The following is a 72,089-nucleotide window of genomic DNA, read 5'->3' as shown; positions in this document are numbered from 1 at the left end:
GGTGAGCGGGTGAATGGTGCAAGTGCATGGTGATCAGTGTGAGTGCATTGTGATCGCTGTGAGTGCAAGGTGAGCGGGTGAATGGTGCAAGTGCATGGTGATCAGTGTGAGTGCATTGTGATCACTGTGAGTGCAGGGTGAGTGTGACAATGAAGGGCGAGAATGAGGAATGAGTTGTTTGAATGCAGGGTGCATTCCCAGACCCATGAAGTAACTCAGCATGTTATTGACGGGGCGTAGACTTTAAGATCTAAGTTAAACTATTGCGGCATTAATCGGGGATCGAGGGTGAAGGAAATAAATAATGTGCTGATCCTGCAACAAACTTCCAGTCCTATGGTTAGGGTTGCCAGCAGATTATTTTGGTGGCCCAGTCGGTACAAAAAAAAAAACAGTCACCTAAAGCGGTATTTTCAGCGCTTATCTGTGCATACTTCCCAGGGCCGGCTTTAGTGCTGGTGGTGCCCTGTGCGACCATGTTTGTTGGTGCCCCCCACAATGACCACCCCCACCACGGATTCTCTCACTAGCACCCTTTAACAGTGACCAAGTCTCCATAACCCCACACTCTCAGATGAATTGAATTAGTTATATAGTGCCACTCATACCAGTGTAGGGTGTCCGAGCACTTTGCATCACACACACATTACACAGAGACAATCAATCATAAGTGTGTAAATCAGTGTATAGGAAATGTTACATAAGCCAAAGGACTAAAAGTATAGGAGTCACATGTCATCCATACTGGTAGGCAGTATAGTTCAAGAGTGCTTGGTGTGGAGAAGCACAAACTCAGAGTCGAAAAAGAAACAGCATAGTTGGGAGTTTCCTTTAATAATAAGAATTGATTTCTAGCCAAATTAACCCTTTTTGCAACATTAATCAATGTTCTAATAATGTATACTTTGCGGTGTGTATGCAGTTCTAGGATGAAAGTTAATCGCTCACTATTCTCTATTAGGACTTTAAGTTATAAATTGCAAGTAACAAAAGGATGTCTCTTTTGAAAGCAGTAACCTGCTGATCTCTTCACATCATACGCACTCTGTAATCTACTTGGTACATGTTCTTTGCAGCAGGCATATTAACCCTCTGCACTAACATCACCCAAGTCAAAACCTCAACTATACAACATTCCGATCTCTCTCCAGGAAGATAATTAATCACACAAGTTATCTTGACATTTATGTGAGGCCTGGTAATTGCCGGGGAAAGAAACGCTGCAGCAGGTGCTTCAAAAGCACAATAAACTTTCACTCACGGCGCCCCCAGGAAGCCAACTTTGTATTCCTTTCCATGAAATGCATTCTCACACAACGGCAGTGAATGTAAAATCCAAATGTAAGGAATAGGCACAGTGGGGACCCAGGGGGTACTGGAACCAGCAAAAAAACCTAAGCCTCTGTAAGCAGTTTACAAAGGCATGTTAAATGGTCTTTAAAGACCTGTGAAAAAACACGGGGGTGCCTGAGACAGGAATCCAGACACTGCCCAGCTGAGCCCCCAGCAGCTCAAGTTTCACTGCAGCAGCCCGGGCTGAGACACAGGACGGGGGAAGGGGGGGGGGGGGCTGAAGCCCTTGGGCCTGGGCAGAAGTGTGACTGGGAAGGCGCGACCCCCTTTGCATCACTCCACGGCCCCCCTGGGGGTCGCGCCCCACAGTTTGAAGACCCCTGCTATAGAGTATATCCTAGATGAATCATTTGATGTTCTAACGTCCAAACCGCCCCCACCTATCAGCCCCCGCATATATTGCAGTGCAGATGCCCAGTAATATAATCTGAAATCAGGCGCCCCCCAACCTCCTCTCTCTCTAGGCAAAGACATGAAACGATATGCCCTACGGGTCTTGCCATGGGCCCAAATAAATCTATTCAACATATTTTCTAGATCTTTAAACCATTTCACCTCAAACCATAATGGTATTGTCCTATAAAAATACAAACATTTTGGCAATATTAACATTTTTATAACGTTGGTGCAGCCCACTAAGGACAAATGCAGATTGTTCATTCGATCCAGATCCGTCTTAACCTTTAGCATCAAGGGCGCAAGGTTATTCTGTATCAGTGAGTCTAAATCAGCTGTGATTGCAACCCCCAAATATACCGCTGAGTCCACAACTCTTTGATCATTGAAAACAATATGGTGGTTACATACTATTTGAGTTTTGGAACTATTTAGACTGTACACCGATATTTGCCCAAATCTTTGTGCTTCGGACTCCATTTCCCCTATGGCCATGCTGGGATTGGGTGTCAAAATGGCCACGTCGTCGGCATAGGCCAGGGTCTTTACCTCACATCCATTCAATCTTATTGGAAGGATCCTTTCATTGCCCTCCATTTTCCTTATCAATGGATCCAGGTAAAGAGCGAATAGTAATGGGGAAGATGGGCAGCCCTGTCTAGTCCCTCTCCCAATCCTAACTGCTGCCGATTTACCTCTATTAACTCTAATCCTTCCTGACGGATTCTTATACAGAGTCTGCATTGCGGTTATAAAACTGTTCCCCAATCCATTCCACTTTAATGTTTGCCATAGGTATTCCCAGGAGACTCTATCGAACGCCTTTTCGGCATCCAAAAAAAGTGCCGCGATAGGGTCCCCCAGGACACCCGCCACGTCAAAGGTTGTAATCACCTGCCTAATGTGTTGTGTAGTGCCTTTGCCTGGAATAAACCCATGCTGAGTGTGGCTTACTAATCCCTCTATTACCTCTGCAAGCCTTCTTGCTAATATCTTGGAGTACACCTTAGTATCTGCGTTCATCAGTGTAATAGGCCTATACGACCCTGGGAGTGTCAAATTTTTACCTTTTTTTAAGATGACAATGATATCCGCTTCCCCCATGATTCAGGTATCTTGTCCCCCTTCTGCGCCTCCAACATGACATTAAACATATCAATTCCCATAGCTTGATAAAACACTTTGTAAAACTCCACCGGGAGCTGGTCTGGGCCGGCTGCTTTACCTGATGGTAACATACTTAATGCCATAAGAAATTCCTGCAGACTAAAGGGGGAATCCAACCCATCCTTTTCTTCCACAGATATACCCGGAGGAATAATATCACTAAGATAGCTTTCAACCTCACTTGTGGTTCCTACCCTGCCCCTTGTATATAGCTCTTCATAAAACTGCCTGAATACTTCCCTTACTTCAGTTGTTTCAGTGACCATAATTCCGTTCCCATCCGTAATCTCCACAATGTCTGATGCTGCTAGTCTCTGTCTGGTACGTACTGCTAATAAGTGGCCTACCTTCTCGCTTAGCTCGTAAGCAGCTTCCCTCTTAGTTAGATAATTCTCTGCTGCTTTTTTTTAGATACTTTTTGCCGCCTCCGCCCTAAGAGCCACTATTTTTAGCAGATGTTCTTCTATTGGTGCCTTGTCTCTTAAATCCTGCGCCAGTTCCTCCTCAACCCTTATCAACTTTTGGTAAACTTCCTTGATTTTAAGTCGTGTCCTTTTCTGGGCTGAAAACACATAGCTCATTGTCTCGCCCCTTACACCGGCCTTAAAGGCATCCCACACCACTCCCAAGGGAGCCGTACCTTTATTAATTTCCCAATAGGCCCTGATCCATTCAGTCATGTAGACCCTGTATCCTTCATCCTTCAAAAGGGCTCTATCGAATGTCCACTGCGTATCTTTTCGCCGTGCCTGGCCCAATCTAATAGTTAAAATCAGAGGACTATGATCCGAAACAATTCGAGGTTGTTTTTCTATTTGTGCCTCTGACAACAAGGGGGTTGAAATCAGAAAGTAATCCAGTCTAACGAGTGTCTTATGGGGGGCCGAATAGAATGTACTACCATCAATACCTGGGTTCAACTTAACCCATGGATCCACTAAAGAATTATTTGAGACCATATCTGACAGTGCCCTATGGGTTCTCTTTTTTCTCCCTGCATATACCCTCCCCGTCTGTACAAATGAGCTACTGGGATCATGAATATTGAAGTCCCCACAACATATAATTGGCTCTGGCCATAGTGCCAACTCAGTGTCTCTAGAAATTGGAAAAGTTCAGGATCGTCTTCTGTCGAACCATACACAGAAACTATGGTACATTTTTCCCCCTTAAATTTTATTTCCAATATTACCCACCTTCCCCATTGGTCCTCTGTTTTCCTTATCACCTCTACATCAGTGGATCTCCCTAGTACAGCCACCCCCCTATGCTTCGTCCCTTGCTTAGTATTTGCCAGCACGACGAACCCTAGGTGGTCCATAAGATAACCCTTAGAGGCTTCGACGTGTGTTTCTTGGAGGCAAACCAAATCCAACTTAAGTGTCCTAAGTAATGCCGCCACCCTAAGTCTTTTACCCGAATCGTTGAGTCCGCAGATATTAATAGTAGCAATCCTACAAGTCATTAAAATACATCATAAGTTTTGTCCAACTCTGCATACTTTACCCGATCTAACACTTTGCTTTGATAATGTATCCGATAGTTATCGCGTAACCTCCTCCTTATGTCTAGTGCATACTGTAAAATGTGAACTCCCTGCGCGCTGGACTGTGCTTTCCTGTGCTTCTTCTTACACCCTACCTCACCTTTTTTTACGTTTTTATCCCTCTTTTTACCCCCTATTCCCCCTAATTCCACCCTGCCCCCCCTCTGTCTCCCACCCCCCTCCCCCCCTTTACTGGCAAATAGGTCCATGAGACCTATGTGTAGCCGCAATAGCTTGTGGGGATCGCTCCTCTCTCCCCCCTTCACCCATCACCCTGTGTGTCGTATACCCCTCCTCTGTGTCTTTATCTTAACTATTTCGCTATTTTGTGTGTGCTGTCCCCTTGATAATAGTCCAAACAGCGGTATACCAAAGTCTAGAGTCTTCCTCTACCAGTGCATACACCCCGCTTCATCTCATTCCAAATCCTTGGATTTTAACAGTTCTATGTTTCTCAACCCCCTTTCTGTGATTTAATCTCCTCCAAGAACTGTTGGGCCTTAATCTCGGAGAGGAAGATATTTGTTCTGCCCCTGGTAACCACCTTTAGCCTTGCAGGAAATAAGAGAAACGCCTCGGAACCTAAGGCCTGGAAAGGTTTAATGAGCTGCCTGAGTCTCCATCTTCTCTCAACCGTTACGTGGCAGAAATCTGGCCTGGCGAAGAAGGTGGTTCCCTCAAAGGATCTTTTCCTGTCAGGTCTAGCCTTATCCATTATTTCCTCCCTGAGCAGGTAATTCCCAACATATATCAAGATGGCTCTAGGCAATGCATGTTGACCTGCCTGCCCCTCGCCCTCTCAGCCTTTTCTGATGGTGAAGGGAAATCTGTGGGCTCGTTGAATCTCTCTTTCCCACTCCCACTGTGATTCGGGGAAAGCTCCTCTTAGCAAGTTAACCACAAAGTGCATAATGTCATCCCCCTCTGCTCCTTCTGCCACGCCCAAAATGCGAATGTTGTTCCGCCTCTGGCGGTTTTCGAAATCCTCCAACTTCCATTGCAAATCGCTAGTCAATTTTTCCTGCTCCAGTTTGAAATTCTGCCATGCCCCAACATCATCCTCTAGCTTCCCGGTCCGCTCCTCCACCTCAGTCACTCTCTCGATGACACCTTCATAAAGTTTATTAACCTTCCTGAGGGTATTATGGATTTTTTTTGTGGCTTGCCTAGCCCTTCGACTTTCTGACCTTGCTTCCCCTTGCATCTGCTTAAGTGTGGTGCAAATCATATCAAAGGGGGCCAGATACTGCGCTGGATGAGGTCTGGGAGTTACCTTCCTCTAAGTAGGTTTGCGACGTTGCAGAATAGTCCCAGTCTAACTTCTTCCCCCCTACTGTAGGTGATTCCAATCCTCCACCATGCCTTCTACCCTTTACCCTTCTCTTTTTCTGCGTGGTTTCTTTCATTGATGAACTTGATCCAGAGCTTGTTTCTCCGTCTAACTCCCCCTCCTCTGAGGTGTCGTCGCTTGACTGGGTAGTATCGGTGTCTTCATTCACTGAAAAAAAGCATTCTCCTTCCAATGAGGCTCCCTCTCTTTTCTCCAGTCCCAAAATTTTATTATCTGCAGCCAGTGAAGCACTTTTTCCTGCTAAGCTAAGATTGCTGGCCTCATTGTTTATTTCTTTTTCCCTTTTATTGCTCATCTCAGCTTCTAGTTGAATTAGCGCCTCCATCATGTCTGCGCTTCCAGCTGACCCGGGTCTATATGGCCCCCCGATTGTGTCTGGTATTAAGTTATTACTAGGCCCCTTGGCCTCCTTCAGCCCGCTGTTGTTGAGGCATGTAGTCTGCATTACCTTAAGTGCTGTGGCTCCTGCGTTACCTCCGTCTCCGCTGCCGCTGCAGCTACTGGCGAGTGTTGCTGCCAAGTCTCGGGGTTGCCTAGCGACCGCTGCCTCCGCACCGGGAGCGTCTGCCGTTGCGTCCTCGAGGACGTTTCTGTTTACGATTTGCTCCGTGTCTGGCTGGGAGCTTCTTCTGGATGTGAACGCCTCCATCAAGGTAGGCTGCCTTAGTGCCGCTTCTTTTCCTTTGCTTAAGCCTTGCCTTGCAACTGTTGAAGTATCTTCGGTGAAGTGATCCGGGTCTTGCCCGGGCCGGGGTCGATCGTTTCTTTCTGCTGTCGCTGTCTCTGATTTTGAGCGCACCTCAGCCTTCTCCGCTTTCTCCGCTTTCTCCGCTTTTTCCGCTTTCTCCATTTTCTTCCCCTTTTGAGCCGGGGGTATTATTTTCCGTATGGCGCCAGGCCCCCGCTGTTGTAACCCCGGGGGTACATCATTGCTGCTTCTTTTTGCATTTGCATGGACACCTCTACCACCCGTTCCTTGCTGGTTTGTTGGCGTATCGTGTTGCGCTTTTGTCTTCTCCTTATCCTTATCCTTGTCGGCTTTAGTTAAGCGTGCCGGCATCCTCGCCAGTTGTGCTCGAACCGCAGCTTTCCACTCAGTTAATTTTAGTAATAACCAGGTAATTTGTACTTTAGTTGCAGGGTATTTTGAACGGACCCTGGTTAGTCCTGGCTGCAACCAGGTAGTCAGATCCATAAGAGGGGTATATAGTCCTTATTCCACAGCCATCAGGGTATCACGGGGAGAGAGGTCTGGAGCGACTTCTCACCACAACCTCACGGCGGCCATCTTGCCGATTATGATGTTTTAAAATTCTATTTATATTTTTTAATTTCTAGACTGATGATCCTTTTTACATTTCACAGCCTTGAAAATGTCCTGTGAAAGGGCAAAGCACATGTTGGCTGTTTTCTGTGCAAAAGGGATTGTGTGACCATACTGATATGAAAATATAATCTTTAGAGTACAAAACCAAAGCCAGCTAGGGCTAACCCAGACCATAGACAAGGATGAATGAGAGCCTCAGCGGGGAGTCAAGGCCAAGATATCCAGATGTATCCAGTAAAGAATCTCACTCTAATAGTTGAGCAATTGTTATCGAACCCTAAACAAGATTAAGGAGATGTTAAAATGTGCATCAAGTCTATTCAAGAGAAGCTGCCAGATAATAGGGAACAAGTCAACCTTTGTGAAGGGCCTTCCACTCTGCAGCAATACGTGCTGCCACATTAGAAGCTCACCTGGCCCTGACCGGAAGAAGCAGGGGTCCCTTAAAACCCTGGCGGTTTTGTGTAGAGTTAAGCCTTTTACCCATGCAGCTTTCCTCTCACCCCCTCCCTTCCATCCCTCTCTCCTCCCCTAACCCCGGATCCCTCTCTCACTTTGCAGGTCATTTTCTTTCACCCCTTTTTACAACTTCTGAACTCTCCCCATTCAACCTCTCACTTCACCTTTAATCACCTCTTGCCATTCTGTCCTTTCACTGCCCTCATCTCTAACAGTCTCTCACATTTATCTCATGGCCTCTCTGGCCCTGTCACCTCCCGTGCCCCTCAGCACTTCTCATTCACCTCGTCTCTTCATTCAAATTTTTGTCTATTTGTATCTTACACCTCTCCAGTCCCCCCATTCCTCTTTCACATCTCCCCTTTGTTCTAACAGAAGCCCTCACCTTTGGATCACACTCACTTCTTGCGTGTCCACACTTCTCTTCGGCAATTCACATTTCTCCTCATCCCTGACCTCTTCAATCAAATTCTCTCACTCCCTTGCTGTCCTCTCTCATTTTGGGTGCGGATGCAAGTTCAGAATGGGATGAATGAATGTATGATTACTGATGGGCTTGTTTGAGTGAGTTGCATATTGAGTAGTGAGGGGGACAGGTGAGTGAAGTGTCACATGAGTGCAGGATGAGTAGTGTACTCGTGTGACTGCAGGTTGAGGTATAGTGTGAGCAGGACAAGTGCATTTTGAGAGCAGAGTGATCACTGTGAGTGCAAGGTGAGCGGGTGAATGGTGCAAGTGCATGGTGATCAGTGTGAGTGCATTGTGATCACTGTGAGTGCAAGGTGAGCGGGTGAATGGTGCAAGTGCATGGTGATCAGTGTGAGTGCATTGTGATCACTGTGAGTGCAAGGTGAGCGGGTGAATGGTGCAAGTGCATGGTGATCAGTGTGAGTGCATTGTGATCGCTGTGAGTGCAAGGTGAGCGGGTGAATGGTGCAAGTGCATGGTGATCAGTGTGAGTGCATTGTGATCGCTGTGAGTGCAAGGTGAGCGGGTGAATGGTGCAAGTGCATGGTGATCAGTGTGAGTGCATTGTGATCACTGTGAGTGCAGGGTGAGTGTGACAATGAAGGGCGAGAATGAGGAATGAGTTGTCTGAATGCAGGGTGCATTTCCAGACCCATGAAGTAACTCAGCATGTTATTGACGGGGCGTAGACTTTAAGATCTAAGTTAAACTATTGCGGCATTAATCGGGGATCGAGGGTGAAGGAAATAAATAATGTGCTGATCCTGCAACAAACTTCCAGTCCTATGGTTAGGGTTGCCAGCAGATTATTTTGGTGGCCCAGTCGGTACAAAAAAAAAAACAGTCACCTAAAGCGGTATTTTCAGCGCTTATCTGTGCATACTTCCCAGGGCCGGCTTTAGTGCTGGTGGTGCCCTGTGCGACCATGTTTGTTGGTGCCCCCCACAATGACCACCCCCACCACGGATTCTCTCACTAGCACCCTTTAACAGTGACCAAGTCTCCATAACCCCACACTCTCAGATGAATTGAATTAGTTATATAGTGCCACTCATACCAGTGTAGGGTGTCCGAGCACTTTGCATCACACACACATTACACAGAGACAATCAATCATAAGTGTGTAAATCAGTGTATAGGAAATGTTACATAAGCCAAAGGACTAAAAGTATAGGAGTCACATGTCATCCATACTGGTAGGCAGTATAGTTCAAGAGTGCTTGGTGTGGAGAAGCACAAACTCAGAGTCGAAAAAGAAACAGCATAGTTGGGAGTTTCCTTTAATAATAAGAATTGATTTCTAGCCAAATTAACCCTTTTTGCAACATTAATCAATGTTCTAATAATGTATACTTTGCGGTGTGTATGCAGTTCTAGGATGAAAGTTAATCGCTCACTATTCTCTATTAGGACTTTAAGTTATAAATTGCAAGTAACAAAAGGATGTCTCTTTTGAAAGCAGTAACCTGCTGATCTCTTCACATCATACGCACTCTGTAATCTACTTGGTACATGTTCTTTGCAGCAGGCATATTAACCCTCTGCACTAACATCACCCAAGTCAAAACCTCAACTATACAACATTCTGATCTCTCTCCAGGAAGATAATTAATCACACAAGTTATCTTGACATTTATGTGAGGCCTGGTAATTGCTGGGGAAAGAAACGCTGCAGCAGGTGCTTCAAAAGCACAATAAACTTTCACTCACGGCGCCCCCAGGAAGCCAACTTTGTATTCCTTTCCATGAAATGCATTCTCACACAACGGCAGTGAATGTAAAATCCAAATGTAAGGAATAGGCACAGTGGGGACCCAGGGGGTACTGGAACCAGCAAAAAAACCTAAGCCTCTGTAAGCAGTTTACAAAGGCATGTTAAAAGGTCTTTAAAGACCTGTGAAAAAACACGGGGGTGCCTGAGACAGGAATCCAGACACTGCCCAGCTGAGCCCCCAGCAGCTCAAGTTTCACTGCAGCAGCCCGGGCTGAGACACAGGACGGGGGAAGGGGGGGGGGGGGGCTGAAGCCCTTGGGCCTGGGCAGAAGTGTGACTGGGAAGGCGCGACCCCCTTTGCATCACTCCACGGCCCCCCTGGGGGTCGCGCCCCACAGTTTGAAGACCCCTGCTATAGAGTATATCCTAGATGAATCATTTGATGTTCTAACGTCCAAACCGCCCCCACCTATCAGCCCCCGCATATATTGCAGTGCAGATGCCCAGTAATATAATCTGAAATCAGGCGCCCCCCAACCTCCTCTCTCTCTAGGCAAAGACATGAAACGATATGCCCTACGGGTCTTGCCATGGGCCCAAATAAATCTATTCAACATATTTTCTAGATCTTTAAACCATTTCACCTCAAACCATAATGGTATTGTCCTATAAAAATACAAAAATTTTGGCAATATTAACATTTTTATAACGTTGGTGCAGCCCACTAAGGACAAATGCAGATTGTTCATTCGATCCAGATCCGTCTTAACCTTTAGCATCAAGGGCGCAAGGTTATTCTGTATCAGTGAGTCTAAATCAGCTGTGATTGCAACCCCCAAATATACCGCTGAGTCCACAACTCTTTGATCATTGAAAACAATATGGTGGTTACATACTATTTGAGTTTTGGAACTATTTAGACTGTACACCGATATTTGCCCAAATCTTTGTGCTTCGGACTCCATTTCCCCTATGGCCATGCTGGGATTGGGTGTCAAAATGGCCACGTCGTCGGCATAGGCCAGGGTCTTTACCTCACATCCATTCAATCTTATTGGAAGGATCCTTTCATTGCCCTCCATTTTCCTTATCAATGGATCCAGGTAAAGAGCGAATAGTAATGGGGAAGATGGGCAGCCCTGTCTAGTCCCTCTCCCAATCCTAACTGCTGCCGATTTACCTCTATTAACTCTAATCCTTCCTGACGGATTCTTATACAGAGTCTGCATTGCGGTTATAAAACTGTTCCCCAATCCATTCCACTTTAATGTTTGCCATAGGTATTCCCAGGAGACTCTATCGAACGCCTTTTCGGCATCCAAAAAAAGTGCCGCGATAGGGTCCCCCAGGACACCCGCCACGTCAAAGGTTGTAATCACCTGCCTAATGTGTTGTGTAGTGCCTTTGCCTGGAATAAACCCATGCTGAGTGTGGCTTACTAATCCCTCTATTACCTCTGCAAGCCTTCTTGCTAATATCTTGGAGTACACCTTAGTATCTGCGTTCATCAGTGTAATAGGCCTATACGACCCTGGGAGTGTCAAATTTTTACCTTTTTTTAAGATGACAATGATATCCGCTTCCCCCATGATTCAGGTATCTTGTCCCCCTTCTGCGCCTCCAACATGACATTAAACATATCAATTCCCATAGCTTGATAAAACACTTTGTAAAACTCCACCGGGAGCTGGTCTGGGCCGGCTGCTTTACCTGATGGTAACATACTTAATGCCATAAGAAATTCCTGCAGACTAAAGGGGGAATCCAACCCATCCTTTTCTTCCACAGATATACCCGGAGGAATAATATCACTAAGATAGCTTTCAACCTCACTTGTGGTTCCTACCCTGCCCCTTGTATATAGCTCTTCATAAAACTGCCTGAATACTTCCCTTACTTCAGTTGTTTCAGTGACCATAATTCCGTTCCCATCCGTAATCTCCACAATGTCTGATGCTGCTAGTCTCTGTCTGGTACGTACTGCTAATAAGTGGCCTACCTTCTCGCTTAGCTCGTAAGCAGCTTCCCTCTTAGTTAGATAATTCTCTGCTGCTTTTTTTTAGATACTTTTTGCCGCCTCCGCCCTAAGAGCCACTATTTTTAGCAGATGTTCTTCTATTGGTGCCTTGTCTCTTAAATCCTGCGCCAGTTCCTCCTCAACCCTTATCAACTTTTGGTAAACTTCCTTGATTTTAAGTCGTGTCCTTTTCTGGGCTGAAAACACATAGCTCATTGTCTCGCCCCTTACACCGGCCTTAAAGGCATCCCACACCACTCCCAAGGGAGCCGTACCTTTATTAATTTCCCAATAGGCCCTGATCCATTCAGTCATGTAGACCCTGTATCCTTCATCCTTCAAAAGGGCTCTATCGAATGTCCACTGCGTATCTTTTCGCCGTGCCTGGCCCAATCTAATAGTTAAAATCAGAGGACTATGATCCGAAACAATTCGAGGTTGTTTTTCTATTTGTGCCTCTGACAACAAGGGGGTTGAAATCAGAAAGTAATCCAGTCTAACGAGTGTCTTATGGGGGGCCGAATAGAATGTACTACCATCAATACCTGGGTTCAACTTAACCCATGGATCCACTAAAGAATTATTTGAGACCATATCTGACAGTGCCCTATGGGTTCTCTTTTTTCTCCCTGCATATACCCTCCCCGTCTGTACAAATGAGCTACTGGGATCATGAATATTGAAGTCCCCACAACATATAATTGGCTCTGGCCATAGTGCCAACTCAGTGTCTCTAGAAATTGGAAAAGTTCAGGATCGTCTTCTGTCGAACCATACACAGAAACTATGGTACATTTTTCCCCCTTAAATTTTATTTCCAATATTACCCACCTTCCCCATTGGTCCTCTGTTTTCCTTATCACCTCTACATCAGTGGATCTCCCTAGTACAGCCACCCCCCTATGCTTCGTCCCTTGCTTAGTATTTGCCAGCACGACGAACCCTAGGTGATCCATAAGATAACCCTTAGAGGCTTCGACGTGTGTTTCTTGGAGGCAAACCAAATCCAACTTAAGTGTCCTAAGTAATGCCGCCACCCTAAGTCTTTTACCCGAATCGTTGAGTCCGCAGATATTAATAGTAGCAATCCTACAAGTCATTAAAATACATCATAAGTTTTGTCCAACTCTGCATACCTTACCCGATCTAACACTTTGCTTTGATAATGTATCCGATAGTTATCGCGTAACCTCCTCCTTATGTCTAGTGCATACTGTAAAATGTGAACTCCCTGCGCGCTGGACTGTGCTTTCCTGTGCTTCTTCTTACACCCTACCTCACCTTTTTTTTACGTTTTTATCCCTCTTTTTACCCCCTATTCCCCCTAATTCCACCCTGCCCCCCCTCTGTCTCCCACCCCCCTCCCCCCCTTTACTGGCAAATAGGTCCATGAGACCTATGTGTAGCCGCAATAGCTTGTGGGGATCGCTCCTCTCTCCCCCCTTCACCCATCACCCTGTGTGTCGTATACCCCTCCTCTGTGTCTTTATCTTAACTATTTCGCTATTTTGTGTGTGCTGTCCCCTTGATAATAGTCCAAACAGCGGTATACCAAAGTCTAGAGTCTTCCTCTACCAGTGCATACACCCCGCTTCATCTCATTCCAAATCCTTGGATTTTAACAGTTCTATGTTTCTCAACCCCCTTTCTGTGATTTAATCTCCTCCAAGAACTGTTGGGCCTTAATCTCGGAGAGGAAGATATTTGTTCTGCCCCTGGTAACCACCTTTAGCCTTGCAGGAAATAAGAGAAACGCCTCGGAACCTAAGGCCTGGAAATGTTTAATGAGCTGCCTGAGTCTCCATCTTCTCTCAACCGTTACGTGGCAGAAATCTGGCCTGGCGAAGAAGGTGGTTCCCTCAAAGGATCTTTTCCTGTCAGGTCTAGCCTTATCCATTATTTCCTCCCTGAGCAGGTAATTCCCAACATATATCAAGATGGCTCTAGGCAATGCATGTTGACCTGCCTGCCCCTCGCCCTCTCAGCCTTTTCTGATGGTGAAGGGAAATCTGTGGGCTCGTTGAATCTCTCTTTCCCACTCCCACTGTGATTCGGGGAAAGCTCCTCTTAGCAAGTTAACCACAAAGTGCATAATGTCATCCCCCTCTGCTCCTTCTGCCACGCCCAAAATGCGAATGTTGTTCCGCCTCTGGCGGTTTTCGAAATCCTCCAACTTCCATTGCAAATCGCTAGTCAATTTTTCCTGCTCCAGTTTGAAATTCTGCCATGCCCCAACATCATCCTCTAGCTTCCCGGTCCGCTCCTCCACCTCAGTCACTCTCTCGATGACACCTTCATAAAGTTTATTAACCTTCCTGAGGGTATTATGGATTTTTTTTGTGGCTTGCCTAGCCCTTCGACTTTCTGACCTTGCTTCCCCTTGCATCTGCTTAAGTGTGGTGCAAATCATATCAAAGGGGGCCAGATACTGCGCTGGATGAGGTCTGGGAGTTACCTTCCTCTAAGTAGGTTTGCGACGTTGCAGAATAGTCCCAGTCTAACTTCTTCCCCCCTACTGTAGGTGATTCCAATCCTCCACCATGCCTTCTACCCTTTACCCTTCTCTTTTTCTGCGTGGTTTCTTTCATTGATGAACTTGATCCAGAGCTTGTTTCTCCGTCTAACTCCCCCTCCTCTGAGGTGTCGTCGCTTGACTGGGTAGTATCGGTGTCTTCATTCACTGAAAAAAAGCATTCTCCTTCCAATGAGGCTCCCTCTCTTTTCTCCAGTCCCAAAATTTTATTATCTGCAGCCAGTGAAGCACTTTTTCCTGCTAAGCTAAGATTGCTGGCCTCATTGTTTATTTCTTTTTCCCTTTTATTGCTCATCTCAGCTTCTAGTTGAATTAGCGCCTCCATCATGTCTGCGCTTCCAGCTGACCCGGGTCTATATGGCCCCCCGATTGTGTCTGGTATTAAGTTATTACTAGGCCCCTTGGCCTCCTTCAGCCCGCTGTTGTTGAGGCATGTAGTCTGCATTACCTTAAGTGCTGTGGCTCCTGCGTTACCTCCGTCTCCGCTGCCGCTGCAGCTACTGGCGAGTGTTGCTGCCAAGTCTCGGGGTTGCCTAGCGACCGCTGCCTCCGCACCGGGAGCGTCTGCCGTTGCGTCCTCGAGGACGTTTCTGTTTACGATTTGCTCCGTGTCTGGCTGGGAGCTTCTTCTGGATGTGAACGCCTCCATCAAGGTAGGCTGCCTTAGTGCCGCTTCTTTTCCTTTGCTTAAGCCTTGCCTTGCAACTGTTGAAGTATCTTCGGTGAAGTGATCCGGGTCTTGCCCGGGCCGGGGTCGATCGTTTCTTTCTGCTGTCGCTGTCTCTGATTTTGAGCGCACCTCAGCCTTCTCCGCTTTCTCCGCTTTCTCCGCTTTTTCCGCTTTCTCCATTTTCTTCCCCTTTTGAGCCGGGGGTATTATTTTCCGTATGGCGCCAGGCCCCCGCTGTTGTAACCCCGGGGGTACATCATTGCTGCTTCTTTTTGCATTTGCATGGACACCTCTACCACCCGTTCCTTGCTGGTTTGTTGGCGTATCATGTTGCGCTTTTGTCTTCTCCTTATCCTTATCCTTGTCGGCTTTAGTTAAGCGTGCCGGCATCCTCGCCAGTTGTGCTCGAACCGCAGCTTTCCACTCAGTTAATTTTAGCAATAACCAGGTAATTTGTACTTTAGTTGCAGGGTATTTTGAACGGACCCTGGTTAGTCCTGGCTGCAACCAGGTAGTCAGATCCATAAGAGGGGTATATAGTCCTTATTCCACAGCCATCAGGGTATCACGGGGAGAGAGGTCTGGAGCGACTTCTCACCACAACCTCACGGCGGCCATCTTGCCGATTATGATGTTTTAAAATTCTATTTATATTTTTTAATTTCTAGACTGATGATCCTTTTTACATTTCACAGCCTTGAAAATGTCCTGTGAAAGGGCAAAGCACATGTTGGCTGTTTTCTGTGCAAAAGGGATTGTGTGACCATACTGATATGAAAATATAATCTTTAGAGTACAAAACCAAAGCCAGCTAGGGCTAACCCAGACCATAGACAAGGATGAATGAGAGCCTCAGCGGGGAGTCAAGGCCAAGATATCCAGATGTATCCAGTAAAGAATCTCACTCTAATAGTTGAGCAATTGTTATCGAACCCTAAACAAGATTAAGGAGATGTTAAAATGTGCATCAAGTCTATTCAAGAGAAGCTGCCAGATAATAGGGAACCCTATGAACTTTGGAGTCTTGCCCTAAAATAAAGCTCAAGAAAGGGGTGCTAAGTGCAATAAGAAACATAATTGAACATATACATTGGCCTCCCGGAAAATCATAATTATCATGGTGTCCCCAAGATATTTTCACTTTACCCACCCAGGGGGCAGATAAAACTCAACAATTCAAACTTGTGTGAATGCTAAAAGTTAAATTCTTAAACAAAAAATAAAGTAAATTTACTAAAAATCAAGCACTGGAAAATGATGCTATTTGTTAAGCAACGTCTTCATTTCAATAGCCTTGGAGACATATTGTGAAAGTGCCTTATTTGTGCAGCATGCATTTGCACCCATTTTATGCTCTCCCATGCTTTTTCATATTCCAATTTGGTAAAACAAAGTGAGCGATCCCTCATTTAAATTGGGTGTAGCCCCATAACCAGTAAGTGAACACCTCTGCGTGTACACCTGACTTGTATTTATGTCTAAAAATGCCCATTGGCGATGTCCTGCCCACAGCTAACCTGCCCCAGGTGGGTCAAAATGGTTCTTTGTGGGCACATCCTGATCCCCCTCTAAAGGCAAGCCAGGAGTAAGTCTACAAGCCCATGAGAGAGCGTCTCCTGATACGCTTTCATGGTCTTTGCATGCACACCTTACACCTAGACATCTAAAGGTGGACTCAGCAAGCCCTCATGATGGTGGGTGTGATGTGACTACACCCACCAAAATATGGGCCATCAAGGGGTGCTCCCTACAGAGAAATGCAGAGCACTAGTTTTGAACTGCTACTATTTAGTTTTTTTTGCTGATTGAACGCCAATCCCTGGTCCGCCCTAGCCAACCCTTTCAAATGACCTACTGGCGCAGACTGAGGCAAGGTACTAGATTGATAACCCAGCCATTGTTGCTGGTAAAATGAATGACCAGTGCAGGGCCATCCCTAAGGGGAGCATATGGGGTCATTTACCCGAGTCTCACATTTTGCAATGTCCCACCCTGCCTCTCCAATTCATTAATTTGTATATCACAAAATCAAGCCTGGCATGCTTTTGTGATATATTAATGATGAGGTAGGTAATACCAGCAGCCACTAGTTGGCACCATCAACTTGAGATATATCTAAGGACATTATTTTCCTTCTGAACATGGTCCTCGTGCACCCGAAAGAGAACGGCCTTGCATGATGTTTGGGATCCAGGACCTGCGTAAATCACCTGCCAACGCCTGGCGTTTTGTGAGTAAATGTGTATCATGAAAAGGGTATCTCATCTTTCTTTGCGCTCAAAATCATGAATGTCTTTTATATGATTCCCATGGACTCAAAAAAGGATCTGTGAATTCTTTGGAAGGCTTTGGAATCTTCCAATTCGAATCACCTCATGTGGTCAGTAGCCCTGATCTCAGGTGTCTTTTTTCCATGCAGTTTTTATTAGGTGCTTGTTTACATCTAAATGATAGGGCAAGAGCATTGGTAAATGATGCCTAGGACGAACTGAAAAAAATGTAGCACAGGGACTTGATAAGAGAAGATTGAAATATTAGCACTTAGCAACAAGAGGCAAATCTATAAATATAATACTTGCCAATAACTTCCACTTTCTGTAGAAAATATCCTAGGGCCTAAAACATCTGAAAAAATAATAGACCATATTTTTTTTCAATTTATCAAAAGCACTTCCCTTCTTGAGTGAAGTCTTTTTCCAGGCTGCGCTAGATGCTTGAGCCATACCTCACATTGGAGTTTTCATTGAGAACTCCAATGTCTCATGACTTCAGGTTCACTACATGTAGTAGCCTTTAGTGTCATCTGTATTTGAGAATCTGATAGTCACATTATCTTGGAGGTATTACCTTGTCCATGTGGAGAGATATCCTGCTATCTGGCTAGCCACAATTAAACTATTTTAATCCTTCCTGCTCTGATCATTGCATACAGGGCCATCACATGCAATAAAGTAACCAACCTCCATCCTACAATTTCAAAACAAATTGGACTCAAACAAATTCACTTCCAGTATTTCAACCCAGAACAGTAGATCTAAGGAAAGGCGTATGTTCCATCCAACAAATGTTCATATTGCTAGAGCAAAGCTTACTGCTGCAAAAATGTTCTTTTAATATTTTTGCTAACAGCTTACAATTCCTTAAATGTATGCAATCATCTTTACCATGTGATTCCCGCTCCAAATTTACCAACATGTTTTGTTGCTGTTCATGTTGTTTGAACCATATGAGACAATTTCAAGTATCAAAAGAAAATCCACAATAACTAATGGGAGAAACACTTTATTTATGACTAGCGTTTTGTTCTTTTTGCCTCACCTAACATTATTTTATATCCTAGCTATCCTTCCCACCTTGGACATAAACCTTTTATAGGGAGGACACGAACAACATAAATGATGGCGAGATAGGATTTTCATTGTACTACAGATAATAAAGACTTCATCCATCCACCGCCTAATTTCCTCCAACAAAGGATCACAGTTTTTCTGCAGGGTTTTAAAGATTTCTTGCAAGAAGACTGTACTTAAAATACTTAAAGCAAACAGGAGCTTGCTTCATTTGCTGTTCTTGAACTGAAAATTGAAGCATGCCTTTGAATGGGGAACCTCTGTCTTTGACAAATTAACCCTCTAGCCAGAGTGGCTACAAAGGTATCTGAAAAATGAATTTTCTATTGATACCTGGGTGCGCATGAGGACATTAGCTGTTTACATGAATGTGTTGTCCTCTCTAGAATCACTTAAGTCTATAGGAATAATGTAAAAAAAGGTGTCTTAACAGGAAGGGTCATCTAGTGTCCTCATTACACATGCCCTGATAGCTGGATTCAGTATATAGTCACCATTAAAAGTATTAGAAGGCAGCAGGTATTAAGGATCCAGACAAATGCCTGAGGTGCTCTTTGTGTGCTATGTAGCAACCTGACCAAAAGAGACTCCATTTTCATTGTCAGGTGTTGTACACTGTAATATCACACACTTATATATGATACCCATAATGTGGCAGGTTGGGTATTACTGTGTGGCCAGGGAAAACTGGAAGGCCTAGGTGCCCCTATCAAGATTAAATGTGAATGGTTGAAAGGAGCTTGTGCTACTATTGGGTGTACTAAATTTGCCCCTGCTGCTTCTACACCCTTTCACAAACTACTAACTATGCTACAAAAGTATAATAGAGGATAGGCAAAAAATTGCAAAGTCAGTCACATGTCCCCTGACCGCTTCCTCTTTTCTCATTTTGTGACTGACAACTGTTCACCTTTCTTGTACCTTAAGTGATCCATTGCCTGCCTCCTAAATGATCCCTACCTCAATGTCCCAATGCTTTATCAACAGGCTACTACATGACTTTTGCCTGTCTATCAAACAACCTGGAGCCATGACAGGTGTCTAATTGCAATAACGCGCTTTCCTGTTGCTTGTACTAAATCCCCTCTAGCATCTTCAAGCAATCCCTAAATAGTAAACTTGTGTTACATCTTATAGCACTGTAGCCCCTTTCCTTACCCCCATGAACACCCCCTGTTTCATGTGGCCTTTACAGGTGATTGGCAATAAACTATCTCAAAAACACTTTTTTATAAAACAGATCTTCAGATTCAACCTAGTTTCACTTTCTACCGTGTGTTATTTTTTTTATTAAGTATTTAACGTATTGATGATTTAGAAGTGTTTGCATGCTTTTCTGTGAATCAAACCGCGCTGCTACCCTCTTTGTGCTAGTCCATGGACTGCACATGCTCGCTGGTGCTCGGCTTGGTTCTCAGGCTCATGGTGTCGTGCCAGGCTTCATACACCAGTGTGTATGTGTCTGCCCTCTTGATGGAGAACTCGTATGACCGATTGGACAGAAGGTTCCTGATCTCAAAGCTGTTGGAGGTGACTGGAATTCCACCACTTTGGCTCCTCTCCTGTGGTGTCCGAGGATCCAGCAGCTTGAAACGGAGCTCATATTGGTCGGGCTGCGAATGCTGACCCATGCTGAACCACCGAAGGGAAACCCAGTCCTCATAGGCCACAGACTCTTTCCTGTCAAAGGCCACTGGCATCTTGGTCCTCAAGACCAGTCTGATGTGTGGGATCTTGGTCGTCCCAATATCAGACACTAGTCTATGCTTGATGTAGAGTCTTCCGGGAACCAGTGTGGTGAGGAAGTTGTCCATAAGCCCAGAAAGTTCAGAAATTCTCCGACTGACAGTATCCCAGTCTGACAGGAAGGTAGCTGCAGTGTAGGACTTGAGTAGGTCTACTAGTGCCACTCGGCCCTGCTTTAACTGCTCTAGTAGGTCACTAAGGAGCAACAGCTGGATCTTAGTTTGTGCCGTGCCCACTTTCTTCATTCTCTGAAACTTCCAAGGGTCGATGAGTTGGAACATGGTGGTGGGTAGCATGAGATGGTTCTGGTCACCAAGCGCCAGATGTTTTGGCAGGATCTCAATGTAGTAGGAGCATTTCTTCAGGAGCTCCACCCGGGTCTGATGTCTCTTGAGCAGGGTGATACTGAGCTCAGAGTTGAGGAATTCCAGGATGATATTCTTCCGCTCCTGGTACATCTTCCAGGTCTCGTCTTCCTGCTCTTCACTTCCGTATGAGACACTGTTCTGGCTGCTCAGCTTATACGTCTGTTTGGCGTTCATTGTCTTCAGAACTCCTTCCTTGTTTCATCACTCTGAAAGAGAAGCAGACATAGACAGTTAGGGGGTGTGACAGAACTGGCTACAGGGGTGATATAAATCTGGCAAGTTCAGAAGCTCAGGAGTCTGTTTTCAGTCTTGCATAAGGCGTTGGGTACCTTGTTCACAATTTAGATGTGTGGAGTATTTAAATCTATCTTTTTGATAGGTGGAGTAAAAAGATTGCCATTTCTGAAGAAAGTGATTTACATGAATGAGAAAAAATCTTTTTAAAGAAAGTGGTGTCTAGATTGGGAAGAAACAACAGTAGAGCTTCACTTTGTGGGGCAAGGGTGGCGATGCAATAAACCTAAAGATATTTGCAGCACATTTAAGACTGGCCTAGCCCCTTATAAGATTTATTCAAACACTGAAGATGAAGCAGGTCTAGCAAAATAATATTTGCTGGGCTATTACTGCATGGTGCAAGAACTACAAAGGGGCACTAGCCCCAAGCTGTCAAAAAAAATCCTGAATACACATATGAAGATAAAGAGGTGTTAAACCTAGGCATACAAAAGATGCCATGGTCTTGATTGAGAGGTTCTGTTGAAACCTGTAAATATCTTATAGATTTTGGAAAAACTGCCTCACCCACAACGTATCCTGGCATGCTTCATCATAGACAATTTTCCACAACACGGTAAGTAAATATCACCTTGGTGCACTCAACCAGTGCAGGGAGCTCTTACATAAATAGAGACTGAATTATAGCACGGATACTGCTACGTCAGAAAAATACCTTGAGGTATACCCAAGGGGATGTCCTTGATTGTTGAGTACCCAGATATGGTTAACAATCCATGTATATCAGGAACCTGATGAGATACAATGACTCATTTGTCTAAAGCAATGTTTTGTCCATGTTAAAAGCTCATATAAGTCTTCGGCTTTCGTTAGGCCTCCTATAATCCCTGCCTATCTACATACTCGTGCACGCACCAACATGAGGTCTAATGCTTTCATGCCTTTCCTCTACTTCCTTGCACAGACCCTGAGGGCGGTGTAGCTGAAGGTGGTGTTAGACTCCTCTCCATCTTTTACTCCATGTTAGTCTTAGGTTAGCACACCATCAACTATATGTATGGGACCTCCTCCTATTCTACAATACCCAAGGAGGTCTTCTTGCATCTTAAGAGTATAATAAGTAAGCGCAGAAGTCTGAGTGGTGGCCACACCCACTTCCAGTCTGTTTTTTCTTCGTGGAGCGCCTGTCACCTCAGTCCTCCTTTTCTCTTCTATGTGGATTGAATAGCTACTGTCTTCTCTAGGAAATATGGACAGTATGCCTTGATTATCTATTTTTACCAAGGTTAGAAATCTAGAGCCCCTCGTTTGAATTGAATAGAGCCCCTCGTTTGGGATGATGAATTTCATAAATAAAACAATATTGTCTTTATTTTGGGGACCTTTCTATAAAACAATTATTGATGCAGAAAATTAATGTACATAATTCATTAGCTATTCATTTGCACATTCTCTGAAAAACTCCACAGTACTAACATAAAATAACTAATGTATTTAGTTATGTACTATTGTTTATTAAAAACATTTCCAGATGTTTTGTTTGAATATTTCTAAACATGTCTGGTGTAGGTGAGATGCCAATGGATGCAAGATTATTTGGGGAGGTGACATAATCAGTTAATAGTTTTCTTTACACTACTATTAATTATTGTCAAATAGTACAGTCATAGTTTTTTGATGCTATAAGAACACAAACACATATGCACATTAAATCTACAAATCCTTTCCTGGGGTGCCAGGCTAGTCAGGGGCTGCTGTACTCCACATGTGACAATGGGAGCCATGTCCTGGGGTCATGGTACTGTTGTAGCACTTTATTCTCTTAAAGTCAAGTTACTCAAGGATGTGATCTAGGTATAGTATAGACCCTCAGAATAGAGTTAACACAGCAATCCCAAACAAAACTTTTCCCACACCTGTAGGTAATTTACTTATAGTACATAGGATTCTGCAGCCCTGTATAAAAAAAAAACGATTTCTTTACCATACGTGGGATTGTGCATTTTTTATTTTTATTGGCGACGTATGACACACCCAGTTGCCTCATATAAAGAAATGAAATCACAACTCTACTGTAAATACTTATTACAGTTGAGTTCTGAAGTCATAATGCCTGCTGCCAGAGCCAGCTGAGGGGAAAGCAGGTTAGGTCAAGGAGCATAATTAAAGCAGCTGTTAAAAAAAAAAATGAAAATGTGCTTTTCTTTTATCTGCTCTGTTTATCTAGCTTGCAGTGACAAGCAGAAAAGACATACTTAAGGCAGCAGGTTTCTTTTTTGCACTCCTTAGGTGATTATAGCAAAGTGAGAATACTTCTGCATATTTCTACACATCCCAATATACTATGTATTTATTTTAAAAACAGTGACTTCAAAAAACTTTTTGCAAGAAACATCTAGTTTTTTTATATATTTAATTTTGCATTAGTGATTCTATATTCATCCTTCATATTTGTAAACATGCTTTCTCTTTTATATGAACGAACTATGCACCAAGTAATTAAGTAGTTTGTGGGAAAGGTGAAGGTGTGACCATGTATTATATGGAATAAGGTACTTGTGGTAAAGATATTGCAGCTCACTTCGGACTTCCATAACCTTATAAAGGATCTCGACCATCATCTTCGTTCTTCTATATGGCAATGGAACTCCTCTGTGACTTGCAATATCTTAATATTTACGACAGTGGGTACTTTATCCCGTATATTACACCTAAGAAGAATGTACTACACATAAAATGAAGATCGGTAAAGAGAATCAGAAGTTGCCACCAAATTACTAGCCAGAGTTATGACGCCAAATTCTACACCAGTGATCTATGCAATTCAAAGGTAGGTATTTAGAAAGGTGAATGTACGATTCTACAGTAGCACAGAGACAAAATTAACAATCCTTGTTAAACGTTTGCGTTGCAGGCAGTAGATGCACATTTCGGTCCTGCAAAGGAAACATTTCAAAGACCAAGAGTTCTCGTTGCTAAACTTCGGAGGTCTCAATGAGTGTGGTGTTTGTTGTGCAGAGATTTAGTTTCAGTCACTTGAGGAGAAATGTAAATGGGGGTTCAATAATTCTACTAGGAAACCCTTTTGCCCCTCTGAACTGCCCACAGACCATCAAGCAAGGAGTGAAGTGCCCATCCTGTCATAGCAAGCAACAATATATTTTTGAGGGACAGAGGTAAATTTTCTAGTGGCTCGTGCCCTTGTCAGGGCACTCTCTAATTGAATGCTATTCTTTCAGTAGGCTAGTCGAATGGGATAGCAGCTGTTTTAGGTGTCAGTACCCCTAAATACTCACTCAGCTGGACATGCAGTGGTCATGCTGCTCCAAGATTGAAGGAGTTTCCACAAGTTTCAAATGGTTCACTGGATCCACTTGGCTCGGTCTCGCCATACACACTGGGCTCCTTGACCCGTACAGTGGGCCACATTTCTCTCGAGATCCAAAAAGGAGCTGAAGAACTGCGTAGACTTGTGATACAGCAGTAGGACCTGGCTTGTGACACAATGAGTGACTGACTTTCAGCTCAGTATAAAGTCCATCTGACCGCTGGACTATGACTGGACTATGACTGCTTCAGCAGGATGAGCTCCAGCTAGCAGGTCAGGAGCCATCAACTACTGCACATTCACACATCCTCAAGCATGTGCACAAATTATAAAGACAATTTTAGTAATTAGTCTACAGTCGTTGAATTCTCATTCTGGAAAATGTTGAAGCTTTATTGTCTTTGATGACTTTAACTTTAGCCAACACGTGCTTCGTCATAATCACGGCTTCCCCAAGACTGTCCTTATCTGTGAAACGTATCCACTAGTTCAGTCTTCCACATCGCGTTTCCCATCCGGCCACATGTGAAGCAATGATTATTATCAACCTCTTCCTATATTCATCAGTGCCGTATCAATTTCGGCAATATCCTAAATGCAAGAACCTCCAGAACGTGTGTCTAAGACATCCAAACAACAAGGAGTTTGTAATGTAAAATCCATAAAGCACCAGTTAAAATGTGTCTTTGTTTGCAGACTATCTACATCAAAGACCACACATCAGCTCTAGTCCCATCATCAAAACCTAATTGGAACATAAATGGGCCAAAATAACTATTCCCAAAACGACTCTCTCTCTCTCTCTCTCTCTCTCTCTCTCTCTCTCTCTCTCTCTCTCTCTCTCTCTTTCTCTCTTTTCTCCCTCTCCCTCTCCCTCTCTCCACTTTTTATTGTTTTGAAGGATTGATTTAACAAGGTCTTCCAGACGCTGCAGCCAGGAGGATAAACTGGTCTTTAGACTAGCCCTTAGAAGGTCCTCTCTTTCTGGATGGATTCTGCCAAGTTCTATGAAGGAAAAGAAAAAGACAGCCCATGTTTGAGGCATACTGAGCCTCACACTGCTTGGAAGATCTCAAGGTAGGTTGGTGGGTCATGACCTCAGGTAACTGAGCATGTGTGCTTTTAAAGAGTACATCCAAACAGGTGAACATTAAATAGTTTCATACCATAGGTGCTGCTTGTGCAATGACAAGCTTTCTAAAGTATAAATTAACAAATATTTTGTGGCATTCAAAAAGTGGTGGTTTAAGGATCATGTTTGCCTTACTGCTAAACTTTGACACAGTGGCCCTGAAGTTGGACAAGACCAAATGGTCAGACAAAAAGAATACTTTATGTTAAAAGGAAGAAATTAGAATACTAGAAGGTTGGGAGCTCAATTGAAGAAAAACGGAGTGGCTTTGGGCCAGTACTGACTGATACCAAAATTATGCTGCAATAATCTTTCTGTATCTCCTTTATAATTTGGAATATTCTACCCTCAGTGGGTGGAATGTTCTAATAGCATTACAGTCAGTCTGTCTCAGGTTAATACCAGCTACTACAGGCCCTCTCCTTTGTTATGGCCCCTCACCCCCATCGGAAGCGGTCTCTGATTCCATGATATGTTTTATTTAAAATTCATTGTTATTAAAAACTCTAGATAAAATAAATTGTGTCAATACAGACTAAGTAAATCACAGGCACAATTGAACTAAGCTAGCTAAGACCTGATACCCAGTTTTTCTAAAGGGCTGCTGCGTTTGTGACGGATATCCCGTTTACCTTATTACAAGTGCATTATATCCTAAGTCACATGTAGCAATGCGGACAAAAAGCCCGTCACGTTTGTGACAGAGTAGCCATTTGCCAAACTCCAAATCAGGCCGATGGTACCTTAAATCAACTGAACAACGAGTAAGAAATCTGCATTGTCTCCATCTGCTCTATTTCCCCACTTCACACTCTCAGTGAACTTAAAATGTAGGCAAACGCCAGTGGTTGGTTCCACCAGTCTAAGCCTTCTGGTTGGCGGAGCCAATCTTTGCATTCTAGAGAAGGCGCTAATTGAAGTTATTCTCTCTAGAAAGAAAGCTTCTTTTCAGAGTTTATCAAGCACATGACTCTAATCCAAATAGATATGGTCATGCACTTAACTGCATGGATCAGGGCTCTTACAGGGTCTCCTTGTTTACTTGTTGTAGACCACATCCCTTTTACAGAGCTCCACCTTTTTCATACTACCCAAAGATCTTCTATTTGACCCCTGTCCTTGAGCTGAAGTTTTGAGATGCTCACAAAAAGTTTTTTTAACAGCGACCAGAAGGACTAAGCATAAAAAGAAAAATGGCTACTAAATAAGATGCGATGAAATATATATATATTTATATCTATATATACTGAAAAAAACAAAGGTTACAGGAATGTTATAGTTAGGAAATTCAATTAAAAAAACCTCACAAATTAAGTAAAAAACCAAAGGTTACAGTACGTTAGTTTCAGATTTGACATGCATATAAACGTAGAAATTCAGCAGTTACAGTTAGAGTTATGTCAAGAAACTATGCCCAAAGGTAACTATAACTTGCACCCCTGTCTTGCATAGTATTCTCATCAATAATTTTACAGCAAATGTTGCACTGATATCAATGAAGTCGTAGAAGATGTCATGTGTGATGTAATATGTGGGGTAATTAGCAGTGCATGGTGAAAACGCACGCTATAGTTACCGTAGGATATGAGTTATAGCATGAGATCTGTTGATTCCGCAAGGATTCACATCCCTAAATATACAAATACTTTTTTCTTGAATAACTCCAAAACTACTGAACGGATTTACACCAAATCACAAAAAGAGGTCTTTCTGGACCAAGAGCTAGCTTTCTGCCACATTTGGTGTAATTTGGTTTCACTCTGAAACTTTCTAGACAGGAGCTGAAGTGACCAGTACATTACTTTTGTAAATTTTGTGAAGATTCATCAAAATGTGCTAAAGTTAAAAGTAAAACAAATAACGCTTTGTCCAGGAAAACTAGGGCGTAACTATAACTACCTACTGGCGACCACTATATATATATATATATATATATATATATATATATATATATATATATATATATAAAATTCCGTTCAGCAGTTCGGGCTGTAGCTGCGTCAACAGGTCCTATGGGAAAATGCATGGGGAAAATGTGTTTTGGGACCCCCCTTTTTTCTCGGCCCCCGCTTGACGAATCACCGTGAAATTTTCAGGATAGGAGCGGACCGTAGTTGGCCAAAAGTTTGGAAAATTTCGCGAAGATTCGGCAATCGGCGCCAACGTTATTCCAAATAGAATGTTGCGGATTTCCTATGGAAAATAGGTCCTAACTATAACTACCTACTGGCGACTGCCAGTAGGTTATATATATATATATATATATATATATATATATATATATATATATATATATATATATATATATATATATTATCTACTGGCGGTCGCCAGTAGGTAGTTATAGTTAGGACCCTGTTTCCATAGGAAATCCGCAACATTCTATTTGGAATAACTTTGGCGCCGGTCGACGAATCCTCGCGAAATTTTCAAAATAGGTGGGGCGCTACGCTCCGCTCCTACCCTGAAAGTCTCGGGGGGATTCGTCAAGCGGGGGCTGAGAAAAAAGGGGGGTCCCAAAACGCGTTTTTCCCATGCATTTTTCCATAGGACCTTTAGACACAGCTACAGCCCGAACGGCTGAACAGAGTTACTTGAAATTTGGCAGAGAGGTAGTCCTCAGGTCAAGGAAGTGCCTTTTGTAGGTCTGGTCTTAATCTGTTCAGTAGTTCCTGAGAAAATAGCATTTAAATCAATATATATATCTGTGGCAGCTTACGGTGCGCTTACAGTAAGCTTACCGTACGCGTACGGTGACGTGCGCGAGCGCGATTCTGATTGGCTGTTAGATCTTAGTAAACATTCGAATCGGTCGAAACCAGGAAGCTGCGGCCGCCATTTTCTCTCTCGCACTCTGAGGGGGGGAGTAAAAACAAAGGGAAAAAACATGTAAAGGGGCTGTTTAGACAGCTCCTAACCACCTAGCCTTGATGAAGGTGTCCCCAAAGAACCCCCAAGGGCAAAAAGAAAAAAAAAATGTTTTTCCGAAAAATCGCCGATTACGCTTACCGTACGCGTACGGTAAAAACTGAATAAAAAATAAAAATGAACTATACTCTCCCCACCCCGTGTGCAAATGGCGCCCGAAGGGCACCATTTGAGCATGGCATATGTAATCTTTAAAAATGTAAATGTTTAAAAAAAATTAACCATACTCTCCCCACCCCGTGTGGAAATGGCGCCCGAATTGCACCATTTGTGCATGGCATATATAAGCAATGAAAATGTAAAAGTTTACCTTGCACAACGAAGCGCATAATATGCCCTCCATGTGCGCACGGTGCGCGAAGCGCATCGTGCGTACATGGCCCATCCAGCGTAACGTGGGCACGGCACTAACTGCGTAAAGTGGGCGCGCACGCCACGAATGGCGTAAAGTAACTTAGCATTTAAAAAACCGTACAAATTCACTGAAAAAACCATAGGTTTCACACACGTTATAGTTAGGAATTAGCATTTAAAAAACCTTGCAAATTCACTGAAAAAACCATAGGTTTCACACATGTTATAGTTAGCTGGACATTTTACTGATAAAAAACCTATGAAATTCCCCCGTTATAGTTAGTGCAGGCAACTATAACTCACGCAACCGCAATCCTCTGCTGATGACATATGTGTCTTTATGAAAAAAAAATATTTGTAATATATGTATAGCTAAAATTTAATGGAAGAACACATGGGCAAATAAGTGTCTAAATACAGTATTAGCATCAGCAGAGGATTGCGGTTGCGTGAGTTATAGTTGCCTGCACTAACTATAACGGGGGAATTTCATAGGTTTTTTATCAGTAAAATGTCCAGCTAACTATAACATGTGTGAAACCTATGTTTTTTTCAGTGAATTATATATATATATATATATTCTCCACAATTGACCCAGGTTACTGAAATCCATGTCCCGTTGGCAGGTGGCGAGCAAAAACCGAGCAGGTCTCCCGGTTAGTATTATGGCACACAGCGTCTTCTTCACAGAAGGACTCACACTCGGAAGGAAGAAACCAAAATTATTTAATTATTCGTTACGCGTTTCGTCAGTAACACTGACTTGATCACACGAAGTGTTGCAGAAACTAGGAGGTTTTTACATGGATGGAGAAACAAACGACAGACAAAGTGTTAGCCAAGTGGTGTCTGTGACTTTGGCGGCCATTATTGAAAGTCCAAATGCGATAACAAAGAGTAGATTTGTATGGCATAGTGAATGGCTGCTTGTACCTTAGACATATTTAGGTAAAATATATCAAAATTAACATTGTTTGATACACAAATAGTGTGTCGAAGTTATCATTGTGGCTGAAAAGGAGCTAATAATTGAACATGTGAGGTCAGCAGGGTGCTAGCTCATATAGACAGACAATACTGTTATAATGCATACAATGGTAGTGACGCCACTAATGTCAGGCAGCAACGCAAAAAAGGGTATTGATTCAGCGATTCACAATGAAAATGAAAAAATATATGTACATATATACACATATGGAGTCGGCATAGTACCCTCTTGTTCATAAATGCCACCTTCAGACTAGAGGTGAGAAAGAGTCAATAGTTAAGTCGCAATTGCCAAAAAATGAGAAAATACAATATTGGGTCAAAAGGCCACCAGAGTCAAAAAAGGGATAAAACCAACAGCACAATGCAACCTCCTATTTACAATTTAAATAGTGCCCAAGGTTATACTAAATTCAAATAGTGAAGATAAAGAAAAGAAAGAAAAGAAATTGTTTTCTTATCTGTGCCCACAGAGCCGGGAAGAAAAGGGTAGGGTAACTGATACGGATGGATGATCCGCTGGAGTGGCGACCCTTCCTTTCCTCCTGTGCAAAAAGAAAGAAAAATAAATAGTGATATAATAGATATCATAAAGGAACATGATTTAAAATTGCACATAGTCATACTATTACATCATAGTATATACCATTGGCTAAAATTCATTGATCATACTTAAACAACCAGCAGGATATATACAACCAAATAATGTTGATGTTGCACTTGAGGTTTAGCAGAGATTATACACGAGGATGAGCAAAGATCAGTCATCATGAAGGTGTACATTGAGTTCTTCGTCTAAATTATGACCCTTGGGGAACTTGGTCTCGGGTATAATTATCCACTTGGACTCACGTTTGCGGAGCAATAGAGTTCTATTACCACCTCTTGGGCCAAGATGGACTTGTTCAAGGACAAAGAAACTCAACAGAGAACTGTTAGATAGGTGGAAAAGGTCAAAATGTCTCGCAATAGGGTAATTACTGAGTTTCTTATTGATAGCACGCATGTGTTCTAACACTCTTTTCTTTGCCATACAGGTAGTACTACCAACATACCATAGTTTGCATTGACATATCAATACATATACACAAAAAGATGTACTGCAAGTTAGAAATTGATTGATCATTTTTGGTAAAGTATACCCAGGAATAGCCACGGTTTTAGTCATGTAACTATTACGGCAAGCTTTACAGTGACCACAGGGGTAGAAACCTTTGAGATTATGTTCACTTGTGGCAGGTCTAGATGTAACATCATTGTGAACCAAAAAATCTCTTAGGCTGCGTCCTTTTCTATAAGTTATTCTGGGTCTCACCTCGAAAGTATGACCAATGATAGGGTCACTTTTCAGTATATTCCAATGTTTTGTAAGTATTTTCTGTATTTGTCCAGAGTTACCACTGAAAGTCAGTATAACTCTATTGCTGCCCTCCAGAGTGCTGTCACTGGTATTATCAGAATCGGTTGATAAAGTTTGGGCATGGTCAATTAAATTAACCTTGTTAATGGCTTTTTGAAGGACCCACTTAGGATAGCCCCTATCACTGAATCTCTTGATCATAGCTTCTTTCTCAAGTTGGAATGCAATGTTGGTACTGCAGTTTCTTCTCGATCTCAGCAGTTCCCCATAAGGGATGCTCCATTTGAGGGGCTCTGGGTGACTGCTGAGAGCGTGAAGAAGTGTATTGCCTGCTGTGGTTTTGCGAAACAAACTAGTTTGGAGTTTGTCCCGTTGGGGCTCGATCAAAAGGTCCAGAAATTCGATTGAATGTTTACTCATGTTACTGGTTAGAGTAATGTTGCGATCGTTGATATTCAGTTTCTCTATGAATTCAGTTGCCATTTGTTCAGTATCTGTCCAAATTACAAAGAGGTCATCTATGTAACGCAGCCAAATTTTGACTTTCCTTACGAAAGGGAGGAGTGTGCTTTCTTTTCTAATATCCTCCTCTCATTTGCCCATAAAAAGGTTGGCAAAACTTGGGTCACTGTAAAGCTTGCCGTAATAGTTACATGACTAAAACCGTGGCTATTCCTGGGTATACTTTACCAAAAATGATCAATCAATTTCTAACTTGCAGTACATCTTTTTGTGTATATGTATTGATATGTCCATGCAAACTATGGTATGTTGGTAGTACTACCTGTATGGCAAAGAAAAGAGTGTTAGAACACATGCGTGCTATCAATAAGAAAGACAGTAATTACCCTATTGCGAGACATTTTGACCTTTTCCACCTATCTAACAGTTCTCTGTTGAGTTACTTTGTCCTTGAACAAGTCCATCTTGGCCCAAGAGGTGGTAATAGAACTCTATTGCTCCGCAAACGTGAGTCCAAGTGGATAATTATACTCGAGACCAAGTTCCCCAAGGGTCATAATTTAGACGAAGAACTCAATGTACACCTTCATGATGACTGATCTTTGCTCATCCTTGTGTATAATCTCTGCTAAGCCTCAAGTGCAACATCAACATTATTTGGTTGTATATATCCTGCTGGTTGTTTAAGTATGATCAATGAATTTTAGCCAATGGTATATACTATGATGTAATAGTATGACTATGTGCAATTTTAAATCATGTTCCTTTATGATATCTATTATATCACTATTTCTTTTTCTTTCTTTTTGCACAGGAGGAAAGGAAGGGTCGCCACTCCAGCGGATCATCCATCCGTAACGGTTACCCTACCCTTTTCTTCCCGGCTCTGTGGGCACAGATAAGAAAACAATTTCTTTTCTTTCTTTTCTTTATCTTCACTATTTGAATTTAGTATAACCTTGGGCACTATTTAAATTGTAAATAGGAGGTTGCATTGTGCTGTTGGTTTTATCCCTTTTTTGACTCTGATGGCCTATTGACCCAATATTGTATTTTCTCATTTTTTGGCAATTGCGACTTAACTATTGACTCTTTCTCACCTCTAGTCTGAAGGTGGCATTTATGAACAAGAGGGTACTATGCCGACTCCATATGTGTATATATGTACATATATTTTTTCATTTTCATTGTGAATCGCTGAATCAATACCCTTTTTTGCGTTGCTGCCTGACATTAGTGGCGTCACTACCATTGTATGCAGTATAACAGTATTGTCTGTCTATATGAGCTAGCACCCTGCTGACTTCACATGTTCAATTATTAGCTCCTTTTCAGCCACAATGATAACGTCGACACACTATTTGTGTATCAAACAATGTTAATTTTGATATATTTTACCTAAATATGTCTAAGGTACAAGCAGCCATTCACTATGCCATACAAATCTACTCTTTGTTATCGCATTTGGACTTTCAATAATGGCCGCCAAAGTCACAGACACCACTTGGCTAACATTTTGTCTGTCGTTTGTTTCTCCAGCCATGTAAAAACCTCCTAGTTTCTGCAACACTTTGTGTGATCAAGTCAGTGTTACTGACGAAAGGCGAAACGAATAATTAAATAATTTTGGTTTCTTCCTTCCGAGTGCGAGTCCTTCTGTGAAGAAGACGCTGTGTGCCATCTATATGTATATATATATATATATATATATATATATATATATATATATATATAAAAAGATCACTTGGCTGAAAGCAATCCAAGGACACAACGGGGAATATTTCAGGAGTCCTTTATTCAAAAAAATGTAATGCGGCATAATGCGTTTCGACTTCCTAGCCTTCGGCAGGCGCCACTCTCAGCTGGATTGCACCTTCTCCTCCTTTGATGTTGCTATGGAGCTCCCATTGGCGGGAGAACAGCTGACCATACTCCTATCAGGACGTCTGTAGTCAAATGTGAGACTACAGCTCCCAGTGTGCACCTTGGTGGTGTACTGCAGCAGAGTCGGATTGTGCTCGAATGAGCGCTGTGTTTACTTCGCAAAGGGGGGGCCCATGTAGTGGCGGATTCCCACCGTAATTAAAGTGTCCAAGATTCCCTCCATTTATATATGCGCACACTCAAACATACCCACACACCTACTGAGGCCGTGAGCAGTGGGTTGGGAGCCCATAGGGGGTTGGCCACCAGTTTGGGGTTAGGCTTAGCCCCACAGGACTTTTCGTTTTAAATGCAGCCTTGTTTTCATTAAGGCCTGCAGGCCACCATCCACGTAATGCTTTTCAATCAGAGTGAGTTGTAATTTGCGACCTACCTCATAAATATTCATGACGAAAGTTGGGTTGCGACCCACTCTGAAGGGAATTTTGTGAACTGGCCTATTAGTACATAAGGCGATTTGGAATATCAGAATCGATTTGATGATGGTGCACAACTTGTGACCGCTTTTTGTAAGTTAGTTCTTAGTACATCTGGCCACAGACAAAAGCCAGTTGGTTACTCTTTTCCACAGATCATTGCTGGCAGTGGTAAAAACAAGCTTGTTTTCTGCCCTATTCCCAGAGCCTGCTGGGCATGGCAATGTCCCGTGCCCTGAGGGCTCTTGGCCAGAAGAGCATGGCACAGTCTGTGGCATTTCTGTGCTTATCGTGTTTTTAACACATTGGATAGTAGTACTGGTTCCAGACAAATGCATTTAAGATTGACATAACTTGATGTTAGTACTGTGATATGATTTGTGATGTCACCTGTGATGCCATCACTGATGTCATATGTATCCAACTACGAGGTCATAAACAGTGCACAGAGAGGATTTGAGGTTGTCTACTTCACTGTATTTTGCGAGTTTGAGCGTTTTTAGGTTTTTCTCCAAACACCAGAAACACAATTTACATTTGTCTATAAGTTCGGGAGCTCATAAAGGACACAGACCTGTTTACTCACTATTCATAATAATGCAATTTGTAAAGTTACTTCAAGTAATAACAATCGCACATTTGGTACATATCTCACAAATTGCCATGCTTACACTGGTCAAACCCCAAAACAACAGTTGATGGACAGAATGCAGAACAATGTCATGCATTCACCGCAGTACAGAGATCTGGGCCTAAATCCATCGTTTTTTTGCTCACCATGCCATTCCAGTTTGGACCCAGCCATATGCAAATCAGTCTTGACCGTGTGCCTCATGGGAACGGTCCAGCCTGAACTGCCAAGCCAGGTCCTCCCTGGACTGGAAACAAGCATCCACGCTTCCATATGGACCGAACATACATATGTGTATCAAATGAATATGTTACTGTCTCCATGAGTATGCCTCTATGAGCATGCTTCCACAAAATATTAATCTAGTTCCACGTTCATAATAGTCACCAAATCTTAAACATAACCTATTATCACACATGCTCGAAACAAGCATCAATAAAACATCCAAACGAATACCTTACTCAAAACAAACTACAGTGTTTAACATACGCCTTCCTATACTATTGAATAGTCACCACAGCAGTCATGAAATCAACAAACTCACCACTGTTAGACATAGAGCAAACACTTAAGAGCAGTGGTTTGTAACCTTTTGACTTCTGTGGAACACCACTTAATCAACACTGGAACCGCAGAATCATTATTGGAGTTCTGTGGACCCCTCACTGAGTCAGCACTGAAAGCCAGGTACCCGGACTTAACCATTTTCAATGATTTGAACTACAAATCAATGCACAAATAAAGAAACAAGCATTCATTAAACAAATACACACATGATAAAACAGTTTTTTTAATTCACAACATGATTAATGTAAAAAGAAATCACTATTTTAATTTTAATAGGAAGGCTGGAGCTTTTCTAAATTCAATTGAGACCACTCACGTCTGTACAATTTTGTGGTTGATGCACTTCCACTGCACCCACAAATCAATCTAATGCTAACTTAATTTTTAGCCTTCTGTTTCGAATTCTTTCACATTTGCAGGACGTTTTAAAATTTTGAATTGTACATTTTGCTTTTTTATTGATATACACTTTATTAATCTGTTAATATTATTTTGTTTTCTAAGCAGACGCGGACTCCTTGAGTAGGCTTCATGGACCCCCAGGGGTCCCGGACCACAGGCTAAGAACCACTGCTTTAGAGTATTTGGCCCTGACTACTACGGACCAAATACAACACACCATCACACTGACTGACTTGTCTTTAATACAAATCCTGTCAACATGCTATTATGTCACTCAGTCGTAGACACAATGCACGGTCGCACCCTAACAAATACACTTGTGAAACATTCAAGCAATTGTACAACTACTCCTACAGCGGAATCCAACATAGACTGAAAGGATCAACGCAGACGGAATATGCATCATGCAGGATCTAGACAACAATGCTGGCACTCCAAGCAATGAACCCAATTCGGGGGCTACTGATCCCCGGAAATTGATTAAGTGTTTGTCCTGCGCTCCAGCCCTCATACAGGGATAAGAGGATCCAACAAGGACCACTTTGACCCACAAGGACTGAAAACACGTATGTACTACAGACGGACAGTGATTGTGTATGGTAATGACAGAATGCACCATACACTTCAATGCTCAACATAAACCAAATACACGTCTATGTATATCGGTTTGGTATTTGTATAGTGTGAACCTAGCCAGAAGGCAGCTGAGTGCGGTACAGTGTCAACGGTAAAGATATATTCAACATGTAATAGGCAGCTGGTTTCAGAAAGTAGAAGAGGGCTGTTGTTGCATCTTGAGGTGGTGTTCTCCAAAGAAGTGTGTCTTCAGCTCTCTCTTAAATTAGAGCAGCCTTCTCCTGATGGATAGGGGGATGTTGCGTCTATGATGGTACTCTTAAATCAGACACTGGATCCAAGACAAGCCATGCTGACCTACTAGGAATGTGAATACACCTGCCCTTCATTGGAGTAGCTAAGGCCAACCTATATCAAGGAAACCCATCAAGAACTTTGGATGGTCACCATGTGCCAGAGTTGGTCACCTTTATAGATAAGATGCCACCTTATGGCACAAACACTGTTACGCTAGCAATCGCCTAGATCCAGCCTGAGATACCAACACCATGAAAAAGCAGGGACAATGTATGCTGAGTTAACTGGTATAATGAGGATGATCACCAGCATGCCCAAAATATGCACGGGCGGCCAGAGTTAGCACTATGCCATGGCTTCATGGATGCCAGAGATTGCTCCAAAGAAATTCATCATTCATTGAGACACACACATGCAGATGTTCACTTCCACACATACATATGGAAGCACCCATGCTTACAAACATACACCTTATGGGATCTTTAAAGTGCTTCCTCTTCTGATGGACCCATCGTTGAGCACCCATTAGACCCTGCATGTGGCAGGCCCGTCCTTGCCCACATTCTGTCACATAGGACAATATAAAGTCTCAGCTGGAAAAGTAACCTCTGCTGCATGTCTTGGCTCCTTCTTTCAGCTCAGGATGGCCCATCTCGCACATGATAACCCTGACAAAAGCATTTGGAATGCAAATAATCATAGTTTTGACCAGGCAGCCAGGTCCATATTCATTGGAAATGGGTATGGGGCCATACAGCCTATTAATCACCTGGTACTACGTGGCCAGCTTGGGTGGCTGACCTCAGCAGCCCAGGATCACAGTTCTTGAGCTTTCCCTTCAGCCGGTCAGAGCTGTAATGGTCTCTGTTTCCCATGTCGCACACATGGCTCTCTCACAGTTTCTTTTTGCACCTGCTGGCAGTGGAAAAATTGGGGGCAGTGGGACTGGCACATGGTATGACTGAAAGGCATGGAATATGCCCAGTACCAGGCTGCAGGCACAATATGCATACTCAGAACTTGAACACTATCTTATATTAGAGGAAGAGTCAACAAGGACATGGCCAAGCAGTATCCACAATATTAGGTTGCACATGTATCACATCTAAATGTCTATGCCATGAACACATTGGCATGCCATCTTCATGGACATAACAGACAACAAAGCTGTGTCAAATAGAAGCACGATAAAGATATGATATAGGATCAAAATGTCTAAATTGGCTAAATATTGATGATGGATGAAGGATGTTCTGAAATACACTGGCCTGATTCTCAGAGATACCTGAAGCTCACAAACTACTCACTGGATAAGAATCGTCTAGACCTTTTACCATAAAATTGGTTGTGTCTCACTGAGCAGAAGTCAAACAATGTTGAATCTAATTCAAATTGCTTTAAAAAACAAAACTCCATTCAAAATTACATTTTTGCAGCCTAGAGAACATCACCCAGGCTGTTCTGGAACATGTTTACCAGTCTCCTTTAGCCAGATCTGAATATGTGAAAGCACAGTTCCTCTCTCAGTTTGTATGCACATGCATGACGTTTAACAAAACTGACCTAGGGCCCGATTATGATGGCGGTGAACCCGCCACAGGCAGCCTGCTGGTGGCGCGTTCACCGCCATCGTAAGGCCAATTACCGCCAACCAGATTGTGATGGCGGGCAGTGTGCTGGCAGGAGGAAAGCCTGACAGCCATGGGTCCGACAGAGGCAATTGTTACAATTGCCTGTCAGACCCGCCCTGAATCCTCAGAATGGTGGTGGTGCCTAGCAGGCACCGTCTGCCAGATTAGGATGCTAAACCTCGCCAGCCATTCCATGGCGGTTCTTCCGCCATGGAAAGGCTGGTGGGGATGGACTTTGGTGGCCCATTGTGGGCCCCCCTTGTCCAGGGGCAGTCCTTTTTTGCACTGGGGGGCACCAGGTGCCCCCCTACATTTCCCTGCACCATGTGGCAGGCACCGCGTGATGCCTGCCACATAGTGAAGGGAAATGCAAAACATGCCTTTTATCCATTGCGGTGGGTGCAACAGCCAGCTGCACCCACCGCAATGGAGAAAATGCCTTGTGCGTCCACCCTGGTGGCAGCTGCATTGTTATTAGGTATGTGGGACTGCCACCTTATAGGCATGCGGTCCCCATCACCGGGACGAAAGTCCGTCTGCCATCGTAATGAGCCCCCTAGTCTTGTTCCAACACTCACATCAGATAAATAGCTAACAGCAGCCTTTAAATTAATCTAAAGAATTACAAAACAAAATGAGTCCTGTCCACTACAGAAGTATCAAAAACACAGTATTCTCAGACCTGACTACACTCTATCAATTGTACCAGACACTCTTAAATGTTCACCTTCATGCTGATTTAGGATGTGTCGCAATTGGACTTACCAATAATTTACTTTCATAGTTTGTAAGTGCACTCAGCCATTTTAAGGCAATTAATTTAATGTTGAACTTAGCGTATTAGAGAGTGATTGACAGTTTTTATGCCTATTATCACTTGTTCCTTACTTTCACAAATTTGCAAAAAGGCTCCACAACATCCTCAAAACTTTTATATTTCCTCCACCAATTCAATAATTTTGTTGTAGATATTTCAGCTTTATTTAGAGCTTCATACATTTACTCATTGGTGTGGAGAGGTGTGGCTCACTGGTTAGAGGAAGCAGACCCAGAAGCAGAGGACGGCCCGGGACCAGGGTTAAATCCCCCACGCGGCAGGGTCGTGGACCAGGGCCAGTGGACTCGATAATTCTCGCTTCGGTGCCTACTCTAACCAGGGATCACACTCGGTGACTCTGGGCATTAGCTTGCCTCATCTTCACAACGGCCCCCCACATTCGCCGGGGATGCCTGGTTTTCACCTTGGAGATACCCTGGAGGGACCATCTCACAGGGATAGCCAGGACGGGTTCCCCAGCGGTCTACAGCGCCAGGACGCCTCAGGGCAGCAGTGCGCTTTACAAGACACATACATTTACATTTACATTTACTCATTAAATGCTTGCATATGAAACCAGCTATTACTCCGAGTGCAAATATATTAATTAGAATATCAGTCAGTGGCAGTATTATGAGTAGCAGAAGCCACATTGATTTAATCTAATTATATTCAAGGTATGGTTTGTGCTACCTGTACTCATTTGACTGCCATTTTATTTCATCACGTTAGCCTGACTGTGCCTGAGCCCAACCCACTCAAGTTGTCTCTTTATTAAATGCACTGTGCGTCTCACATTTTCTTTTTGCTGCAGGTGTCTTATCACTGCTCGTTAGTTAGAAGAGTCTCTTTTATGTGCTCAGGAACCTTTAGATTAGAAATGTCCTAATTGAAACTTGGCCATGGCCATGCTGTGCGTGGGGATGGGAGAGAGGTCTTGTAGCTGCAGGCCAGACCCTTGCTACTCCAAGGCCGAGCAGCTGTGTGCTTCTTGTCTGGTGGTGAGACCTGGGGAGTGTGCCTGCTCCCGGGAGACGATGTATGAATAAGTGAACAATTTTAGAATTTACAGTGATTTTTAAATGAAAAGACTCAGGACTTTATAAACAGTTTCTGTGAATGAATAATATCTTGAACCCGGAGCACGGGGCATATTTCCACTCCGAGTAAATTGGTTTAATATGAACTTGGGGCAGGTCCATAAAATGTATTGTTCGGCTGGGCAAACCATCACTGTCCTCCTGGGACAGACAGGCGCGGCAGGCACAGGTAACAGTGGTGGGGCGGGAGGAAGTGAACAGACGACAGGATAGGGAAAGTAAAATAAATAAATGAATAAAACCACTTACCTTGCGCTAACTGCATCGTCTGCATCATTCAAGTAAGGCCTGAACAACATTATGTTAATTGTGCTTGCGGTGCAAGTGGCTACATACGTTGTCTATGTTGTTAGCGTGTCAGTGTTGCTGATGACATTGGTCATGTTTCATACGTCAGCCCTGATGGCAGCGCTTGTTTTGAAAAGCATTGTTGTGTGTCAAGTAAGTGTGTGTGATTCATTTCACACATTCTTTCGTGTTGTAGTTGAGTGTTGTTCAACGCCTGAACTGCAGTATCAGTGAGCGGCTCTTTGGAGTGGAGGTGTCTCCTATGCGTAGGGTATCCTTAGCGTTCATCATAGCCACATCTTCCTCGGTGGAAGGCTCCGCCAATGCCCTTGGACCACAGATTCCTGCATTGATTTTCTCTCCCGCAGGACAGCAGCTGCAGTGGGTGCTGCACGGTTGACATCTTCTTCTGCAGGTCCAAAAACTGGGGTTGTTTTGGTATCGCATCGCTCATCGTTGACCTCTGTGGGGTACATAACTATGTTGGCATGAACCCCTCGTTCTTGGTCTGCATTGTGTTCATCTACAAAGAGTGTTGTTAAGGAGAAATAGAATTACTTTGACATCAATTCATCTAACTTTAATCCATAGAAGGGGGATGGGAGCACACTGCTACCTCCCAGCACAGTTCGCCCCTTTGCATCCTGGTACACCAAAGTTGGTGCAGGTTAGTGCTGTTAATCTCTAGCTGGGGGTCGCGTAACTAGTGCGCCAGGGAGAGGTACAGAGACCTGAGAGGATTGTGGCAGCTTTCTCAGCAAACCCCAGAAGAATTTCGTTTTATCTCTACTGAAGAAGGATGAAATCCAGAAACACATGTGTCTAGAGATTAACAGCACTAACCTGCACCAACTTTGGTGAGACACTCTGCAAAATTTCAAGTAAGCATTTAAATTGAACTGCATGTACCAGGATGCAAAGGGACGAACTGTGCTGGGAGGTAGCAGTGTGCTCCCATCCCCCTTCTGTAACTTTAATACATTGTCATGCCTCAGAAATGTTAATATGTTGTACAGAATGGATATTATGGAACAAATGTGAGCATACCGTTCAGAATTGACTCTCTCTCCATATATGGACGGGAGAGGCCTTCATGAAACAAGTACCTGCCACAGGTGTGCAAAACAGAGAAGACAAACTTTGTACTGAGCAACAGGATCATAGTTATAGGAGGTGACAGGACCAAGCCCTTCGTCTTTCCCTTAGCCGTAGTAGACTCAAACGCTGGCCATCTTTGTGATCTGTTCACCCTCTTGAGGGTCTTCACCAGACAGACCACCAGCGCTGTCATTTCCCATGCTCATAGGGTCTGATCCTGAGCGGGGGTCATATCCAAGGCAGGTACAGCACCTCCCCCAACATCAGGCTGTCTTCTTTTGCTTCTACATTTGGGCTGTGCCAATCCTTCCAGCAGTCTGCTGCAGTGGGTGCTGTGGCCCCTAGTGCATTGACGTCATTAACTACTGTGCCCCACATCACCTTCTTGGCAGACAGTAGCGATTGGTGGCATTTAGAGCCAAAGAGGTGTTGGAGTCAACAAGGACCTCTCCCTCGCATAGCCTTGTCATTGTCACGCCATAGTCACTGAGTTATTTATTCTACAGTGGAAAATAAAATAAAAATGTTACAGTACATCCACCAGAAACAATGAAAGAGGCACATTGCAGAATTGCAGGCATGCCTTTGGGTGCATATACAACCTTTATTCATGCCAGACTGTCACACTCACATACTACAAATGGAAGTATTTGTTTTAAACTACTAGAGCATTACACAAAATGTGCACACACCATTCTTTGAACATTCACAGAGTGTCAAGTGAAAGAATGCACATAACTTCTCTTGACAGCATGCACTTGACAGGATGTACAGAAGGCAGAAGGATATCTATAAATGTTCAAACACTTCAAGCATATAAGAGACAACACACATGAACCCATCATGAACATCGGGAACACATCAAGACGCATCATGGACACACCTCCAGGATCACAGTAAAAAACAGACATCACAAATATACATCACAGACCTGTAATGCATGAGATTAAAATGCCTTACCACCTTCCTCACCTTTTCTCTCAAACCATTGTTTGAATCACAAGGTGTGGGTGAATATAATGGGCTCAGATATATCCAGTCTGTGATTTTAATGAAACCACAAGATTTTCTGATTTGCGATGCAAGTTTGGCTGGGGTTTTAGGACAAAGATGATTAGAAATCTGAAAAGGCCTCGTAATCACGTAAACAAAAACAGGCACAACGCATGGAAACCGTTGTAAATGATATGTTTGCATGTATGTGCATGTTCTTTTTGTAGCATGAACCTAGCCAAAAGGCGGCAGAGCATTGTACATGGTCAAAGGCAAGCTTAAAATCAGCATGTAATAGGAGAAGAAGCTGAGTTGTGGACTGTTAATGCATTGTGATGTAGTATTTGTCGTATCCTCTTGCCCAGGCCCCGAAAGGATGACACAGAGAGGCCGGTCTGTGTGTGCAAAGGCTTCTTTATTCTTCCTTACAGCGCGGCTAATACAGGCTCGCCCTCCCCGCCTCGTGTCCCCACAGTAATGGGTGATGACCAGTTCCTGCCCCTGCTGAGCCCACTGCATGCTCTGTCATTATGAAATCTCCCCCCTCTGTTAACAAAAAGGGACACGTTCCCCACAGTGATGGGGATGGAGGGAGAGAGCAAGCGAGGGAGAAAAAGGAGAGGAGATAGAAAGAGAGAGAGAGAGAGAGAGAGAGAGAGAGAGAAAGGGAGAGAGAGAGAGATACAAAAGCTGACGCAGAGAACACAACTATGTCTCTGCCCATGAATTATTGTTCTTCAATCAGTCGTCTGGGCTTCCAAGTCACTCTCATTGGGAATGAGCTCTGTGTTCCACAGCCTCGGTCTTCAGCCACAGCCTCAATATTGAGAGGTCCATCACCACTCGGAGGAGCTGGTATCAGCAGTCCTGCGATGGCGTCACTCACAGGCCTCCTTCCAGCACCTGTGCTTCCATCTCCTTCATCATCATCTGACCCTTTGCAATAATATATGATGCTTAGTCGAGTTATATGCTAATATTGTACAGTAGTGATGTTAATGTAAATATGGACCACCATGGATTATTCAAGTATTTTTGTTACCTGCTATTGTGATATGTTGTAAATGTATGTTTTGAATATTGAGACTTGGATGATTTTAATTGTGAATATTTTTGGTATGTATTTCTTTCCAACCTTCATGAGTCCTTTATGGGACGAAACACGTTGACTGGGCTGACACATTGTTTGTGACAAGTTGAAAACAAAATTGAAGAATAAAATCATACATTTTTACAATAGACTGTGATTGGAACTTATTGGGTGGATCCTACAAGAACTGGAATGGTCTCGCAAAATCACAAACTATTAGAAGTTTAATGAATTCTACTTTGATAAAGTGATCAAAGACTGTACCGAATGTTGAGTGCTTCTCTCTACTTGTGTACTATTTGGATATTTGTTTGGGTACTTTTGCAGGTGAACCTCGTTGGTTACGCACCATAGCTGATATATAATTGAGATCTGTGCAGTGGGGTAGGACCATTATTGCTAAATATGTTGATTGCATATGTTGGTAGTGTAGTATTCTTTAAGAGTATTGTGGTCCCTGACATGTCAAAATGGTGTATTGTACAAAAATCATGGTGTTTCCAGGCTGTGAATTACCTTACAATAGTTTATATCTTTCAACTTCAAAATGTTTGACCTTCTTGTGGTTTATCCAGGACTTTACAGCCAGCCAGATATGGATTATTGGCCCATGGTGGAGAAGGACTTTCTACTTCCTTGAACAAGCTGCAAAGGAATGCTTGGCTCATTCCCTGCCAATTGGATCCAAACCATGCATCAATATCTGGAGTGTTATCCCTGTTTTCATGTAGTGTTTTGAAGCATTCTGACTTCCACATTTTCTTTAGGAGAGCCATGCATGGCGCTCAGTGGAGCATCTGAAGTTTCAGATTGGAACACAGCTGTGGCTCAGCCTTGTCCCTTCAAGGTTCAGCTGTGCAGATATGCCATGAAAGATTCAATGATAACATGCTGTGTAGTGCCAGCCATGAAAAACCCAAGCACATGATACTGCAGAGATGCCAGGGCGTGACCAAAATGGCAGCTTGACTGGACGCACAGACCGGTGCTCCGAGTGAGGTCCACGAATATCCTGCATAATCCTGTCGCCCACCACTCTCCAAGCCACGCCTATGATAGCGGATGACTCCGCTGTTCCTGAGAAGCTTGTTTCAGATGTGATGGAGACCCGAAGAGGATAGCGCAGGACCCAGCGCTTGGAGCCATGGCGAGGAGGTGGTCAAGAGCAGTGCTGAAGGCCCCGGATGGTCATAGCCAAATGGGGGGAACTGGAACGATCACAAGAAAGCGCTGAGGGGAGCACCAGAACCCGCCTGGAAGACCAAGTGATAAGTCTGGGTGAGGCTGCTACTCCCACCGCTGAGATTCATAGTCACTACTGTACAGATTGACACAGCTTGGGGGTGATGGAGGCCTGAGCTGGGATTGGGTCCCACTACGGACCTGATTGCGAGGAGAAACCAAGGGATCCCTGAAGGCTGCGACGGCCTGGGAAACAGGCCCCAGCCAGGACCACTCCCTTTGAGTCCCTGCTCAGCAAGCAGAGAGCTACATTACATGCTACTGGAGTGTTGGTTCTGCGCCTGAAGGATGCTGCCTGATGAGACTGTTTGAGAGACCTGTGGTGGGACCGATACTACTCACGTATGCTTGGTATGCTGGTCGGAGAGAGTGCCAGGACCACACCTGGGGTTAATACGACTGTCAGCTGCTCGGGCCTGGGGAGAGGAACCCCAAGTCACAGTGCTGGGCTGAGCACATACGTTGGCGAGCGCGAGTGAGGAAATAACTCTGCTGTGCTATGAGCAGGAGAGTTTTCTGCACTTCGTGAGCTCTGCAGAGAGCGGAGTGCAGAAAACTCTGCAAACACCATGAACAGAGTGGAGTACACTGCCCAGGCCTACCATTAATACCAAGACTGCCCTCTACACAAAGATTGACACTGTGACAGTGTCCCAGTTACGCACCAATCACAAGAAGCTCTCAGATCAAATGGATGACACAGAGCCTACATTAATGGCGTTATGCCCGCGGTGCACGATATGCAGACTCAACTGCAACAAGTGGTCGCGGTGGTGATGGAACTCTGGAACAGAGCTGAAGATGCAGAGGGCCACTCCAGACATGACAACTTTCACCTGCCTGGGATCCCGGAAAAAGCAGAAGGCCACAACACAGAACTCTTTTAGGACAACTGGCTGACAGAGACAGTATTGATTGGCAAACCATCTAAGTTGTTCTCAATTGAGAGAGTGCATCATATCCTTGGGTGCGGTTCCTTGCCCAATTATTGCAAGGCTGCTCAATTACAGAGATAGGAACTTGCTTTTATGACTCTTTTGAGCCATGTGGGCATTGAAGTATGAGGGAACCACTGTGTCTGCATACCCAGATTATACCGTGACTGTGCAGGGTGAACATACATAGCGGTCAAGAGACAACTGAGCATGCTGGGGCTATGGTATGCCCTTTTCCTCCCAGTGGGGCTATGAGTGGTAAAAGGAGACACAACGCATTTCTTACACTCTATGGAGGCGACATTGACCTGGCTGCACTACAAGGGCATGAACATACAACACGAGGATGAGGTGACTGGACAAACCTGGGAATGTAAGAAAACTCAGAGGCGGCAGCAGACGGACCCAGATCCACTCCATGGAAGAGCAGGCAGCAGAGGCGAGAGCGCAAGTAGTGGCGGGCATCACACACTACCACAAAAACATGTCTGAGGTGCTGAGCTCAGTTCCTGGCACAGACTCGGAGGCGGACACCAGCGGTACGGGCACATCTAGCGGGGCGCAGCATCATGGAAGACAACATTATGAGCTGGCACTAACACCCAGGCTGGTAGATGACCTCTAAAACCAGGGGCCAGGAATATTCGCACTAAGCTTGAACACACATACACCGGATGCGGTAGGAGTTGTGGTGGGTTCCACGAGGGCCTAAGCTGTGAAGTGACTGGCCAAGCACAGTGATATACCTGAACTAGACAGTGAGGTTGGTCATGCTCCTACAGGCAAGGGTGGGTGGGACCAGGCTGGCTTAGCTGGTGACCCATCTCCTGATGTACTCTGGCAACTGAACTAGTTTGGATGGGGTACTTTGGCACCACAGTCCTGGGTGGAGAGTTGGCAATGTTTTCTATTGTGGCCACGATGGGCACTGTTTTATTTTTGCCCTGTGCTACAGAATGACAGTTGCTGTATGTCACCAATGGGGAGAGACCGGTGGGGGAATTCTTGCTCTAAAACTGGCAGATAATGCATGTACAAATATTTACATGGAATGTACGGGGTCTTAATTCTCAGACAAAATATTACAATGTACAGACATACATCAAGCGGCGAAAAACCATGTTCTTCCTACAGCAGTGGGAGACACACCTAACGAGCATGGAGGGGCAAGCGGGGAAAGCACTGTAAAAGAGGTGGAGGGGCAAGGTATATTACACTTCCTACTTGGCATCCGTGAGGGGAGTACTCATATGGGTCCTCCCAGGGGTGCTATTCACATGTCACACTGAAATGGTGGATAAGGAAGGGCAATACATACTATTGGCAGGACAACTAGATGGGAAGGACATGGTTTTCCTCAATATATATGCACCCAATATAGGCCAGTGCACATTTTTAGATAAGTTAGCCCCGATACTAGCTAAGCTTGCCCACTACCCCCTAGTGATGGGAGGAGACTGAAATTGTGTTGCTGACACAGACCTGGATAGATCACACCCACCATTACCGAGCACCAGACCACACAGAACTGCTCGGGGTTTCAGGAGTGGTTGGAGCGCTGAGAATTAGTGGGTGCCTGTAGATTGTTACTTCTAATACTTGGGTTTGCACTTCCTGCACGTCCGCCTCGATAGGATTCTTTGTGACACAGCATTACAAATGAAGGTGCTTGTGGCAGAATACCTAGCTAGAACACACTCAGATGAAGCTAGCCTGGATGATGAGGGGTGAGATCCCGAAACCAGTCCCAGGCTGCTTATTTCTGGTCCAGGTAGGACCTGGCTTGGCAGTTCAGGCTGGACTGTTCCCATGGGGAGCAGGGTCATGACTGATTTGCATATGAGTCTAAACTGGGGTGGCATGGTAAGCAAAAGCACAATGGATTTAACCCTGATCTCTTGACTGGGGGTGAAGGTTTTGATTTGTTCTGCATTCCGTCCATCAATTGTGTGTCTTTTGCTTTCTCGCCCTAAGTGCGTCAAGTACGCCCAGACGTGGGTCCTGGGCTCACTGTGCCACTCGATTCAAGCTAGCCTGGCTGATGAGGGATGGTAACCCGAAACTGGCCCCAGGATGCTTGTTTCCGGTCCAGGAAGGACCTGGCTTGGCAGTTTGGGCTGGACTGTTCACATGAGGAGCAGAGTCAAGACTGATTTGCGTATGGCTGGGTCTAAACTGGGGTGGCATGGTGAGCAAAAAAACGATGGATTTAATCCAGATCTCTTGACTGGGGGTGAATGTTTGATTTGTTACCGATTCGTTTATCATTTGTGTCTCCTTTGGTCCCTAGACTAGCAAAACTGTATAACGCTGCTAGGGACACTGGGGAGCTTCCGAGCAGTATGCATGAAGCGCTAGAAACGCCATTGTCTAAACCGGGTAGAAACAACAAGGAGGTTGGGTCTTATAGATCCTTCTCCCTCTTAAATGTTGATTATAAAATTCTTAGCCATATATTGGCTGATAGACTGATGCCCAGAATACAGAGGCAGATTCACCCAGATCAGGCAGGGTTTATTCTCACATTTAACACATTTCCAAACATCCGACCATTGATACAATTAATTGATCACTCCGCAGCACTCTCCAAGTCAGCACTCACATTGGCAATAGACATTGAAAAGGCCTTTGACTCACTGCTTTGGGACTTCCTATATGTTGTGATGGCAGGAATGGGTCTGGGTAGTGGATTTATTCGTTGGACCAAATTGCTTTACACAAACCCAGTAGCCCGGGTAGAAATGGGCCGCACAGTGTCCAACAGGTACATTGTGTGATGGGGCACCAGATGGGGTTGTCCACTATCACCAATGCTGTTTGAGATGGCATTGGAGCCTTTGGCCAATGTACTCCGACAGGGTGACCACTACCACGGACTCAGGATTAACAAGGATCCCATCTACTTGTCCCTATATGCAGATGATATGTTACCATACATGTGGGGGAGAGGCCTCTGATGTCTAGGTATAATTGGAGCACTGAAGCAATTTAGAAAACTATTGGGACGGAGAATCAGTTGGGATAAACCTGGTGCCTTTCCTCACAGTTGTGATGCCCGGAGATCTAAGCCTACAGCATTGGTGGACTCATTGCGGTGGGCACCGGACACAATAAAATACCTGGGCATCCGCATTTATCACACACCACAACAACTGCTGGACAGCAACGACCGGGAACACACACCATGTGACGAACCTTAGATCACAAAAGCATCGGCCCGTAATACGGCCCGAGACCACAATTGCGGCTTGCCATTCATTGAAAATATGTCCAACTTGGAAATTCCCTAAACTGGACCCCTACCTCCGATGTGTACTCCATTGGCTGGAAATTAAGACTATTAACTCTTATGTCCACATTGGGAACTCACTAACCAGATCCCCACATCTGATGCGTATTTCCTTAATTAGGACCAGTGCTTCTTACGCCGATGGTCCTCACTCGTTGATTGACGAGACCGTCCGTCACAATTCTATTCTTCACGATGGCAATTTTAGCCAGATTGATACAGGCATACTAATCATAATGTCCTAAAGATGATCCCTGCATTCTCTTAATGGATCGAAACGCCGTCGACACCTTGTACACCATATACACTGTCTGAAAATGTTCTAATTGTTGTGTAAAGGTGTTTTCTGTATTTTCTGTTTGTTCTATTAGAAATGTGTGTGTAACAAACAATTTCCTTTGCCTGAACCCCTTACTTTATGTTGTGTGTCTTTCTTGCTTAGTTGGATGCAGGCTTGTGTCCTACTTAAATTTTTCTGTGTTCCTTATCTGTATATAAAAATTTTGACTGCATATTAAATATCTGTCTGGCTGGATAGATGTCTACAATATAGTACTGATTGGGTCTATATTTATTGATTATAACTAATTCTTTGTCTGGGGACTACTGTCCTTAAAAATAGGACAGCAACGTCTTGGCAGCCATGGCATCACTCAGACGTGTGATCAGAATCTGACACTACCATTGTCTGTCATGGGCAGTATAGTCTTAATCAAGATGGTAGTTCTCCTCAGAGTACTTTAGCACTTCACGGCACTCCCCATAGAAATCCCTTGGAAAATGTTTCATGTATTTGAGGCTTTACTTCTCCAACTCATATGGGGCACCGGATTAAAACGAGCAGCATTGGCGAAACTTAAACTACCCACCTCAGAGGGGGACTGTCGGTGCCAGACTTTGAATTATATTACCTGGCGGCACTTCTCCAGGAGGCGGCCCGCTGGAGAGAGCATCGTTGGGGGGATTACTGAGGTTATAGCCTTAATGGCCTGCCAGAAAATGAGGTTGCGCGGCTTCTGTTGACCCTGGCGAGCTTCCACCATAAGCATACGAGGGGAATTCTGGTAACAACCCTCCAATATGCATGGAAGAGAACACTGCAGCACACACAGACTTGGGCACTGTAGCCAGGGAGCTCCTGTTACAGGCTTTTCTTACCGTATCGCACAGCAGCAACTGGGGTGACCTCAGACACTGGTTGGGGTTGACCAGAGTGGGGTATATAAATGGTGCGCTAGTGGATCTTGAGAGCCTGTGGGAGCAATATGGAGCTCCGGAGAGCAATTTCTTGCTCAATTGGGCAATCACCATGACCATACAACATCACTGGTGAGCAAACTAACGGAACCTAAGACACACAAGAGCCTCCAGGGCATTTGTGAGATCTCCAGAAAGTAGCATGCCACATCACTCCTATACAAGGCACTGCAGGAACAGACTAAATTAGGGCTGGGTGCACTAAGAGAACAGTGGGAACAGGATCTGGGTAGCCAGATAAGCGAAACAGACAGAACTAAAATTTTGATGCACACTCCATTGGTATCACGCAATGCGCGTTTTAAATTAATCCATTATTACTATCTCAACAGAGCATACATCACACCAAAACGGGTAGGCCTAATGCACCCCAACGCAGATGCGAGCTGCCCTAGATGTGCTGAGAACAATGTTGCATTTATACATATGGTGTGGAACTGTCCAGCGTTACAGCCCTACTGGACTACGGTGGCGGAGATAGTATCCATGGCAACGGGAAGACAAATCACCGAACCTCCAGGAGCATGTCTCCTAGGATGGTTTATACAATCGAAAACAGAAGCATTAACAAATATATTCATAGATCTGGCGTTCATACTTGCCAGAATGGCATTAGCCTGCTAAGCAGTTAATGGCGCTAATTTGCAGAAATGGGTAGCAGGACTCTGTATGTGGGCCAGTTATAAGGAAGCTGCACTACAGTGAGATGTTAACAAGGGACTGCAACCCCAGGGTTGGGCTGAAGCCTGGGATCACATCCTGATCGACATCCCTTCCTTAGGGACCTAGGGGATTGTAAGGCACCAGGTGGATGATGGGTTACAACATATGAGCACACATAAGCAAGATGCATGCAAAGCACGTATTGCGGTTTCTGTAGCCGAGGGGCCTCCCCTATCATACACCACAAACAAGGGTATCTGACAAACGGCTCCACCACCTACACACCCCAACACAGTCTTTTAACGTGACGTGACACTTTACCCCATCCTTCACAGGGCTGATAGCTGTTATTTGTTTGTTGTTGAATGTTACCTGCAAGATCACATGGCAAGTTTCCCTTTAATGTTTGAAAAAACAGTTATGGGCTGCGATGGCTATGTAACGTGAGGACGCGGCCATACAGCCTAGAGCAACTTTGAGGAGGGAGGGAGAAAATGGGTCTGTAAATCTGATATGTATGTTGATATAACTCAATAAAATGCGTTTTCAAAAAAATTAGACTGTTAGGCTGCCCATGTATGATCCCAAGGATAAGATGCTGTGAAGAGCTGCTCATGAAAGACCTGCCCATGTAAGACACAAGGATGCTAAGATGGGTGAGGAAGATAATTTGGATGATTCCCCATTCTGTTCAAAGAACTATGATTTAGGCTCTGATCACCTCTAGATTGGATTATGGCAACATTCTATATTTGGGAATAGACCAGGCATCTATCAGGCTTCTGCAGATGGCCCAGAACTTGGCGGCTAGATTGCAGTTTCGGCTTCATAAGCACGCTTCAGTCTCCCACCTCTTCCTTGAGCTGCATGGGCGGCTCACAGCCTAGTCTAAACTGATTCAATTTAAGGCTCTCTGCTACATATTTAAGGCCAAAGCTAGAATACGTCCACGTTACACCAGGACCTAGTGATACCTTACATCCCTTCTTGTTCCTTGAGATCTTCCAACCTGGCCTTTTGCATTGTACCTAGGTTCCATCTGGCCGGGATGGGAGGGTGTTCTTTCGCAGTGTTGGGTCCAAAACTGTGGAACTCCCTTTCCAAATCCCTCAGGGACTGTACTTCTCTGCTTGCATTTCGCAAAGGCTTGAAGACATGGCTATACTAAGTTGACAATCTGGTTTTGTGTCATGCTTAGCGCTGAGAAACCCTTTTTGGGTAGCTGTGGGCTTTATAAGACTACAACATAGATAATAAGAAGTAAAGATGCTGTGCAGAGCTGCCCAAGAAAGACCCAATGATAAGATGCTGTGTCCAGCTGCCCAAGAAAACCCACTAATATGATGATGTGCCGAGCTGCCCAAGAAAAACCCAATAATAAGATGCTGTGCAGAGCTGGCCATTAAAAAAGACCCAGTGATGAGACACTGTGCAGAGCTCCCCATGATAGACCCAATCTCATGATAGTGCGGAACTACCCATGAAAGACCGAGTGATAAGATGCTGTGTGAAAAAATAAAATATACACTCACCTGTCTGCCAACCGCTGTCGCCTCCTCTTCTCGGTCCTCTTCAACACTCCCAGGACAGGAAGCAGCATGCATCCGGCTCCCAGCCTCCCGAGAGAGAATGGGAGGCTGGGCATGTTCTCCATGCAGGCTGCAAAGTGCGCATGACAGTTTGGTCGGCCAACAGACAGCCGGACAAAGCGTCATGCGCATTGGAGTGGGCAAACCACTCCTCCCCTGCACCTTCACGATACGACACAAGGGATATATATTATATACATTAAACCGTGTAATGCTGACAACAGTGACGATCCAGCAAAGTGCGTGTCGGCTAATCAAATAAAAAAATGCTTTTAGCCACCATTACTCAGGGAACTTTGAAAATCACACATATTATTTTGTCTTCGAAGAATGCTTTTTCGTAAATATGAATATAATTCGTTTTGTGAAACTTAAAAATTATACTGTCTCTGTTAATTCTTATAGCCATTTGAAACGTGGACAGTATTCGCCGATCAAGGTCTTTTCTAAAATAAAAATAAAAACATATTACAGTCGATTAGTCTCATGACCTAGAAGATGACAGTAGTAGTTTACTATCACTAAATGAAAGGAGAACGAAAAAAACTTTGTTATTTCGCCAATGAACACTAGAGGGCAGTGAGTGCACACAGCTCCGATTCCACTTCGATTTTAAGAAGCAAAGTTATTGTGGATGCCTGACGGGGGAATCCCTGTACGCCAGAGGTCTTCAAACTTTTGGATGCCGAGACCCCCCTGTCAACATTTTGAGGCGTAAGGACCCCCTCTTGACAAAAATGTCTAAACCTGTTGACTAAATTGCGTGGGATGAAAATGTAAATAAGGTTATGTGATGCCGCGTATTTTGGGATAGCATTGCTTCATTATTTTGATATTTGTTACACACAGTAACGCTGAGGAAAGATTTCACCCAATCAGTACCCATTTATAACCAAAATACAGCAATTATCATCAGAAAGATTTCAAGTCAACCTTTGTGAAGGGCCTTCCACTCTGCAGCAATACGTGCTGCCACATTAGAAGCTCACCTGGCCCTGACCGGAAGAAGCAGGGGTCCCTTAAAACCCTGGCGGTTTTGTGTAGAGTTAAGCCTTTTACCCATGCAGCTTTCCTCTCACCCCCTCCCTTCCATCCCTCTCTCCTCTCCTAACCCCGGATCCCTCTCTCACTTTGCAGGTCATTTTCTTTCACCCCTTTTTACAACTTCTGAACTCTCCCCAGTCAACCTCTCACTTCACCTTTAATCACCTCTTGCCATTCTGTCCTTTCACTGCCCTCATCTCTAACAGTCTCTCACATTTATCTCATGGCCTCTCTGGCCCTGTCACCTCCCGTGCCCCTCAGCACTTCTCATTCACCTCGTCTCTTCATTCAAATTTTTGTCTATTTGTATCTTACACCTCTCCAGTCCCCCCATTCCTCTTTCACATCTCCCCTTTGTTCTAGCAGAAGCCCTCACCTTTGGATCACACTCACTTCTTGCGTGTCCACACTTCTCTTCGGCAATTCACATTTCTCCTCATCCCTGACCTCTTCAATCAAATTCTCTCACTCCCTTGCTGTCCTCTCTCATTTTGGGTGCGGATGCAAGTTCAGAATGGGATGAATGAATGAATGATTACTGATGGGCTTGTTTGAGTGAGTTGCATATTGAGTAGTGAGGGGGACAGGTGAGTGAAGTGTCACATGAGTGCAGGATGAGTAGTGTACTCGTGTGACTGCAGGTTGAGGTATAGTGTGAGCAGGACAAGTGCATTTTGAGAGCAGAGTGATCACTGTGAGTGCAGGGTGAGCGGGTGAATGGTGCAAGTGCATGGTGATCAGTGTGAGTGCATTGTGATCGCTGTGAGTGCAAGGTGAGCGGGTGAATGGTGCAAGTGCATGGTGATCAGTGTGAGTGCATTGTGATCGCTGTGAGTGCAAGGTGAGCGGGTGAATGGTGCAAGTGCATGGTGATCAGTGTGAGTGCATTGTGATCACTGTGAGTGCAGGGTGAGCGTGACAATGAAGGGCGAGAATGAGGAATGAGTTGTCTGAATGCAGGGTGCATTCCCAGACCCATGAAGTAACTCAGCATGTTATTGACGGGGCGTAGACTTTAAGATCTAAGTTAAACTATTGCGGAATTAATCGGGGATCGAGGGTGAAGGAAATAAATAATGTGCTGATCCTGCAACAAACTTCCAGTCCTATGGTTAGGGTTGCCAGCAGATTATTTTGGTGGCTCAGTCGGTACAAAAAAAAACAGTCACCTAAAGCGGTATTTTCAGCGCTTATCTGTGCATACTTCCCAGGGCCGGCTTTAGTGCTGGTGGTGCCCTGTGCGACCATGTTTGTTGGTGCCCCCCACAATGACCACCCCCACCACGGATTCTCTCACTAGCACCCTTTAACAGTGACCAAGTCTCCATAACCCCACACTCTCAGATGCATTGAATTAGTTATATAGTGCCACTCATACCAGTGTAGGGTGTCCGAGCACTTTGCATCACACACACATTACACAGAGACAATCAATCATAAGTGTGTAAATCAGTGTATAGGAAATGTTACATAAGCCAAAGGACTAAAAGTGTAGGAGTCACATGTCATCCATACTGGCAGGCAGTATAGTTCAAGAGTGCTTGGTGTGGAGAAGCACAAACTCAGAGTCGAAAAAGAAACAGCATAGTTGGGAGTTTCCTTTAATAATAAGAATTGATTTCTAGCCAAATTAACCCTTTTTGCAACATTAATCAATGGTCTAATAATGTATTCTTTGTAGTGTGCATGCTGTTCTAGGATGAAAGTTAATAGCTCCCTATTCTCTATTAGGACTTTAAGTTATAAATTCCAAGTAACAAAAGGATGTCTCTTTTGAAAGCAGTAACCTGCTGATCTCTTCACATCATACGCACTCTGTAATCTACTTGGTACACGTTCTTTGCAGCAGGCATATTAACCCTCTGCACTAACATCACCCAAGTCAAAACCTCAACTATACAACATTCTGATCTCTCTCCAGGAAGATAATTAATCACACAAGTTGTCTTGACATTTATGTGAGGCCTGGTAATTGCCGGGGAAAGAAACGCTGCAGCAGGTGCTTCAAAAGCACAATAAACTTTCACTCACGGCGCCCCCATGGAAGCCAACTTTGTATTCCTTTCCATGAAATGCCTTCTCACACTACGGCAGTGAATGTAAAATCCAAATGTAAGGAATAGGCACAGTGGGGACCCAGGGGGTACTGGAACCAGCAAAAAAACCTAAGCCTCTGTAACCAGTTTACAAAGGCATGTTAAATGGTCTTTAAAGACCTGTGAAAAAACACGGGGGTGCCGGAGATAGGAATCCAGACACTGCCCAGCTGAGCCCCCAGCAGCTCAAGTTTCACTGCAGCAGCCCGGGCTGAGACACAGGACGGGGGGAAGGAGGGGGGGGGCTGAAGCCCTTGGGCCTGGGCAGAAGTGTGACTGGGAAGGCGCGACCCCCTTTGCATCACTCCACGGCCCCCCTGGGGGTCGCGCCCCACAGTTTGAAGACCCCTGCTGTACGCACAGGCAGGGCTTTAAGTGGGCTGGGTCTCACCGGTGCTGAGCACCGACAGTTTTTGAAAGGGGGCCTCGAAACGTGTCTCTATCGGGCTCTGTTTTGTGCCCTAGGACAGGCGGTCCGTTATTTTCCGGACTGCAGTGACAGCAGGCACACCTTGTGCGCTGCTCACACTGCTCAACTTCTCACTAGTGGAGAAGTTACGGCATGACGTCAACTTTCTTAAAATGTAACCTTGAGTGATTTGCAACTTGTATGTATGTAACTCTAACCAATAGTATCTGTAGTAACTTATATACTTACTACCATTCTTACGTGAGTTTAGAGTTTATCTGTTTGTATCTTTTATGTAATTCATGTACTCCGAAGTAATTATGTAATGTAACTGGTTCTATTGTAAAGTGCTCTGACACCTTAGAGTAAAGTTCCCACTATATAAAAATGCATAAATAAATAAAGCTGAAAATGTCTGAATCTTGCCTCCAGAGATGTCGCTTCGGAGTGACAGTTTTACGTAGCATGTAGATTATTTTGGATTGTATTTGCAGATAGTGACGTAGCCCTCAGTAGATTGCCATGGGACCTAATTCAAGCTAAGACATGGGCTCTGTGCTTTGGAGAAGCTCCAGCATGGCTGCCTGGCAGGTTAGGGATGGGAATCAATAAGAGAGAGAGGAGGGTCAAAGTGGGGGCTAGGTCACTTCTCCTAGGGTAATACTGGAAATATCAAGAAGAACTGGCTCACACTATTAGAAACTAAATGTCTATGTGTTGGAAAGTATTTGTTTTTTTTTATGAAAGCCCTCACCCACCAACCTAGTTGGTAGCATGCTTCATCATCGGGTCCCACCCAAGGTGCCGAGTGCACCTCGGGTGTGCTTCAACGCCTGAATTACACCAACTAGGTTGGTGGGTGAGGGTTTTAATAAAAAACCAAATGGATTCCCACACATAGACATTTAGGGGCTCATTTATGAGTCCTTGCATCACTTTTGTGCCGCCGGTGCGTCACTTTTTGTGACGCACAAGCGGTGTAAAATTGGAGCTTGTGGCACCATATTTACAAAGTGATGCATCAGGTAGATGCGTCACTTTGTAAACCCCTGCGCCACATTATACCTGCGTCAGGTATAATGTATGCAGGGTGGGCGTTCCCACGTAAGTAAGCATCGTAGAAGTGACGCAGTGAAATCTACGAGATTTCACTGCACCACTTCTAGGGTGCAAATGCGTCAATATCTTACGCCTGCCACACAGCAGACGTAAGACTGACGCAGGCCCTTTCACATGGTGCTTGCCCTATGTGAAAGGACACATTGCTGGAGTTGCGTCACTTTTGTGACACACTCCAGCAATGTGTCACTTTTGCGCCTACAGATACATCAGAAATACTGACGTATCTGTAACTCCTTGCGACATGATGCGTCATACTGTAAATATGACACATCCATCATGTCGCAAGGAGGGTGCACTGAGCAGTGACGCATCGCTGCTTTCATGCAGCGATGCGTCACTTCTCATAAACAAGGCCCTTAGTTTTTAATAGTGTGAGCCAGTTCTGCCTGGCAGGTTTCCCAGGTCCATGCGTGAAGCGCAGCTCCAGTCGGCGTTTTTCCATTTGAATTCTGGGTCTTGTAGTTCTGTTTTCAACTGGAATAAACAAGACTACTAAATCACAAAATTCAAAGACAAAAACCTGGACTGGGGCAGGTAGTCGAGCATGAACTTTGGAAACTTGGCAGAACTTCCAAGGGAGGAAGCCCCCTTCGACACCTCACCCTCCTCCGACATAGTCTGCGCCTGCCATTCTACTCTCACCAGCATCACTGTACACACCAGCTCACCAGCCTCCCTGTACACACACTATTATATTACCTCGCCCTAAACTGCAATTGCACAAGTTAAAGTCATAACACCAAAAGGAGAAAGGCGGCTGAGTGACTACACATCCCTGTTAGCATTACTTGTACTTCAGTAAAACATACCAAACGCTAGTGGTCTACAGAATTTATTTCACTATAGTTAGTTTATTTCACTTTTCTCTCAGCAGCATTAATTATAGCAAACTCTTTCAGCAGCCACACATAGTCTCCAATCCTTATGAAAATCTGTCCCCAACTACAAACACAGTCAGAACCAAGATTAGTGCAATTTACAGTAAAAAAATAAATAGTGGTTATTTTGTTAACAATAAATTGTGAGGTTATATACAAAGCAAAGGCACGTTTTCTTTATCTCATTATTTCTTATCAGTCAATTTTCTGGTCATTTTACCTTTCTGTTTTTGTCCTAATGAGAACCCCAAAACTGTCTAAAAAGACTGCTCAATGGCCTCAAGGGCCTGCTGAAGACAATCCTGCCCAACTTCCAGACCACGTGCTAAAAATGCAGAGAAGATGGCACATCTTCGGCCTCTAAAAAAGCACAAAAGCAACAGTCCTGAAGTGGGTAATGATAACATCTGTCATGTGCAGTGCTGTGAAACCACCTCACTAGGGGAGCAGGCACTGTATACAAGCAGATCACATTGAAACATATCAGGGCACTATTTTTCTTTGTCGTGGTTTTCCCGCTGGGCTTCTAACACACAGCTATTTAACCCCTTCGCTGCGGCAGGAATTCCACCACGGCGCTGGGGGGGGGTTTGTGGGCACTGCGGCGCCGCGGTGCTCGTGACGGAACCACTCCGTCATGAGTCACGGGCGAGCTGTGCTCATGACGGAGTGGTTCCTTCACGACTCCGCCCACCGCGCTAATCGCCCACACAGGCGGGGAATTAGCGCCGCGTGGGCGGAGCGGCCGCCAACGGCCGCAGCATGACGGAACCACTCCGTCATGAGCACACGGCCCCCGTGGCTCATGACGGAGTGGTTCCGTCATGAGCACGGAACGGGTTAAGGAGTGTTTATGGCGGTCCCTCCACACATAGTTCAGACACTGAATGACTAAAGCAGTGAAAGCTAAGATTCCCTCACATACAAAAGAGAATTGTCTGCAGCCTCAGCGTTTGCTCCCCACACAGAACAGACAGAACACAGACAGGTGCCGAACAAGCTTCCTTCACAAACAGTGCAGATACAACTTACCCAGCAGCATTGCATGGTTTCATCATACAAAGAATAGATAGAAGGCAAGTAGCAGTGGTGCAAGCTTCTCTCATATGGAGAATAAGACCAAGACAGACAGTAAGCCAAGCTTCTACATACTGTGAGCCCCAGGCTGAACAGTGCAGGCAACGCCATGCAAGCTTCACGCACGCAGTTTCATATGGACAAGGCGTATTCGTGTCCATGAATCCCTTCCCAGCTACACAACAGTCACCCATATCACACCTCTGTCCAGGCACATTCAGAAACCAGCACTGACTCCTGGACGGAAGATTTTATTTCAAGTGGCCTTCATTTGCCTCTTCTATGTGGAAGCTCTAAGAGCTTGGGTTTGGGATGGAAGGCATTCTCAAAAGCCAGAGCAGAAGAAGTGGGCGCTGTAAAGAAACAGGAAAAGCCTGAATCTCTGGAGGAAGCAGGGCAGGGGTGCACCCCCCTCTGGAAGGGGTGCTATCCACCTCAGACTGAACATTTTAAAAAAGAGAGGCTCGCCTGGCAGGTGACTGACTCCACTCAAGACCCACTGGTCCTTTGGAAGCAGATGTGTGAGATGTGTCTGACTCTACCACAACCCTCCACACACATTACGCCATATTATTCACTCTCCCTTTTCCATCTGAACTACACTTTTATTTCTTATAACACAATCCTCTCAACCCACCTTATTTGACGAGTGTCACCCTCCTTGGCATAATCTTGACCCTACAAACAAGCGAAATGCCCCCACACACTTCACTGGGATACCCTATCCAGAAAACCTTACAGTCCACAAAAATGTTTCATTTCTATTGAATTCAATGGGCCTCCCTTCAAAACCCCTAGATGTTGTGGGCTCAACAGACTGGTAGGTATGTGTAATAGACTCCACAGCTCTCAGAAGGAAGATTCTGGAATCTGCAGTCACAAGACACCCAAGAGAATTGACCTTTTCTACCATATTGTTTAACATAATATGTCTTATCCCATATTCGAGATGGTGAGGCCGCCTTGATATTGCAGACTCCCAAGGCACACACAGCTCTCTTGGCCCGGCTCATTAATTTCTGCACACCGTGCTGAACGAGCCATTCTGTGCGGTGTTTTGAATTGTGATCTCCCTAAGCTGTCACAGAATGGAGGCGTCTTGTAAACTAGAGTATTTTCCTTCCTATTGGCTGCTCACCTGTCCATCCGAACACCAGCATTTTTATTCGCTGCAAGCCACGTGCCAGGCGAGGCCCCACCTTTTATGTGTGTGGGACATTTTTTAAGCACCTTCGCTTGGGTGGAGCAAGCGGCGGAAGACAACGCTTTTCGGTGTTATTCTGTGCTCCGAACCCCTGAGAGGAAAACCTAAGGCGATTCAATAACTTAAGGGCTCATGTACCAAACGGGTCTACCTCCCCTTTGTCTGTGAAGTAATTAATTATTCAGGGCTTTAAGTGGGGTGAAAAAACTGGGGGTCTCTCAAAGGGGCGTGGCCAATGTAATTAGGTGCGTGGCTTCAAAACACTCTAAGCTAAAATCTGTGCTTAGCATAGTGTGCTGCCCGACTTGTATTTTGCAGTTTCTGTCATTGCATCTAGAAATATAATACACCAAGTAACATCATACCTACAACACGTCAGGACTATTGGCTTTGTCAATGGTTGTTAGTTGCATGAGATAAATAAGCAGCAACTCTGGCTTGTATATAATATTGAAAAAACTTCCACTTAAAGCCCTGGTGACACCACGACAATGTTGCTGCTCCTGAGTTTCAAAAAGAGAAGGGAAATCCAGCGAGAAAATGACTCTCTTTAAAGTATTTCCCTTCCCCTACAATGCTCACCTGGCATGATGTCATGCCGTAACTTCTCCACCTGTGAGAGGTGAACAGTGTGAGCACGTGCACATCGATGTGCCTGCTGTCCCTGCAGTCCGGAGAAAACAAGGACCGCCTGTGCCAGGGCACCAAACAGAGCACGATAGAGACCCGTTTCGAGGTCTCCGCTAAAAAACTGCCGGTGCTTAGCACCGGTGAGACCCGGCCCACTTAAAGCCCTGGTGTTGATATACAATGACCTAAGCTTCTAATATTTTTGTTTCAGGCCTTCTGAGGCACCAAATGCCATTTTATATTTGCATTTTGACCTTGGGATCTCACTGGCTCAAGCAGCGTGCACCCAGCTCTGCCTCACACAGCCTTGTACCTGTCACTGTGTGTGCCACACAATGCCTTGCAGCTGTGCGCGCACGTACATGGTAGTGCCTCACACAGCCTTATACATGTCACCAGGCGTGGCCCGTACAGGTAAGAGCGGTGGGCGGGGCCTGGGAGGGGGGGGTCGACAGGCCACCCGGAATAGGAAAAATAAACTAAAAAATTAATAAGACCACTTACCTTGCGCTTGCCTCATCGCTGAGTCGGACATGTGGCGAGCACTGGGTAAGTGGTTTTATACATTTTTGTATTTTATTTTTTCTAATCTGTCCTCTGTTGACTCTCCCCCCCGGCTCACCCCTGCCCAGCCCCGCCCCACCACTCTTACCTGTCCAGGGCGTGCCTGCGTGTCACGGTGTGTGCCGCACAATGCCCTGTAGCTGTGCTCGCTCCCGAGTTCAGCAGCACGCACATACATGGCTGTACTTCAGGCAGCCTTATGCCTGTCACTGGTGTGCTGCGCAAAGCATTGCAGCTGCAGATGCTTCTGAGTTCAGCAGCGTGCACCCAGCTGTGCCTCACACAGCCTAAAGCCCTGCCAAGTACCACACAAGAGAAGTTAGACTAACGCATTTCTGTGAGGTGATCCGCACCACCGCACTGAAATGCAATGTCATCCATTACAATAGCGCCTCCTCGAGTAGAGTGGAGTAGTGTAGAGTAGCAAAGAGTGGAGTGGAGTGATGTAGAACATAGTGGCATAGAGTATAGTAGAGTGGTGTGGAGTAGAGTGGACTACATAGAGTAGAGTGGCATAGAGTGGAGTAGCATAGGATGGCATAGAGTGGCACGGATTAGGGTGCTGTAGAGTAGAGTGTCATAGAGTAGAGTGGCGTAGAGCGCTGCTATAGTAATGCACTATACAATCGGAGTCAGTATTCAATGGCACACACTAATAGGCGGGTCCTTCGTTCCTTGCAGTCTCTTGCAGTGTGAATGGGCAGGCGTCGGCAGTTTTCATAAAGTTTTGGGCCCGACCCCATCGGCTTGCTGTCTTGTGAACCACCTGCTGGCACATGCTGGTAGCAATCATGAGGATCCGCCGGGGTTCGGTGTAGCATGCACTTGCCATCTTTTACTTTCTAGGCAATAGGGTGTGTACACCACACTTGTTAGTTCAGACCACAGATGGTCAAGGCTTTTATCCCCCACCCTGCCACTCTGCGCGAGCCACGGTGGTTAAATGGGGCTCTGTGCACAGGGCGCGGACCGGCAGGATATTAATGCCCATGATGCCGCCACTTAATAGTTCCTGGGCCCTCTGGGGGCCCACCTGCTGCCGCTCCAGGCGCCCAGCATCAAGTTTTCACCAGTCGTTCCTCTCTCTTCTCTGGATGGAGCAGGTGGACCGAAATGCCGTACTCAGGTCGTCATCAGCTGCCTGGCACCGGGGTTAAGTTCCGAGCACAGTGTCAGGTGAGTGCTCAAATACAGGTTTTTGGTTCCTCAAATAGTGATTACATGGTAGTTAAATAATGGTTTGCAAGTCAGGAAATATTGAAGTGCTTTACTGAATATTGTATTGGATTGTATCGTTATTTTATTGTTTGGATAGTAATTTGCTTCCCATTAAATGTAAATGTGCAGATATTTATATAGCGCAAATCACCAACCGGTCTCTAAGCGCTTGCTTAGGGAACCCGTCCTGGTATTCCCTTGTGAGATAACCCAGCAGGGCATCCACAAGGTGAAAGCCAGGCATCCCGCCGCGAGGGGCCATTGTGGAGATTAAGCAAGCTATTGCCCAGAGTTGCAGAGTGTGAACCCATGAATCGAGTATGCACTGGAGCGAGAATTATCAAGTCCATGGACAATTTATGGACTCAAGACCCAGCCGAGCCGGGAATTGAACCCTGGTCCCGGGCTGACCTCTGCTTCCAGGTCTGCCTACTCTAACCAGTGAGCCACACTTCTCCACATACATTAGGCACATGAGAAAGCTTTCATACTCATGAAAAGGTGACCGGTTGCTATGGAAACTAGCCTGGGCTCGGGTAAGTTATTTGCTGGGATTTTGGTTACAACATACCTGTCAACTCACACAGTGCCACCTTGTGACACAGGATATCGGCTTCCATCACACGGTCTCCTGGTGTGGAGGAGATATCACACGGTGACAGTGAAAATGTGCTGCTCGTTTTCCGAGGATTTGAACTTCAGACGCCCATTAACGGGTGTGAAAACACCACAGGACGTCTGCACCAGCCTCAGCAAGCTTTTTATTTTTGGGGGGGAGTAGGGGGTTAGGGTGAGGGGTCGGGTTCAAAAGTGCCTTGTAGGTACTGCTTGGCACGAAGCCCCGCCCCCTCCTCACACCTTGCTATTGTTCTTCAAGTTGGCAGGTATGTTGCAATGGCAGAACTTTCTCCGCGTCCAGCCAGCACGTGCCCCAAGTCACAGATCTGGATTTAAATGCACTTCCAAGTCTAAACCCACATCTTTAATTGGTGATTTCATATTTATTTCGACTAATGTGTGCATGAATCAGTAGACAGTATGCGAGAGGCCGACACACAAAACTTACACAAAAACCTAGTCCTAGTGCATAGGAAATTTGTAATAAAAAGATTTTTTACAGTGTGTCAGCAAACATCCCGCCCACCAAGGAGCACAAGCACACAGAATTCTCAGCCGTGGTATCAAGGGAGACATTTACACAATAAAAAGTATACAGCTTACATTCCAATGCAGCTGTTTCAATATACAAACAGTGCATGTATCATGCCATTCAGCCCAGTAGGCCCCTGGCAGCTGCACATTGCAAAGCAGGGGTCATTAGTGTGTCTGCTTTTCATTCTTATTAATAAAACCACAGCTTTCTGAAAGTTGTCTGTAGGTGTAGCCCACCTATGTTACATTTGTTTAAGAGTACGATCAGGTCACAAGGGCTCTAGTGCTTTCCAGCAGTTTGAATATCCTTTTAGAGTTTCTTGTTGCTCAAATTAGTGTAATTTCTGATATATATTATCTACTGGCGGTCGCCAGTAGATAGTTATAGTTAGGACCGTGTTTCCATAGGAAATCTCAAAATTCTATTTTGAATAACTTTGGCGCCGGTTGACGAATCCTCGCGAAATTTTCAAAACTAATGGGGCGCTCCGTTCAGATCCTACCCTGAAAGTCTCGGGGTGATTCGTCAAGCGGGGGCCGAGAAAAAAGGGGGGTCCCAAAACGCGTTTTCCCCATGCATTTTTCCTTAGGACCTTTAGACGCAGCTACAGCCCGAACGGCTGAACAGAATTACTTGAAATTTGGCAGAGAGGTAGCCATAAGGTCAAGGAAGTGCCTTTTGCAGGTCTGGTGTAAATCTGTTCAGTATTTCCTGAGAAAATAGCATTTAAAAGCATATCAATATCTATAAGCGCGCAGGGTGCGCGCACCGTGCGAGCACCCTAACGTGCGCGAGCGTAATTCTGATTGGTGGTTACATGTTAGTCAACGTTCGAATCGGTCGAAATCAGGAAGTGTCGGCCGCCATTTTGTTTGTTTTCAGTGCGAGAGTGAAAAAGGAAGGTGGCGAACGTGAAAAGGGGGCAGGGTAGAGAGTGCCTGACCCCCTAGCCTTTGTCAGGGGGTCCCTGAAGGACCCCGAAGGCAAAAAACAATTTTTTTTTTTAAATCGCGGGGGTGCGTGCACCGTGCGCGCACGGTGAAACCCCGCCCCCAAAATCCCCCCCTCTTTTTTTTTTTTTAAATCGCGGGGTGCGCGCACCGTGCGCGCACGGTGAAAACCAAAAAAATAAATAACATTTTTAATAAGTAGTTTATTGTAAAATAAATATATATAAAAAAATAATAAGACATAAATAAATTAGCATTTAAAAAACCGTACAAATTTACTGAAACAACCATAGGTTTCACACACGTTATAGTTAGGAATTAGCATTTAAAAAACCTTGCAAGTTCACTTAAAAAACCATAGGTTTCACACATGTTATAGTTAGGTGGACATTTCACTCGTAAAAAACCAATGAAATTTCCCCGTTATAGTTAGTTCAGATAACTATAACTCGCGCGACCGCCACTCTATCACAAGGATGATGTCATCAGTGATGTCATGAGTGATGCCACTGACCATGTCATGAGTGATGTAATATGTGACGTCATGAGCAGTGGATTGCGGGCGCGGGAGTTATAGTTATTGGTTTTTTACGAGTGAAATGTCCGCCTAACTATAACATGTGTGAAACCTATGGTTTTTTAAGTATCACTTAAGTGATACACACACAGTCCCCTTGCAGCTGTGCGCGCTTCCCAGTTCCGCAGCGTACACATGGCTGTGCCTCACGCGCCTTGTACCTGTCAATGTGTGTGCTGCACAATGCCTTGCAGCTGTGTGCGCGTCTGAGTTCAGCAGTGTCCATATAGCCCTGCCTCAAAGAGCCTTGTACCTGTCACTGTATGTGCCGCACAATGTGTGTGAGACAGCTGTGTGCGCTTCCGAGTTCACCAGCATTCACATGGCCGCACCTCATGCCGCCTCATACCTGTCTTTGTGTGCCACACAATGCCTTGCAGCTGTGTGCGCTTTTGAGTTCAGCAGGCTGAACAAAGCTGCGCCTCACACAGCCGTATACCTGTTACTGTGTGTGCCACACAATGCCTTGCAGCTGTGCACACTCCCGAGTTCAGCAACGTGCACATGGCTGTGCCTCACACAGTTATACCTATCACTGTGTGTACTGCACAATGCCGTGTAGCTGTGCGTGCTTCCGAGTTCAGCAGTGTGCACATAGCCCTGCCTTAAACAGCCTTGTACCTGTCACTTTATGTGCCACAGCCTTGCAGCCAGAGGTGCAACTAGAGCCAAATTTCGGGTGGGGCTGATACATTTTTTTTGGGGGGGTGGGCTAATCCTTCCTGTGTGTCAGCCCAGGAAGCTGTCTCAGCCTGGGCTGTCACACACGAGCGGGGGGTGGGGGGGGATGAGGGGGGATCGATGAAGCCCGTTGAGCCCCATGGGCATTGCGCTCCTGCTTGCAGCTGTGTGCGCTTCCCAGTTTTGCATCGTGCACATGGCCGTGCCTCATTCAGGCCTTATACCTGTCATTGTGTGTGCCGCACAATGCCTTGCAGCTGTGTGCGTGTCTGAGTTCGTCAGCATGCACATGGCCAGGCCTCAGGCAGGCCTTATACCTGTCACTATGTGTGCCGCACAATGCCTTGCAGCTGCGCGCGCTTCAGAGTTCAGCAGCGTGTAGCCATTGCCTCCCTTGCACTATCTGACCTCTTCTCACACCTGTACTCTGAGTGCCTCAAGTCCAAAGGCCTTTCTTTTCTACATGTGAAATCTTATGTGCACATAACAAACATGGCATCAGCATTGTTTTCCTGCATGAACTCAACATAAAACCAGCAGTGGCAAAGCCAATAGGTCGCACCTGTGCAAGAGCTATTGGCTTTGGTAATGTCTTTTAACCATGTTGTACAGTAGTATGGCTGTTGTTCAGTACGGCTAAGAGTTAGTGGCATGGCATAGAGCAGAGTTGCATAAAGTCGCATAGAGTGGAGTGGCGTAGAGTAGCAAAGAGTGGAGTGGAGTGATGTAGAGCATAGTGCCATAGAGTATAGTAGAGTGGTGTGGAGTAGAGTGGACTACATAGAGTAGAGATGCATAGAGTGGATTAGCGTGGGATGGCGTAGAGTGGCAGAGATTAGAGTGCTGTAGAGTAGAGTGGCAAAGAGTAGAGTAGCGTAGAGCAGCATTGTGTGGAGTAGAGTGGCCTAGAGTGGCCTAGAGTGACATAGAATGGGATTGTGTGGAGTGGAGTTGCATGAAGTGGCAGAGAGTGGAGTGGTCTAGACTGGATTGGCGTTGGGTGGGTAGAGTAGGTTGGAGAGGCAAAGAGTAGAGTGGCCTAGAGTACAGTGGAGTGGCATAGACTGGTGTGAAGTGGTGTGGCATAGAGTGGAGTGGCGTAGAGTGGTGTGGAGTGGATGAGCGTAGAGTGTCGTAGAGTAGCACAGGGTGGCATTGAGATAGTGGCATAGTGTGAAGTGGTGTAGAGTGGAGTGGCGTAGAGTGGCAGAGAGTGAAGTGACCTAGAGTAGAGTGGCATAGAGTGGCATTGTGTGGAGTGGAGTGGAATGGCATGGAGTGGAGTGGCCTGGAGTGTAGTAGAATGGAACGGTATGGCATGGCATAATGTGGCATAGACTAGAGTGGAATGGTGTAGACTAGAGTGACGTATAGTAGAGTGGGGTGGCGTAAAGTGGCATGGAGTGGTATGGTGTTGCGTGGAGTGGTATAGAGTGGATGGGGTGTAGATTGGAGTGACGTAGAGGGTAGTGGCATTGTATGGAGTGGCTTAGAGTGGCATTGTGGGGATCGGAGTGGCCTAGGTGGCCTAGAGTACAGTAGATTGGCATTGTGTGGAGAGGAGTAGAGTAACATAGAGTGGAATGGCATGGCGTAGAGTGGGTGGAGTACAGTGGAGTGGCGTGGAGAGAAGTGGAGTAGAATAGAGTGGAGTGGCATAGAGTAAAGCGGCAGAGAGTGAAGTGACCTAGCGTTAGTGGTAAGAGTAGCATTGTGTGGAGTGGAGTGGCGTAGAGTGAAATGGCATAGAGTGGAGTGGCCTAGAGTGCAGTAGCATGGCACAGTGTGGCATGGCGTAAGTGGCATAATGTGGCATAGACTAGAGTGGAGTGGTGTAACCTAGAGTGGCGTACAGTAGAGTGGAGTAACATAAAGTGGCATGGAGTGGTATGATGTGAAATAGAGTGGAGTGGTATAGAATGGAGGGGGCGTAGAGTGGAGTGACATAGAGTGGAGTGGCATTGTATGGAGTGGCTTAGGGTGGCATTTTGGAGTGTGGAGTGGCCTAGAGGCCACTCCTAACTAGATTTAGACTTAAGCTAAAAACTTACCTTTTCCCATGTTAATAATTTTCTCTTTCTGGCCTAGGTTCTATTGTAGTTCCGGTCCTCAGTCTTCCAGGGAGGCATTAGCATTTCTTAGCGTGGGGACACACCGTTTTGAGTGTAACCAGGCGCTCTATAAGTGGTTTTATTATTATTATTATTATTATTAGAGGCAGTAGAGTGGCATTGTGTGGAGAGGAGTGGAGTAACATGGTGTGGCATCGAGTGAAGTGGATTGGCATAAAGTGGCATGGAGTGGTATGGTGTGGCATAGAGTTGAGTGGCATAGATTGGAGGGGATGTAGAGTGGAATGGCATTGTATGGAGTGGCTTAGAGTGGCATTGTGGGTAGTGGAGTGGTCTAGAGTGCAGTAGAGTGGCATCTGTGGAGAGGAGCGGAGTAACATGTTGTGGCATAGAGTGGAGTGGACTAGAGTGGAGTGGCATGGCATAGCATAGCATAGAGTGGGTGGAGTACAGTGGAGTGGCATAGAGTAGAGTAAAGTGGAGTAAAGTAGAATAGAGTTGAGTGGCACAGAGTGGCATAGAGTAGAGTTGCATATAGTGGCGTGGCATAAAGTGGAATGAGGTGGAGAGGAGTGAATTGGTGCAAGTGGAGTGGTTTGGAATGAGGTTGAATGGAGTGGAATGGCGTAGCGTGGAGTGACATAGTGGAGTAGCATATAGTGGTGTAGAGAAGGGTGAAATGGCATAAAGTTGAGTGGCGTAGAGTAGAGTGGAGTGGCTTAGAGTAGAGTGGAGTAGCGTAGAGTGGCACAGAATTGCGTGGAGTGGAATGACATAGAATGGCGTGGAGTGGCGTAGAGTGGAGTGGCATAGAGTGGAGGGGATGTAGAGTGGAGTGGCATTGTATGGAGTGGCTTAGAGTGGCATTGTGGGGAGTGGAGTGGCCTAGAGTGCAGTAGAGTGGCATTGTGTGGAGAGGAGTGGAGTAACATGCTGTGGCATAGAGTGGAGTGACATAGAGTGCAGTAGAGTGGCATTGTGTGGAGAGGAGTGGAGTAACATGCTGTGGCATAGAGTGGAGTGGCCTAGAGTGGAGCGGCGTGGTGTAGCGTAGAGTGGGTGGAGTACAATGGAGTGGCATAGAGTAGAGTAGAGTGGGGTAGAGTAGAATAGAGTGGAGTGGCATAGAGTAGGGTGGAAGAGAGTTAAGTGGCCTAGAGTGGAGTGGCATAGAACGGCATTGTGTGAAGTGGAGTGGCGTAGAGTAGAATGGCATAGAATGGAGAAGCATGGCACGGTGTGACGTAAGTTGCATAATGTGGCATTGCGTGGCGAAGAGTGGAGTGGTGTAGACTAGAGTGGCGTAGAGTAGAGTGGAGTGGTATGGTTTGGCGTACAGTTGACAGCATAGAGTGGAGTGACGTAGACTGGAGTGGCATTGCATAGAGTGGCATTGTGGGGAGTGCAGTGGCTTAGAGTGCAGTAGAGTGGCATTTTGGGGAGAGGAGTGGAGTAACGTGGAGTGGCACAGAGTGGAGTGGCCTAAAGTGGAGTGGCATGGTGTAGTGTACAGTGGGTGGAGTACAGTGGAGTGGCATAGAGTAGAGTGGAGTAGAGTAGAGTAGAATAGAGTGAAGTGGAGTGACATAGAGTGACATTGTGTGGAGTGGAGTGGCATAGAGTAGAGTGGCATAGAGTGGAGTGGGGTGGAGAGGAGTGAAGTGGTGGGAGTGGAGTGGTTTAGAATGAGGTTGAATGGAGTGGTGTAGCGTGGAGTGGCATATAGTGGTGTAAAGTACGGTGAAATGGCGTACACTAGAGTGTCATAGAGTAGAGTGGAGTGGCTTAGAGTGGAGTAGAGTAGAGTGGTGTGGCACCGAATGGCGGAGAGTGGAGTGGAATGGCATTGAATGGCGTGGAGTGGCTTAGAGTGGAGTGGCTTGAAATGGAGTGGCATAGAGTAGGACAGTTGTGGGTGTAAGTAACCAAAATTAAAATCACCACAAAGGTATGATACATTAAGGGGGTGAATGGCTGAAAGGAAAGAAAAATAGGCGTGCAGTAGGAAGAATCATGAAGGTGTAAATGTGCTGCTAGTGCGCCATTTATACATTAAGATGTCTTAATCCAACCCATGTAAAATGTAATTTTATTTTAGTTGCATAAGTAAGCCACAAGATGCAGGCATGGATAAACAATGTCCAAAAATGCACTTAAAAACAAAACAAATGGAGAAAGCAACACGAGAACTGGAAATAGAGGTAGTGTCTTGAAAAGCGTACCTCAATCACAGCAGATCAGCGGACGGACACTAATTAAGTTGAATCAATCAGTGCTTGATCCATGCTCCACAGAAACTGCTGTCCAACTAGGAGGCAGCAAAAAACTAAAAGAGTGTAAATTATGCCAACGAATAGTAAGCAACTGGTGGGCTCCATGCCATTAATTATAAACAATACCCCTCACATGCGAGAGCGCATGTAGTGCATGCTCTGTCGCAGGCAGGAGCTTATAAGCTTGTTGTGGGGGCACCAACCAAGACTGTCACACTGGGCACAACTAAATCTAAAACCGGCCCTGGGTAGAAGCAAGAATGGTGTCAAGCAGTTTTCCATGGAAATGAGTAGGAACCAGTGCGAGCTTAAGAGGGAATGGTTAGCCATAATTTGGATGACTAGTGTGGTCTGAAGGTGTTTTCGAAAACCCAGGGTGCTCCCTGGACTATGAGGGGGTGAAAGGAGAGCTGCATCAAGGATAGCATCAAATATCAAGATCTTAAGAAGTTATCTATGGATCCTGGGGTATGACAATGGCATGTAGTTGGATTAAGCCATGTTTTCCTGGGACTACAGATAAGTGACTTAGTCACTCCACCCCACTCTATGCTACTCCATGTTACACCAGTCCAGTTCCACTCCACTTCACTCAAGTGATTTAAGTGATTTAGTCAAATCCATATCACCTTCTGTTCCGTGCCCCCCAGCAATACTACAGATGGCTTCAAAGACTGTAGTGCCGCACCTTACAAAGGTCTTTAACGAGATGTTCAAAGTGATATATTTCCCGAAAATCTGCAGCTACCGTCCAATATCTCGCCTCCCATTTCCAGCTAAAGTGGTAGAAAAGGCAATAAATAGGGAAATTAGCTCCTTCTTGGAGCACAACCATGTCCTAGACTATACCCAGTTTGGTTTTAGAGGCGGGCATAGTACGGAGATAGCTCTAATTGTCACCAAGGAGGAAGTTAGAACTTGCATCAATCAGGAAGGAAAGCTGCCCTGGTCTTTCTAGACTTATCGGAGGTGTTTGAAATAGTCAACCATAAGATCTTACTTACCCGGCTAAACAACATAAGCATAAAAGACACAGCACTGGCCACACTCAGATCAGAGCAAAGCAAAACCAAAGGGGATGATGGACAGTGTTGAACATTGCAAGCACTCACCCCCAGTCAACTGATCTGGGTTTAATCCATCATCATTCTTTAGCTCACTCCGCCACCCCAGTTCAGACATGGCCATATGCAAATCAGTCTGATCCTGTGCCTCATGGGAACAGTCCAGCCCGAACTGCCAAGCCATGTCTTCCCTGGACCGGAAACAAGCATCCTGGGACTGGTTTCTGGCTAATCAGCCGTCATCAGCCAGGCTAGCTTGAATCCAGTGGCAAAGTGAGCAAGGGACCCACGTCTGGGCATACCCTGCCAACTTAGGGCGAACAAAGCAAAACCAAAGATCAGTCCTCTCAGCCAGAGAACATTCTGTATCCTTAAATGGTTTCATCTCCAACCCTTTCTCCCTGCCTTGCAGTGTACCACATTGGCCATCTTTGAGCCCAATACTCTTTAACATTTAAGTCATACCCCTTGCATGTCTGATCAGATCTTTTGGTTTCTCCTTGGTGTCATATGTCGATGACACAAATCATCATTTCAACCTCCAGTGATATGCTTGAAACAGCTGGGAGATTTCACAAATGCATGGAAGTTGGAAGACCGATGAAACAAAGCTGTCTGAAGTTAAACTCAGGCAAGACCGAGGTTCTCCTTTTTGGCAATGATCCTACCTTTTGGTCCCCTGTCTGGTGGCCTCAGAATCTGGGGACCCTCCCTACTCCGGTGAAGAAGTTCAGAAACTTGGGTATCCTTTTCGACAACAAACTGACTTTCGGAGCGCAGGTGAATGCGCTCACTTCTTCCGCCTTCAACACCTTAAGAACAATTTTAAACATTCTTCATTTCATTCTCCATGAACTCCAAAAAACAGTGATCGTTACCATGGGCCTATCAAAAATTGATAACTGCATTGTCCTCTATCTGCTAAGAAAGCTGCAGACTCTGCAGAATGCAGCTGCTCGGGTACTCCTTGGGATTCCAAAGTTACAGTCAGCCTCCCAG

The 72,089-nt window shown here is 45.0% G+C and overlaps 1 protein-coding gene across 1 annotated transcript; it reads right to left on the bottom strand.

Moving 5' to 3' along the window:
- Positions 1-19,721: 19,721 nt before the first annotated feature.
- FNDC11 (fibronectin type III domain containing 11) lies at positions 19,722-20,639 on the bottom strand. The gene has a single exon (XM_085614604.1). It carries the CDS (start codon positions 20,637-20,639, stop codon positions 19,722-19,724), a length of 918 nt encoding a protein of 305 aa, XP_085470730.1.
- Positions 20,640-72,089: the final 51,450 nt, after the last annotated feature.

This window comes from Triturus cristatus, chromosome 7, assembly GCF_964204655.1.
Source record: "Triturus cristatus chromosome 7, aTriCri1.1, whole genome shotgun sequence".
Lineage (NCBI taxonomy): Eukaryota > Metazoa > Chordata > Amphibia > Caudata > Salamandridae > Triturus > Triturus cristatus.
Note: the sequence above shows the minus strand (reverse complement) of the source record. Positions and strands in the feature narration are given on the sequence as shown.

Coding starts and splice junctions, on each gene's coding strand:
- FNDC11 (XM_085614604.1), bottom strand. CDS start 20,639: ATGAACGCCAAACAGACGTATAAGCTGAGCAGCCAGAACAGTGTCTCA.